The sequence below is a fragment of the Cricetulus griseus genome, chromosome 4 (assembly GCF_003668045.3).
Source record: "Cricetulus griseus strain 17A/GY chromosome 4, alternate assembly CriGri-PICRH-1.0, whole genome shotgun sequence".
NCBI lineage: Eukaryota > Metazoa > Chordata > Mammalia > Rodentia > Cricetidae > Cricetulus > Cricetulus griseus.
In genome coordinates, this window is record NC_048597.1 from 100,586,013 (window position 1) to 100,657,349 (window position 71,337).

At 46.3% G+C, this 71,337-nt stretch overlaps 3 protein-coding genes and 1 pseudogene across 4 annotated transcripts in view; 1 reads left to right on the forward strand and 3 right to left on the reverse strand.

The window, feature by feature from the left end:
- Positions 1-1,877, reverse strand: part of Oas3 (2'-5'-oligoadenylate synthetase 3) — a 19,546-nt gene extending 17,669 nt beyond the window's left edge. Inside the window, exon 1 of the mRNA XM_035444179.1 lies at positions 1,704-1,877. Coding sequence (XP_035300070.1) covers positions 1,704-1,877 — 174 coding nt within the window. The remainder of the gene's footprint in view (positions 1-1,703) is intronic.
- Positions 1,878-13,046: 11,169 nt separating this feature from the next.
- LOC100767905 (2'-5'-oligoadenylate synthase 1A) lies at positions 13,047-21,759 on the forward strand. 2 transcript variants are annotated; one of them, XM_027414126.2, is made up of 7 exons: positions 13,047-13,292; positions 14,350-14,638; positions 17,067-17,248; positions 18,669-18,901; positions 19,543-19,696; positions 21,221-21,247; positions 21,385-21,759. In XM_027414126.2, exons 1-7 carry the CDS (start codon positions 13,110-13,112, stop codon positions 21,415-21,417), a joined length of 1,101 nt encoding a protein of 366 aa, XP_027269927.1. In that variant the 5' UTR covers positions 13,047-13,109; the 3' UTR covers positions 21,418-21,759. The 2 variants fall into 2 exon arrangements, with proteins under 2 accessions (XP_027269927.1, XP_035299172.1); XM_035443281.1 differs by lacking the exon at positions 21,221-21,247.
- A 3,480-nt stretch (positions 21,760-25,239) lies between these two features.
- LOC113831144 lies at positions 25,240-34,207 on the reverse strand (annotated as a pseudogene).
- Positions 34,208-39,413: 5,206 nt separating this feature from the next.
- On the reverse strand, positions 39,414-48,182 carry LOC100769624 (2'-5'-oligoadenylate synthase 1A). Its single transcript, XM_027414125.2, has 6 exons — positions 47,938-48,182; positions 46,685-46,991; positions 44,002-44,180; positions 42,476-42,708; positions 41,662-41,815; positions 39,414-40,098 (listed from the first exon to the last, which is right to left on the reverse strand). The coding sequence occupies exons 1-6, from the start codon at positions 48,118-48,120 to the stop codon at positions 39,979-39,981; spliced, it is 1,176 nt and encodes a 391-aa protein (XP_027269926.1). The 5' UTR covers positions 48,121-48,182; the 3' UTR covers positions 39,414-39,978.
- Between the last annotated feature and the right edge of the window lie 23,155 nt (positions 48,183-71,337).

Sequence of the window (71,337 nt, forward strand, 5' to 3'; positions counted from 1 at the left end):
TTGGCTTTCTGACCCAGCTACAAGCCCCAGAATCCTGAGAGCCTTTTCAGTGGGGAGAGACGCCCCTGAACCTCAGTGTGGGCCATGGAACCAGAGCTGACCTTCTTTCAGAGCCCACAGTCATCAGAGACCACAGGTTGATGTCAGTCTCAACTGTGGGAGTTGAGAAAACTGTGGGAGTTTTCTAGAGAGAAATCTAGAAAACGGTGGGAGTTTTCTAGAGAGCTGTGGACACCAGGGTTTTAGACAGCCTTTGGCTCCTGCCCTGCAGGATCCCTCATAACCCTGTAATCATAATCCTCAGAGCCAAACAACCACCTTCTTAGGGAGTTCTGGTGTGACTGTGCCACAGATCACCACAGCTGAGCTTGTTGGCTGTTTTTCCTCATGATGGACGCTCACCTCAGGACCTGCTGCTCCCTAGCACCTGCTGTGTGCACGTGGTCTGGGGAGGGCTGGGGTGTATAGGCGCACGCGTGTGTGTGTGTGTGTGTGTGTGTGTGTGTGTGTGTGTGTGTGTGTGTGTGTGTGTGTGTGTGCAGCTTCCTGAAGACCTCCTCCCTGCTGAGTGAAGACTTCCAGCAAGGTCTTTGAAGGTAAGTACCCCTTTTGTAAGCACCCCCTTTCCTAGGCTCAGTAAGGAAGCCCAGTGGATTCATTGATTCCCCAGAGTGACCTGTGGTGGGTTTGTTTCTCGGTTTGTCCTTGGGGCTTAGGAGGAGGGATATACATTGCTCACCCCACCCCAAGTATTTAGCCACATCTGAAAGACAGAAGTGGACTCTGCATCTCCCAGGGCCTCGGACTCTTTCCACATCTCCAGTGATGATGTAGCCTCAGGAACTGGCAGGTGACCTGTGACCTACCCAGGAAAACCTCTAGACTCACCCCACCCCTCCTCGGTCCCCACGATATCACCACATCCCCAGGTTTACCCAGATTAAGGTGCCTCCCAGTGCTGTCTCCCCAGCTCTCTGAGTATTTAAAGGTGATAGAAGCAGTGTGGTGTGGCGCTCATGTGACATAATGTGGCCTGGAGAATAGCTTAACCATTTTCAGCCTCAGTTTCCCCATTCATAAAGCTGGCAATAATTCCCTACCTCAGGAACCATGAGGACTGAGGGAGTTGGCACTCTGATTTAACCAGGTAATGTTCATCGCTACTTAGCTTTTTCTCAAAGATTGGGCCATGAGTGTGATCATGGGTATGAGTGTGATCCTCCAGTTTTAGAGCAGTGAGGCTCAGACGGTGTCAGGTCTAGTCTGAATAAGTGAGTGAATGAATGAATGAATGAATGAATGAATGAATGAATGAGACAGTCTTTAAGACAGCATAGGGGTGCCAGGTAGTGGTGGTGCATGCCTTTAATCCCAGCACTTAGGAGTCAGAGGCAGGCAGACCTCTGTGAGTTCAAGACTAGCCTGGTCTACAAGAGCTAGTTCCAGGACAGCCTCCAAAGCCACAGAGAAACCCTGTCTCAAAAAACCAAAATAAATAAATAAATAAATAAATAAATAAATAAATAAACAAGAGCATAGGAGTAATCAGGTCACCCTAAGAGGTCCAGCCTGGGCCCTTAACCTGGAATATTACATGGCATCTTGATGCCTGTTTCCCTACAGTGTGGCTGGTTAAAGTGACATCTGAACCATCCCTCAGAAGACCAAGCAGGTGACTGTCTTGGGATACCCAGCCCTCTCACCTTGACGATCCTTATCACGCTTGGTTTCTGTGACCCTAGGGCTCCCCGCTCCCGTAGGGCAGTGTCCAGTAGCCCCAGAGCGCCCCGCACAGCTGTTGTAAACTCACGGGATGGGTGCAGGCTGTGGGCTACCAACTTGTCCAGAGCTCCAGCTGGGGTGTGGTACAGATCCATGTTGACCTGTGTCCCCAGGAGAGTTTCGTTTCTCCCTCGGCTTAGTGGGGCGTGTCCTGAACTGATCAGCAGGGCTGTCGTTTCCTCCTCCTCCTCCTTCATTTCCTTTCCTCTCAGCAGTTCAGGGGTTGTCGTTGAGATTACCAGTTCATGGCTATGCTTTTGCATCAGTGTGATTCTGACTACCTGGGCAGTCTGGGAACAGTAGGGACCAAGCTTTCTGGGTCGGCTGAGGCTTCCTGAACTCTCACCCAGAGACCCAGGGCAAGCTGCCCGCAGAGCACCTCAGAACCAGGCTTGAGGAAGCAGACTCTTTCCACCCACGCCCCTGTTCTCATCTATTCTGTTTTGCTGTGGGGCCCTGTGTTTATGAGATAGACTCTCCAGGCCTTAGTTTTTCCATCTGTAAGATGGGTTTTATTTGTGAACCACCATTAAATGCCTGGTGGTAATCTACATATAAATAGCAACTCAGTCCTCTGCAAAGTCTCACAAGTCTCAATAGCATTGCCATCTGTTGTAGAGGCAGGATGGCTGAGGGACAAAGAGGTTGAGTAAGTCATCCAGCATCACGTAGCACAACTCTCAGAGTTAGGATTTGAACCGAGGACTTCCAGTCCCAGGCATCTTGACTTTGTGCTCCCTGTTCTGCTGGGGTACAAGGTCACTCTGTGAGAAGATGATGGGTTGATGAGTGTGAGGTCCTTAGTCCAGGCTGCACACAGGCCTAGGGAAGAAATGGGAGCTACTGAAGTTGGCATCATGTCTGGGATAAACCACTGTGATGCTGAAGGTAGAATCAAGGGAAAGTCTGGACTGAGGAATGGAGGCCTAAGGCAAGGAAGCTATGGTTCTGCTCTGTGCGCGTGTGTGTGCGCACGCTCGTGCCAAGACTGCACAAGCATTGGACAGATAGTCATGTATTTGGCTTCTGTCTATGTTGGAAACCTGGTGTCTTCAAATGGTGATCCTAGCTGGCAGAGAGAGAGAGAGAGAGAGAGAGAGAGAGAGAGAGAGAGAGAGAGAGAGATTGCTTTAATCTGGGTCTCACCAAGATAATATGGGTACCCCTAACTTGCGTGCTGTTTGAGCACAATTTGGACATTCCAGGACAGCATATGGTTTTAGGAGACAGTTTGATGGCATTGATATCTGTCCTTGAAGTCTGCCTCAGGCATCACACAGCCTCATTCTGTTCTCTCAAGAGGCTGTGGCCCTGGGGATAGATAGAAACCAGACTTCCTTGGTCTGCTGTGGTCCCTTTAGCTGGGGAAGGAACTAAAGGGGTTCATAGCTGTGCACAAGGTTTGGGGGAGGATGAAAGATGTGGGGGAAGCAATGTTGTGGGCACATTCTGGGCCTGGGAGCCCCTGGGGATCTGTCCCATGTTTTAGAGCAGCTAGCTCATGATGCTGTAGGGAAAGGGGGCCAGCCAAAGAAACACACCCTGAACAGAGCCAAAGAAACACACTTTGTCCCTGCAACCAGAACAAAAACAACAACAACAACAACAACAACAACAACAAAAAACAAACAAAAAACCCCCCACTTTGTCCCTGGAATCAGAGCCAGTGAAAGAAATACACCCTGGCCCTAAAACTAGAGCCAAAAGGCTAAAAAGGACCAGTGAAAAAACACACTTTGGCCCTGAAACCAGAGCCAAATCTGACCCTAAACCTGTGCGGAAAAACTAACAAATCTCTGAACAGATCTAGCCATCCTAAACTCAGGGATTGAAGTCTGACCAATCACCACCCTGGAAAAACTCCACCCCCTAAGAATCCCTATATAAATCCTGTGTCTGTTCAGCTTGTGGCTGTTTGTGTTGCCCAGCTGTTCTCCGCTCTCCCTCTTCTCCCTCTCTGGGAGACTGGAACCAAACTGTAACAACTTTGCTGTGGAAGCCCTCTCCTGCAGAAGCAGAGCTAATACACTGGGGAAGCCTTTCCATGAAGCAGGGCTGTAAGCTGCTGTGCTTACTGTGACCTGTGGTATCCCTTGGCTCCCGAGTGCCAGGATACCTTTCCATCTGAGCTGTAACACTCAGTATTCTTTGGCTCCCAAGTGCCATAATCCATCCCTGTCCATCCTATGTGAGCTGTGGAAATGCTTACAGTGGCCTCCCTGCTCACCCATCTCCTAGCACCCACACTTCCTGTAGGATCAGTGGGGTTCAGGGCTACCAGCCTACACAGGTCCAGAGAGAGACACAGAGGAGCTGGGACATGGCTGCTTTTCTCCAAAAGAGACTGAGGTCTAACTCCCAGGCCTCGCTGAAATTCTTCTTAAGAAATGGGCCTGTGCTAAATGATGGTCATTAGGATGAGTCCTGGCCTGAGGCTGCTGGTGTCTGAGTGTGACCGAGACATTGGACAGAGCTGTGCACTCAGGGTGCTGTGGTGTCAGGCAGGAGGCAGGGAGAGGACAGCAGGAGCCAGCAGAAGGCAGAGGCAGGAACAGAGTCTCCATTGTGACACTGGAAGGGACCTTGGGTCTTCAACCCAGAGCCACTCTGCTCTTTAATCCCCACTGTCCTCTGCCACATGCATATTTTGTCCCTACAGGCCTAGGGTATGAGGAGGGCCCTTTGCCATCTCCCTGGGATCGACAGGGAAATGACCTCCATTTCCCGAGGGCCTCTGCTTCTGGTTTTTATCCCACGTCTGGGTGTCTGCAGAGGCTGTTCCCAGGGTCTTGCTTGCTGTTCCACCTCTTCATTTGGTTGGAGTTTCTTTGTGTCTCTTTTCTTGGCTAAGTCATCCCTTCCTGGGGGAGAGACTTAGGAACACTTTCCAGTTCCCAGGCAGAGTCAGCTGTCCTGCTGCCCCTCCCACAGGATCTTGTCACCTGGGGAAAGTGCAGGAAGAAATAGAAAGGAAGGCCAAAGCATAAAGACCCTGCAAGGCTGAATAACTAATTAGAACCCTGTGATGGAGAGTTGGGATGGCACAGATCCAGACCCAACTGGGCTCTCTTTAGTACTTTTAATAGTCATTGCTCACCCTTGTGTCTGGCTCACATCCTTGGAACCATCAGGTAAAACCTTTAGTATGTGTTCTAGTAGAACACCAGCTTCCAATCAGAAGGCAAGAATGTCTTCAGAAGACATCAGAGACCACCAGGTGCGTTTTCCCCTTTGCTGTGCCCAGCCTAGACGCATTCCCCACCAATGTACTTGGTAAATGCCCTGGCTTATGACTTGTTCTGTAAGTTTTTTCAGGTCACACAGCTTTTCAGGAGAACCCAGGTCAGCGTGGGCTGTGGTTGCTCCCGTTTGGCTTGGGACACACTTTCTCGTTTCCCTGGGGGTGAGAGCTGCATTTTTCATGGACTCCTTTATCATCTCGTACTCAGGCCTCTGTTGAACTGCTGGTGTTACCGTGTGCCTAGAAGTGAGCCAGCCCTGTTAGATAGCACCTGAGGGCCCGCTCACATTTGGTCTCCTCAGTGCCAAGTGTGAGAAACAGTGTGTGTGTGTGTGTGTGTGTGTGTGTGTGTGTGTGTGTGTGTGTCTGAATGTCTGTCTGTCTGTCTGTCTGTCTGTCTGTCTGTCTCTGCATGTGTGCATGTCTGTTTATATGCATGTCTCTCTGTGCATCTCTCTGTATATGCGTCTCTCTGTGTGTCTGTGTGCATGTGTCTGAATGTGTGTGTGTGTCTGAATGTCTGTCTGTCTGTGTATATGTGTGTGTGTATGTATTCACTCATTGAGGTCAGAGGTCAATCTTCAATCATTTTCCCTCTCATTTTTGAGTCAGGCTCTCTCACCGAGAGTCACACGGTAACACCAGCAGTTCAACAGTGTTTCGGTGGGACTAGGTGGTCTGCAGCCCTTAGGCTCCTCCCAATTCTGTCCTCCTCAGGGTTGGGATGCAGGCACCTTCAGCTACTCTCAGATTATCTGGGTGCTGGGGTCCAGCTCATGTTTTCATGTCTCCCCAGAGCAAGTCATTTTTTGAAAAGTCAGCAGCAAGCAATGTTCTAGTTACTGCCCAGCTACTGCCCCTCAGGCTGTTTGACTGTGCTGGCTTTCTGAGAACATCATAATTGGGGCTTGGTGTTAAGAGTGAGAACTGGGCCAGGCGTTTAGTCCCAGCACTCGGGAGGCAGAGGCAGGCAGATCTCTGTGAGTTCAAGGCCAGCCTGGTCTCCAGAGCGAGTGCCATGACAGGCTCCAAAGCTACACAGAGAAACCCTGTCTCGAAAAACAAAAACAAAACAAAACAAAACAAAAAAAAAGTGAGAACTGCTCTTCTAGAGGACCGGAGTTCAGTTCCCATCACCCACATCAGGTGGCTCTACGTCACCCCTAACTCCAGTTCTGGGAATCTGTCACCATCTACTGGACTCTTCAGGTATTGCATTCATGTAAGCATGCCTACACACACACACACACACACACACACACACACACACACACACACACACACACTAAAATAAATCTTCCTTTCTTTCTCTTCTTTTTCTCCTCTTTCTTTCTTTCTTTCTTTCTTTCTTTCTTTCTTTCTTTCTTTCTTCCTTTCTTTTCAGACATATTTTCTTTGTAGCCTCAGATGTCCTGGAACTCATTCTATAGACCAGGCTAGCCTTGAACTCAGAGGTTTGTCTGCCTGTACCTCCCCTCTGTCTGTTTATATGCATGTCTCTCTGTGCATCTCTCTGTATATGTGTCTCTCTGTGTGTCTGTGTGCATGTGTGGATTAAATATGTGTGCCACCACCACCTGGTTTAAAATAAATCTTAAGAAAAAAATCAAAAGGCCTAGCTCTTTCCAGATAAACTGTGCATTGGACAATGACATAATCCCCAAGCATTGCTCATTAATCGTTTCCAGATGCTGGGAATGTCGAATGCCGTTTAATCTCAGCACTCAGAAGGCAGAGGCAGGAGGATCTCGTGTGAGTTTATGCCAGCCTGGTCTATCTAGAGGGCTTTAGGAGAACCTGGGCTACATGTAGAGTAAAAAAAAAAATAATCCTTCCCAGAGCCCGGGAATTGCAGCCATACCCCCATTTGACAGAGAACACATTGCTTCCCTGTGGGGAGGATTTAAGGGTCTTGTTTAAAGTCACAGCTTCTAGCAGGGTTGAGGAGCTGGATCCAGGCCAGGCTGGGCTCTGACCCCCCTGCAGGGAGCCTTAGGCTTGATGCCACTATGCAGAGAGGGGCTGTGTGTGCACATATATGTGCCAGGGATTGTATGAAGATTGACCAATGGGGACATCTCACCCTAGTGGTCAAAGTCAGCAGCAGGATACTCTCTTTGACCTGGACTGTATGAGCATGTGGGGTTCATCTGGTAACTTCCTGTTAAGGCTTCCTGTCCCGGAAAAGGTCTCCTATGTCCTAACTGGCTTAAGGCACTCCACCCTCTTCTCAGGTGTTTGAACAGTCACAGGTCTGGGTTCTGTCTCCTCAGCAGATAGGAGCTGGGAGTGGACCCTGTCCCTGGGCCCTGTCCCCGGGGACTCTGCCTGTGAATTGGCCTGTTGTGATCCCCACATGTTCACACCCTAGTGTCTCCTGGAACCCCCTACATCTCAAAAGTCCAGTCCCTGGTCCCTGGTTGGTTGAGGGGGAGGGGCATCTGGAGGTGAGGCCTCATTGGAGGGCTTTAGGCCATTAGGGAAAATGGCCTCAAAGAAGGTATATGAATCTCCAGAGCAACAGAACAAATGGTTAGAAATTAATATGAGAAAAGACCTGAGAGATGCCTGCAGGAGAGAATGGAACCTGCCTGGAAACTCCTTGGAATCAAGCAGCACCGAGATTAGAATTAACCTCACACAGGGCATATGTCACCTATGAGTCTGGTGCTTAGTGGGATGTCACAAATGAGGTCTAAATTAATATGTAAATTAGAGGGCAAGTAGAACGGTGAATTTTATTGGGGTGGGGTGGGGAGTTGGTCTCTAACTCTCTCCACCTGCCTCTGCCTCCCCAGTTCTGGGATTAAAGATGTGCACCACTACCACCCACTGGGCAGTGACTTCTGCTGGACCCAGAACTTTCTGCAAGAGCAGGGTGGGCATGGGGTTCAGTTGGCAGAGTGCTCACCCAGGGCTTAACAGCCAGTGTTAAACTCTGGCCTCCACGTAAGCTTCCGTCACATGTGTGATTACACACACACACACACACACACACACACACACACACACACACGTGCGTGCCTGTAAATGCACATGAGATTCTAGACTGGAAGTTTTGACCAGTCCACTCATTTATCAGACAGATGAGGAAACCATGACCCACAGATGTGCTGACAGGAAGGGCTTGGACCACCATCCTCCTAGCCTGATGTTTAGCACATTGGAAGACCATCTCTTGCTTCCCCTGTGTTCTGGAACCTTGCAGCTATCAGGCTCACATTGAGATTCTTAAAGAAAGCCAGCTGAGTGGGCTATCCTCCATCTTTCTTTTGAGACAGTGGTTATATGTAGCTCAGGCTGGCCTTGAACTCCTGATCCCTGGGCCTCTACCTTTCAAATTCTGGGATTCCAAACATGTACTGGGACACCTGGCTGCTGCTCCTTATTGTTATTTTTAATGTTCTGTCCCAGGAAAAAGGAAACAAGTGCCTATGGCCAGTTCTGCCTGCCTCCAACCTGAAGAGGTCCCTACAGGACTCCAGGCCTCAGCCTGACTCCGGCTCTCAGTCCTGAAAACAACTATTTTAATTCAGTGCAGATTCTCCAAGCTAGCTAGAATGGAACAGTGGTGAAGGAGGTCTTACCACAGCAAGGATGGGACAGTGAAGGAGGTCTTACAGAAAGGACAGGAAGGTGAAGGACATATTACAGCTAGGTTGTTTGGACACATGCTCATGCTGTTTAAATTAACCCATGAAATTGTGCAAAAGCAGCATGTTGCTCACACACCCAAATACATGTTACTGTAAAATGGAACGCAAATCCTCTAGTTTCTGACACTAAGGCAGGCTTATCAAAGATGAGGGTCAGGAATAATCTCAGAATTGCAGCTTGAGGTTAAAAAAAAAGTCACTTGTTTTTTTCAAGACAGGGTTTCTCTGTGTGGCCCTGGTTGTCCTGGAAATTTGTCTGTAGACCATGCTGGCCTTGAACTCAGAGATCTGCCTGCCTCTGTCTCCCAAGTGCTAGGGTTAAAGGCATGCAACACGATGCATGGCCCTGTCTAAGAATCTAACTACTGCAAAACAAACAAACAAACAAAACTCTCTCTCTTCTTCCTGTCCTTGGAAGGAAAAGGAAAGAGAAGAGGCACAGGTGATGGCTTTGTGGGACAGTTTCACTTCCTGCTTGTAAAAGCCCTTGTCACCTTTGACTGTTGCAATCTGATGCAGAAAAAGGTGAATGTGTCCCTGTGGTTACAGTAAACAGTGTCACTTTCAAAGCAGAACTCAAGAAACCTACAGAAGCTATGGAGAAATGTCTTCATTTCCAGCTAATGTTGACCCTAAAATAAGCAGAAACTGTCACCCAAAATCATGCCAAGCAGACAGCGACTGGAAGAGAATAGGGAGGAAGAGATGCATTCTTCCTGCTAATCCAGGGTTCAGTTCTGAACACAGAGCAGGCATTTCCAGGTCAGTGAGTCCATCTCTGCTCCAACTAGAAAGGAATCTACCCTAGGTGACTATGCATTGTCACAGGGTCATATCTTTGTCATCTTCCAGCCACAGCATTCCTGGTGTTCATTCTTTTCTACCATGTAAAGTTATCAACAGTCTTACCCATCTGTGAACCCTACCAATAAGGAGTGACCTGGGAAGACACACCCCTGGGTGCACTAGTGGCATGGATGTTATGGGGGTCACTGGCCACATTCTGACTGGATTTCAGGCTCACTCCACAAGAGGAAACTTTAATCTGGTGCTGTAATCTGGTCAAGAACCCATGTCTGGGAGCTCATGGGCTCCAGGGATGAACAATACTGAAGTATTGTGACAAATGGACATAGTATCAGGCTGCCCTCTGTATCTCCATGCTGGTGAACTGGTGCAGCTCTGTGACCGCAGCAGAGAGGTCTCTCTGGGCAGTGATGGTGGTGACTGCAGAGTCACCACTGAAGTAGAGAACAATGTCTGTGCAGTGCTTAGCAACAAATAGGCTGTATTGCAGCCCCTCCTCCCAGGGCTCAGGGACAAAGAAGAAGAGGGGATGGAAAGATTATAAGGTGGGAGGAGACTGGGGAAAATCAGCACCTTCTGGACACCCACAGCAGCTGTGGTCGCCTATGCAAGGTCAAGCCAGTCCATGTTCTAGCCTGGATGGGAGGGGCACTCACAAACCCTCTCCCCTAGCTGAGGAGCTGTTGACAGATGGTGGCTGATAGTGCTCAGAGAGGGTCGTGGGGATTCTGTCTCTGGGATGAATCATACTGACCAAAAGCAACTTGGGAAGGAAAGAGTTTGTTTCATTCACACATCCCTGTCACTGTTCATCACCAAAACAGTCAGGACAGGAACTCAAACAGGGCAGCGACCTGGAGGCAGGAGCTGATGCAGAGGCCATGGAGGGTGCTGCTTACTGGCTAGCCTACAGTCCACTATTATAGAGGCATTTCCTCAATTGATTCCTGCCTCTCAGATGACTCTAGCTTGTGTCAAGTTGTCATAAACCCAGCCACACAGAGTCTGTTTTCCTCAGGGGTGTGGTCAATGGCAGGTTGTCCACATTTCAGTGGAGGGCCTCACACCTGTGTGAATATGAGAAGCATTATCTGGACACACTGGATTACTCAACAAAGTGACATGAAGTTGGGAAGGGAGTTGGGGAGACAGTGAGTTGTGGGGGGGAAGGGGAGAGTTAATTTGATAAAAACATATTGAATGTATATTATGAAAATTTCAAAAATATTTTACAAATAGTCATGAGGATTCCTAATTTCAGTATTTCGCCCTTTGAGAGGCACAAGTCACTTCCTGCAGAGCCGGTCAGTTCCTTCCAAGGGGCTCATAAGGACTAGCAATGTGTCCCCAGTAGCAGCTGGACGTGTGGCCAAGAGGGTTAAACCTTGTGATCTGGGCACTCGCTGGCTCAGGCAGTGTGACCACCAGCATTGGCCTCATCTGGATGAGTGACACATAAGACCTCTTTAAGACACACAGAAGGGTATGGTATGGATGAGCAAGGCATAGTGGCACACTATAATCCCAGCCCACAGGCGCTGGGGCAGGTAGATTGTTGTAAATTGAAGGCTAGCCTGGCCAATGTGACTATGAGACCCTGTTCAACAATAAAAAGGGTTAGTGAGATGGCTCAGTGCCTACCGGTGTTGGTTGCTAAGCCTGGTGACCTGAATTTGATCCCTGGGACTCACATGGTGGAAGGAGAGAGAGCCAACACCTACAGGTTGTCCTTGGACCCCATATGTTCAGACACATGAAATAAATGTAATTGGATATTTTAAAGTATAATTAGCTTGGCCCTCACCCAGATCTACTCAGGACCCTCAGCTTGTCTCTTGCAATCCTATGCAGACACTTATGTGAGGGGCCTTTAGCAGCTAGTTCCCTTAGGACTGTCTTAGTGTGGGTTTCTATTGCTGTGAAGAGATGCCATGACCATGGCAAGTCTTACAATGGCAAACATTTAATTGGGGTGGCTTGCTTACATTTCAGACGTTCAGTCCATTGTCATATTGGAGAGCATGGCAGCATGAGGGTGGACATGGTGCTGGCTACATTCTCACCAGAGAGTTACAGGAAGTGGGCTGGAACTCTGTGCAGTATGATGAGCATATGAGACCTCAGAGGCCCCCTCCACAGTGACACACTTCCTCCAACAAGGCTACACCTCCTAATAGTGCCACTCCCTATGAACTTATGGGGGCCTATACATTCAACTACCACAGTCAGTGTCACCAAGGGGCCTCTGTTACCAACCAGGCCATGAAGACTGTGCTTTTTGCTAAGAGCAGGCTTCTGATGTGAATGACACAGTCACAGCTTCTAGATCCTTCAAAAATAATATCCTTTGCCAGGCTTTGGTGGCACATGCCTTTAATCCCAGAACTTGGGGAGGCAGGAGGAGTTCTCTGATTCTAGGCCAGCCTGGTCTACAGAGGGAGTTCCAGGAAAGTCTCCAAAGCAATACAGAGAAACCCTGTCTCGAAAAACCAAATAAAATAAAATCCTGTAAAGCCACCTATGGTTTGTGATCATATTAATGGGCAAAGCCAATGTTCCAGTTATTTCCTTAGTCTTAAATTTCTTGCTCTCTGCAGTGATTCCAACAGTGATTCAGGGTGTGTGTGTGTGTGTGTGTGTGTGTGTGTGTGTGTGTGTGTGTGTATGCAAGTGCATGCACACTTGTTTTTAGAGACAGAGTCTCATCATGTAGCCCAGCCTGGCCTCAAACTCTTCATCTTCTCTGTCAGCCTCCTAGGACTTGGATAATATTTGATGACCACCTGCCCTGATGAACATCCACCAGTGCTGGGCAGGGAGAGGTTGGCATGAAGACAGGCTCCTCCCTCATGGTGATCTGTCCTGGGCATAAGTCAACACACTACATTATTGGAGATTGACAACTGACTGATAATGCAGGTGGTTATAGCTGGACAATGTGACAGATTCCTGTAACCTCAGTAGTCAGGAGGACAGAGCTGCAGATTCCCAAGTTCAAGTCTATCCTGGCAACATAGTGAGATCCCACTTTAGAGAAAGATATGAACCCTTCATCCTTTGTGATGGAAAGACGGGGTTGGGGTTGGAGGACAGTGAAACTGCCTTGGATGGTGCCTTGGATGATGGCCAAATGGGTGTGCATCTCAGAACACAGGGACTAGTGAGACCAGAAGGCTGAAATTCCGGTCACCATGGCCTGGGCAGACAGCTCATTACAATGTCCAGGTATGGACCTGTTGTACCTGCCACACACACACCCCAGCAGTGGTGAAACTGGATGTCAGTCATCTTTAGGATGTTTCTCACTTGCTCTTGTTTAGAGACATGTGTGGATTGCTGTTAGACATCTAAAGAGAGTATAAAACCATTTTTCTTTTAGTAACAATAGAAAATCAAGAAGGAAAAAACAAACCAATATGTTTAAAATGCTTGCTGCAGGATGAGGGTTTGAGAATCTAAAAGAACAGCCCTGCTGAATAAGGAAGGGGTATCAGGGAGCTCAGAAGTCAGAGACTTAATTTGCATAGCCCCACCCTTTCTAGGAAAGAGAAACTAGCTGTGAGAATAAGGTGCAGCTGGCTCCAGAGGCTGTGCTGTAGTCAGAAGACACAGCTTCCCTGAGGATGGAGCAGGGACTCAGCAGGACCCGGGCCAGGGACCTGGACAAGTTCATAGAGGTTCACCTCCTTCCCAACACCAGCTTCCGAACTGAGGTCAAGGCAGCTATCAAGATCATATGTGATTTCCTGAAGGAGAGATGCTTCCGAGGCGCCACCCACCCTGTGAGGGTCTCCAAGGTGGTGAAGGTGAGCGCCCCTCAGCCTGAGCTGACCCCAGTGGGGAGGGAGAGGACTCTGAGGATCCAGGCTGCAGCCCTGAGTGGGGAGTGAGTTACCTACCTTCTCTGTGGCCCAGTGTTCTCATGTGCATCCCAGTTGGGGCACAGTGTAGAGAACAGAACAGAGACCCTGCCTGCCACATGGCTGAACTGATACAACCTCATTGCCCATGTCCCCATCTGTCAAATGGAACTTCCTGACAATGGTACCTAACTCAGTCACTGTGATGGCTCAGTCATTTTGTAATGTCAACTCAACACTGTGGGCTGTGCAAGTATGTTAGTGAATGTGCTCAGCATTTTATTTAGGGAGGCTCTTCTCAGCATTATTATTTTCTCAAAAATGTTCTCTTTGCAAATTCAACTCTCTTGACTTAAGCTTTTGTTCTGTGACTTTTCAGTACTGTCACAGGCTGTCTTCATGCAAGCATGTGATATACTAGTGGTGTATTCCCTTGACAGTCTGCTAACAATGGGATCATGACAACATTTTCATATGTCTGTGTTAATTTACTCACAGTTACTCTTGCCCACGACCATCCCATCCTTTACCCCTGACACTGACTGGCCCTGGAGAGTCTCTCTGATGGCATGCCACCTGTGTGCACCTAGATCTCACATCAGAGAACATGTGCTCTTTAGTCTTTCCCCATTACCCTTCCTTGCTCCTCACGTCCTTTAGGTGCCTCCTCTGTCTCCCCGACATAGTCACCCTTCTATCATAGACAGACAGACAGACAGACAGACAGACAGACAGACAGTCTCTCAGCCATATTTAGATCTAGACACAGATGTTCATCATTTTGAGTCTGGCTGACCTCCTGTACCAGGAGAAGATCCAGAACAGTCTATTTTCCTACATAGATTCTAATTTCACTTTTCAGGGCTGACTAATATTCCACTACCCATGTGCTAGATTTCTCTATCCAAAAATCTCCCTGGGTGGCGGATTCCTAAGCTGTTGAAGGCCTGGACTGCTCGGTGTGGCCTGCTTGTTGCCTGACATTCCCATTGTTGTCTTTCAGGGTGGCTCCTCAGGCAAAGGCACAGCCCTCAAGGGCAGGTCAGATGCGGACCTGGTGGTGTTCCTTAACAATCTCCACAGTTTTGAGGATCAGTTAGAGAGAAGGGGAGAGTTCATCGAGGAAATTAGAAAACAGCTTTGCAACTTTCAGAGAGAGCTACATATATGGGTGAAGATTGAGGTCCAGAGTTCATGGTGGCCCAACCCCCGGGCACTCAGCTTCAAACTGAGCTCCTTCCAGCATCAACAGGAGGTGGAGTTTGATGTGCTGCCGGCCTATGATGTCCTGGGTAAGCCAGTCAGAGCCTCAGCTCACCCTTCCATGTGTCTTCAACCTCTCTGCCATTTCTTTCTCTGTGTGTTTGTGGGCGGGTTGTTCACATGTGTGCAGATCTATGCACATGTTTGTAGGTGTGGGTGATGACCAGAGGCCAGTCTTGGATGTAGGTTACTTAGGAGTCTGCTTTTGGTGAGAGGTTGACCTGGAATTTGCTGGCCCATCTTCATGGCTGCTGCAGTATGCAGCTGGAGTCGGGTGGAATGTGTGCTGTGATGGAATTGCACAACCTCGGGCAACCTGGAGCCTCAGCATGTGTATCAGGTACAGCACGGGGGTCGGGACAATTGCCTAGTCATGTACCAGGTGTTAGTAAGAGAGGACTTGTGGCTGTAAAATATATTCAGGACTTCACTTAGGCAACTACCACTCCCTACAAAACAGCCTGGTTTGTCTGTTTGTGTTGAGATGGGTTGACCTTTGCCCTGGAGCTGGCTGATCTATCTTGTCAAATAGTGAGCCTGAGGGATCCCCCTGTCTCCACCTCCCCAGCACTGGGATTTCAGGTGTGGAGCCCCCTGTAACTTCTTATGTGGGTTTGGGGATCTGCTTTTGAGCCCTTATACTTGCCCATCTATCCCTTTAATGGGTCCATCTCCCCAGCCCCAGGGGCCTCCTACAGAACACCCGGCAGGGAGACAAGCTCTCATTGTGACCGAATGTGGAAATTCTGTGTGTCTAAAAGTGGGACAGAGATGTAGCTAAAAATTAACAACCGTTGCATCTTCTATCAAAGAGAAGGAAACCTCAGGCCTGTGCTGAGGCCTCTCTGTCTGTCTCTGTCTCTGTCTCTGTCTCTCTCTCTCTGTCTCTCTCTCTCTCTGTGTGTTTGTGCGTGTGTGTGTGTGTGTGTGTGTGTGTGTGTGTGTGTGTGTGTGTGTGTATGTATTCCAAAATTACAAATTTCCAAACTCTACCAGAAGACAACCAGGAACACTCCTGAAAGCACAGTAGAGTGGAGGGGACCCAAAGGGGGTGACCCAGAAATGAGCTGGGAGGGCAGCTCCCCAGAAACCTGTGTTGTCATGGACTCCCAAGCCTCAGGCAGCTTTGCAGTGGGGAAGTCGTGTTACCACAGAAGGACCACCTTGGAAATGGCAGTGTGGAGGAGAGCCCAAGAGAGGACCCCTGCCACAACCCTACCTAAGATGGCTTAACTGACGAGCCCTACTGTGTTAAGGGCCCTGAAATTGAAAATAAGCACAGGAATGAGAGAGAGAGAGAGAGAGAGAGAGAGAGAGAGAGAGAGAGAGAGAGAGAGAGAGAGAGAGAGCTCTCTGGGTCACTACATGACATGACTGGATGTGTCCCCAACTCCATCAGTAGGTGATTTGGTCTTGTGCCAACATCAAATCCTGTTGGTATAGCCTGCTACAGCCATGGCCACATATATGTACACATCTAAGGCACAGCCTGCTGCCTGCCTAGTCTACTCAAATGTGCACACGCACCCACACATACCCACACACTCACATTTATTCCATAGCCTGCTGTACACACACACACACACACACACACACACACACACACACACACACACACCCTGCAGCTTCAGGACCTGGACATAAAAAAAAAACACATAATATTAAGTTAAGTCTTAGAGAAAGTAAACTAGTGAAAAAACACAGTGACTGAGGAGACAGCTTAAGGATAAGGGCAATTGCAGCACAAGAATGAGGACCTGAGTTCAAATCCCCAACACCCACCTAAGAGAGAGGACCACACATCGACCTGTCACCCAGACTCTAGATGGCCAGAGACAGGAGAATCTTTGTGGCCTGCTAGATGCCAGCCAAGATCCACATTCACAGAGAGACCCTGCCAAGGGATAAAGTGACAAACTATAAAGGGGGACACTTTATGTCATCCTCTGGCCTCTTAGCATACATGTATACTTCTTAAACACACACAAACAATATGTACACCATACAAACATAGGACAGAGACTCTGTAAGCATGGGATACATGATGTACAAATGCAGCAGACTGCTCCACAGTAAATCTGACACAAGCAGCCGTGTACACACATGACAAGCCCTGTGCACAAGACACCGGACACCAGAGCATGGTTGGTCATTATTAGATGACCATGCACTCCTCTAGTGTGTGTGACCACAGTGAGCTGTTTCCTCCCAACACTGTCTCCAGGCCTGTGAGGAAGACACTGTTCTAGGACAGTGGGGGACAGGGACTTTCCATGTCCACATGGTGTATGCTGTATTGAGGTGTGGTGGGGCACATGGATGTATGGGGAGTGATGTTTGCTGTGGTAAAACTCTGCCCTGTTTACTGAACTCCACAGTCTGTGAGTCTGTCACCCCAGATAGACCGAAGAACCCCAGGGAAGAGCTGGGTGTTAGCTGAACAAAGCCTCTTTACAGGTCAACTCAACTACATCAAGCCTCACCCCCAAATCTACGCTGACCTCATCAGAGAGTGCACCTCCCTGGGAAAGGAAGGCGAGTTCTCCACCTGCTTCACGGAGCTCCAGAGAAACTTCTTGAAGAGTCGACCAACCAAGCTGAAGAGTCTCATCCGCCTGGTCAAGCACTGGTACCAACTGGTATGGCCTCAGGCTGAGCCATCATGAGCTCTGACTATTCAGGGGGTGGAGAATGGCAGGGGTGATGAGGAGAAGGAAAAATGAGGACCAAGGTGGGAGGGAAGGAGTGGTAGGAAGAGAAAGAGAGAGGGTTGAGAGGTGAAGGGGGAAGTCAAGGGAGGGCGATGTTGTAGGAGGGAGAGAGAGGTCCTGGGAGGAAGGAGGAATTTCTATGCTTTCTATGAATGATTTCTTCTTTTCCAGTTTCCAGTCAACTAACAACTCACTCTTCAGCTGCATCTAATTCAGTGTTCAAGTGTCATTCAGATCTTTGGGTCTCTCTCTCTCTCTCTCTCTCTCTCTCTCTCTCTCTCTCTCTCTCTCTGCCTCTCTGTCTCTCTCTCTCTCTGCCTCTCTGTCTCTGTCTCTGTCTCTGTCTCTGTCTCTCTCTCTCTCTCTCTGTCTCTCTCTCTTGCATTATTTTGAGACAGGGTCTCACTAGGTAGCTGTTGGTATCCTGTAATTTACTATGGTAGACCAGGTTTGCCTTGAACTCACAGATCTGCCTACATGTGTCTCCTAATGCTGGGATGAAAGGTGTACATCACACCAAACTTTATCCTTGGATTTCTAGTTTGTTTGTTTGTTTGTTTTAAACATGCATTGCTAGTTACTATAGCTTCTATTTTCCTGATATGTCAAGCTATGGTTTCCTTAAGTATCCATCAGGCAATATTTCTGGAGTTTTTAATATGTGTGTGAGATATATCTGGTGTGGACATATGTGTGCCTGTTCCTGGGAGCACATGCCTATGTGTGTGCATGTGTGTGCATGTGTGTATGTGGAGACCAGAGAGCAATGTCAGGTCCTCCATCACTCTCCATCTTTTATATGGAGGCAGTGTCTCACACTTGAACCCACAGTGTGCTGAATCAGCAGCTCTGGACCTGGGGACCTGGGGACCCCCATTTCCTTCCACTTAGGGTGTGCTCATGAGTCAGCTTCCCCACAACCCTGACATTCATGTGTGTGCTGGGGAATCTGAGCTCTAGTTTTCACCTTGCCTAGGGAGGGACCACTTTACCCACTGGGCCATCTCCCTAGACCCTCCCCAGTTATCTCAGAGCCTGTTATGAAACCATCAATAGTGAGCATCAATGCTCTCCTGCTCCCACCCTCACTCCCTGGATGTCACTCAAATGTCATATTTCCTCCTGTGACTACTGCATCAGTCTTTGTGGACCACACAGTCTCCATCTCAACTACTCAGTCTTTGCATATAGCACAGGAATATCCATAGAAGGAATCTACATGAATGGGCGTGGCTGTGTGCCAGTGAGCCTACAATAACATCAAGTGGCAACTGTATTGACCCCTTGGTAAGTGACCCCCACACAACAGCTGGCAGCCCTGTTTTTCTCATTGCCTTTCTCTTCTCAGTGTAAGGAGAAGTTGGGGAAGCCGCTACCTCAACAATATGCCCTGGAGCTGCTCACAGTCTATGCCTGGGAACGTGGGAGTGGAGTCACTGAGTTCAACACAGCCCAGGGCTTCCGGACAGTCTTGGAACTTGTTGTCGAGTACAGGCAGCTTCGAATCTACTGGACAGAGTATTATGACTTTCAACACGAAGACGTCTCCAAATACCTGCTCAGACAGCTCAGAAAAGACAGGTAGTTTGTCCCCATGTGGCTCAGCTCCCCACAGCTCCCCAGGCAGCAGCAGAGTGGAAATGGGGAGGTGGGAGCTCAGTGTCAATGGAGCTTCTCCTGTCCTGTCACTGTGCTGGGCACTGTCCTGCTGTCACCTGATTGACATGAGCATCTGTAGCCCTGGGAGGCAGGGATGGCCTCTCCTGTCTCCAGATGAGGAGACCTTGTTCAGACCCAAACAGCAGAGCAGGAACTGAGATGATCCAGGTGTAACAGTATCATAAGGGCTGTGAGGCATAGACCAGTGCTAGACTAATTAACTGTACACAATACAGTAAAATTGTCATCCAAGGTAAGGGCATGTCTTCATACTGTGTTGTCTTCAGCCTTCATACCCCATCATTCGAGACTTCCCATCTCACAGATCAGAGAGGCTGAGGGACCTGACCCAGGGCACACAGCTACTAAAGGCTAGAGGATTGGACCTCATGACTTCCAGGTCATGGGCATGCATCCCTCCAGGCTTGCTCTATGCTGTGGGGCAAGGACTCAGGGCAAACTTGGCATAGGGGTGCTCTGCTGGGCTTCTCCACTGTCCCTGTGCAGTGGGACCTGGGGCACTGGTCAGCTGGTCACTTCCCTCTCTGAATGTTGTTCTGTAGGCCCGTGATCCTGGACCCGGCTGACCCGACAGGGAATGTGGCTGGTTCAAACTCAGTGGGCTGGCAGCGCCTGGCAGAGGAGGCTCTGGCCTGGCTTCAATACCCATGCTTTAAAAGCTGGGATGGTTCCCGAGTGCCACCATGGGATGTGCCGGTGAGAACTTGTCATTATCCTATTCCTTGTCCGCATCTTTGGTCACTCCATCTATTTCAAGAATATTCAAACAAAAATTTGGTCTTTCCAAAGGTGACCAGGATTGTAGGTTGTCCCACCACACTGCTTGCCTTACAGTCATTGTGAGCTCAGATTATCACATTACCCCTGCAGAGTCCCTGTCACTCAGTGTCCTAAGGAATTACAGCTTCTGCTCTGAGTGTCTGCTTTGTGCTCAGGCTCCATCCTGTGTTCTTTGTCATACAGGAGCTCACTGGATCCTCACACATGTTCATCCTGTGTTTTTTATTATACAGTAGCTCACTGGATCCTCACACATGCTCATAGTGTGTCCTTTATCATACAGTGACTCATGGTATCCACATACATGTTGTCCTGTGTTCTTTATTATACAGTAACTCACTGGATGTTCACACATGCTCATCCTGTGTTGTTATCATACAGTGAATCACTGGACCTTCACTAGGGCTCTACAAGGTGAACTTAATAACGCCTGTCTCTCTCTGATGAGACAAGAGGCTCAGCCTGGGGATTTGGCTCAGTCAATAAAACTCTTGCCACATAAGGATAAGGAGCCTGATATCATCTCTAGAACCAGGTAAATAAGCCACACAAGGAGACGTGCACTTGACATTCCATTTTGGGAATCAGCAGTGGCAGGACCCCTGGGCTCCCTGGTGAGGGAGCATAGACTAGTTGGTGAGCTCCAGTCTAGTATGACTCAAAACGCCAAGGTGGACAGCATTTGAGGAGTATGTTGTTATCTGTTGACTGCACACATAAAAACGCACATATATACATACACAAACATATACACATGCAAATACACATGTACACAGAAACACAATACAATACAGAGGCCATTAGGATGAGAGACTTGACACCACTGGCTTAGGGATGCTCGGTTAAGGAGAGCTGGGGCTGGGATTCCCATGGACTCTGAAACCAGTACTCAGGTCCAAGAAGCAGCCCATCTTTTCTGTCTCATTGTCATGGACCAACAGGACTCAGGGAGACTGTCACAGCCAAAGAGATACAGAGGGACCTGTACTTGGCCATTTCCTCTCCTGGGACATGGAACTTTCTGATGTTAGAGAACATATGACTTCAAGTGTGGACTCAGGGTGGTGCTTAGTTTGGGTGCAGGGATGAGTGATTCAAATCTCAGAAAGTCTGGAATGGATGGAGAAGGGACCCAGGAGGGAGGAAGCTGTGACTGCTGTGGCTTTTAGGGTTGTCACACAGCAGACAGTTCGCTAGGCCCTGTGTCCCATTTGGCAGATTTGTTACTGAATTAGGGACCCTCAGATGGGGCTACATACACCTTCAACCTGCTAAGCCCCACCTCAAACACCCCTGACAGCCATCTTCTCAAATGGGGATGTGCTGTCCTTCTTCCCAGGGTCTCTGGTGTCGTCATGGTGCCCACCCTCAGAGCTCATTTGCATCCTCTTCCAAGTAGGAATGTGGGCTCCTGACATGATTGTGTGTTTTCTGTTGCAGATGGAAGTTGAATTTCCATATCTGGAGGTTAGTTTTGTTTGTTTGTTTTGATGTGGGCTTCTGCTGTGTAGCCCAGGCTAGCCTGGAGCTTGCCATCCTTCTGCCTTAGTGCTGGGATGACTGCAGTGTAGGTCTGATATGTCCCACCTTCCCTCCATCCCCAGGTGGACGAGAACTGGACTTGCATCCTCCTGTGAGCACAGCAGCACCTGCCCAGAAGGCTCTGGAGTCAGGGGATGTGCTCCTCTGTGCAGGCCTTGACCAGAGAGGGCCGGGTGCTGCCCAAGGCCCCAGTGATGGAGCATCCAACCTGGGGTCAGACTCCAAGTTTCTGACCCCTAACCGTCCACCCTAATCGTGTCCCATCACAGACAGCCTTCCTCACAGCCTGCTTGATCCTCCTTATACTCTGACGGTGTTCTCTGTGACACAAGAGATTCAGAAAGGAAGGAAGAACTCAAGCTTGACTTCTGTCTATGTTTCTGTTGGAGGGTTCTGTCCAATGTATGATCAACATCAATAAACCACAGCAGATGTCATGAGGGTGTGTGAGAATTCTGAGGGACAGGGTGATAGAAGTACAGGTGTGTGTGTGTGTGTGTGTGTGTGTGTGTGTGTGTGTGTATGTATTATCTTCCAGGCCCTTATTCACTCTGTTCTCACTCAAGTGTCCCTGAGAACCAGGAGCCCCAGTGTCCCAGAGTGTGAGAAGACACTTGTCCCTAGACCTCAGCACACATCACACTCTGCCTTGTGCTCTGTCTGAGCCCCTGGTGGACCAGATGATGCTGGTCTACAATTCCAGTCTTGCCTCTTCTGAAATACCCCCAGATACACAGAGAAGGTTTGAATAAACAATGCCCAGGGGTCCCTCATGTGTCCTGCCAAGCTGAGAGGACTCATTATGTGAGCATCATGTACCCCCACACTAAAGCAAGTCTGCATGTGACATGAAACAGCCACATCCCATGTCTCCATGACCGAATGACCCCCTTGTATGGACCTTTGAGAGCCTTCTCAATGATGAAGACCATGTTGCTTAACAGCAGGCTACAGGATAAGTGATGAGCAGCCTAAGGGAGGAGCCACAAGGTGACAGGATCAGGTTTCCATGATAATGGTGAGGCAGGATCATCTCTCAGATGGAGAAAGATGTCCATGGTTGACAGTTTCATATCACTGTGTCTGACTGCCCTGTTGTGCATATCATGCTTGCTCATGACTGGTCCTGTCCAAGAGACCTTTGACCCCAAGCACGGTGTTCATCCCTGCTCTTCCTTGGGCGCCATGTTGGTTCTGACTTGCCATCCACCCTGGCCAGGGAAGTGGCAGGGCTTGATGACAGACACTTTGGGTTTCCATATCCAGTCTTCAACTTTGATCTTCTGCCCAAGGTCAGGTGCTTTCTTGTGAGATGTTTTACTCTTTTGGCTCTTTTGGGGGCCACCAGCCAGCTCCCAAAAATCATACAAAGAGTTATTAGCTCCCAAATAAATCACACAGAGGCCTATTACTGCTTACTAATACCCAGCCTCAGCTTGACTTTTTTATAGCCAGCTTTTCTTAATTTAAGTTACCCACCTAACTTTTGCCTCTGGTCTTTTTCTTTTTCTTGTTTCCTGCATATCTTACTTCCAATCGCACTCTGTGGCTGGCAGGGTAGCTGGGTGGCAGGCCCCTAGCATCCTCTGCTTGTTCTCTTGCTCCTTCTTCTCCCCTCCCAGATTTCTCCTCCTATTTATTCTCTCTGCCTGCCAGCCCTGCCTATCCTTTCTCTTTCCTCCTATTGGCCACTGAGATTTTTATTAGACCATCAGGTGTTTTAGGCAGGCAAAGTAACACAGCTTCACAGAGTTAAAAGAATACAGCATAAACAAAATGACACACCTTAAAATAATATTCCCCAACACTTCCTCCTCTCCAGGGCCCACCCACTGAGTAAGTAGTGCATGTCCATCCAGGGGAGGTATTGCCTTGTCCACCATGGTACCGCAAGGGTTCAGTTCCCCAGGAAGCCAGTTCATCTACATTCAGTGATCTCAAATTTAAAATTGGATTTAGGTCAGTAAAGCTGTGACCACCACTGCTCTCACCCTCTAGACATCCCTTGTGGTTCCTTCTCATTGCCCATGATGGTTTATCTTCATGGCCAACTTCACCAGCCTTAGACCCTCCTTGGAAACAGCTCTGGGCATGTCTGTGAGGGTATTTCCAGAAATGTCTTCCAACTGCTTCCTTCACCAAATAACACTCTGTAGCCTGTGTCTGCCCACCTCCCAACTGTAAAGTTGTGTCTGGATTCACACAGGGTAAATGATGCTTGAGAAGATCAAATGCCAGAATGGTTGGCTGACTTCTGACCAGGTTAGCAAGACACATAATGGGGGAAGACGGGCTCTTCTGCAGGGGGAATTGGGAAAGCCGGATCTCCACTGACAGGAATAAATCCCACCCTCACCTTCCATCAGAAATGGAAGCAGAGAATTCTAAGGAAACAGAGGGCAGTTTAGCCATGATGACCTCGGCTAGAAGTTCTCTTGGCTCTGACATCAAAACCACAGGCAACTCAGGATGATTCTTTTATGTCAGGCCTCATGCATGCTGGGTAAGGTAAGCACTCTGCCACTGAGCAACAGCCTCAGCCTCTCACTGGAACACTCCAGACCAGTCCTTCCCTGCTGAGCCCTACTCCTGCTCAGCAAATCTCCACACAAGGGGTCATGCCATCACAGAGAAATGGGATGGGGCCTACATATCTCCCGAGGGCTTGCTTTAGCATGGAGCATATGATGGCTGACATGATGGGTGCCCTCAGCTTAGCAGGACACATGAGGGACCCCAGGGCATTGTTTATTCAAACCTTCTCTGTGTATCTGGGGGTATTTCAGAAGGAGCAAGACTGGAATTGTTGACCAGCATCATCTGGTCCACCAGGGGCTCAGACACAGCACAAGGCAGAGTGTGATGTGTGCTGAAGTCTAGGGACAAGTGTGTTTTCACACTCCGGGACACTGGGACTCCTGGTTCTCAGGGACACTTGAGTGAGAACAGAGTGAATGAGGGCCAGGAAGATAATGCATACACACACACACACACACACACACACAGAGAGAGAGAGAGAGAGAGAGAGAGAGAGAGAGAGAGAGAGAGAGAGAGAGAGAGAGAATATGAGTAAGAGAGTGATCTTTCAGGGGGACAGGAGCAGGTGGCCCTGCCCTCTTGGTGAACAGGGATCCAAGTGCTAAGAGCACTTGTGGGTCTTTGTGGTAAATGTACTTGTGTATTTATGTACTCACAAGCTGCTGGTTCACTACACTGAACTATGGAACCATTAGATCTGTGTGGGAAGGGTGCTGTTCTTGTGTGTGTGTGTGTGTGTGTGTGTGTGTGTGTGTGTGTGTGTGTGTGTGTGTGTGTGTGATTCCAGATCTTAGGAGACTGAGGTGGGCAGATTTCGGTTAATTCCAGGCCATGACACAGATTGAGATCCTGTCTCAGAGAGAGAGAGAGAGAGAGAGAGAAGAGAGAGAGAGAGAGAGAGAGAGAGAGAGAGAGAGCGAGAGAGAGAGAGAGAGAGAGAGAGAGAGAGAGAGAGAGAGAGAGAGAGAGAGAGCTGTACTTCTATGTCCCTGTCCCTCAGAGTTCTCACACACCCTCATGGCATCTTCTGTGCTTTATTGATGTTGATCAGACATTGGACAGAACACTCCAAGAGATACACAGGTGGAAGTCAAGCTTGAGTTCTTCCTTCCCTTCTGAATCTCTTGTCCCCTGAGAACACTATCAGAGGATCAGGTGTTTGAAGCAGACAGTGAGGAGAGCTGTCTGTGATGGAGTAGGATGGAAGGGTGGGCAGACAGGGGTCAGGAGCCTGGAGCCTGACCCCAGGTTGGACACTCTCTCACTGGGGTTTTGGGCAGCACCCGGCCCTCTCTGGTCAAGGCCTGCACAGAGGAGCACATCCCCTGACTCCAGAGCCTCCTTTGCAGGTGCTGCTGTGCTCACAGGAGGACGCATTCCTATGGCTCTTCAGACTCTGCCTGTAACACAAAACACAATCATGCCAGGAGTCCTCATTCCTACTGGGAATGGGATCAGCCCTGAGGGTGGGCACCATGACTGGCCACATGGAGCCCCTCAGAAGAAGGGACATCACATCCCCATGTTGGGAAGACGGCCATCAGGACATCTTCATGGTTTAGCCTACTGAGGGTACATGCAGCCCCATGTGAGTTTCTCACATTTAGTAACAGATCTCCCAAGTGGAAGAGAGGGTCTAGACACCTGTCTGCTGCAGGACAGCCCTAATTCCACTATAGTCCCAGCTGCCTGTCCTGTGTCCCCTCTCATGTCCTTCTTGCATTTCTGATATTTGGTGTTTGGTCCCAACATCCCTGCTCCCATGCTAACCTCCATCCTGAGGCCACACACGGCATCATCGGTTCCCTAACATAAAAAGACCCCTGCCCAGCAAAGGAAAGGTTTAAATGCAGGTCCCTCCGCACCTCTTTGGATGTGACACAACACCCCAAGTTCCATTGGCCACATGATGATGAGATGCTGCTGCCTGGACCTGAGCACTGGCTTCAGAGTCCATGGGAATCCCAGACCAAGATCTCCTTAGCTGAGTGTCGCTGAGCCAGTGGCTTCAGCTCTATCTCTGTGTGTGTTTCAGAGTGTGGGTGCACGTGTGTGTGTGTGTGTGTGTGTGTGTGTGTGTGTGTGTGTGTGTGACTGTGAGTATATTGTAAGTGTGTGAGTTTGAAAGTGAGTCTGTATGAGGATGTATGAGTGTGTGAATGAGTGAGTTAGAGTTTGTGTGAGTGACAACATGTGTGAGTGTGCAACTGTGTATGTGTGTGTTAGTGTTGTGTGTGTGTGTGTGAGTTCATGTCAGCTTTGTAACAGCACAGAGGTGAAGGTCAGAGGAAAACTGGAGGAGTTGGTCTCTCCTTCTACCACAGGATTCTAGGGATCAAGCCCAGGTCACTAGTGTTGGCGGCACGCACTTTACCCACTGTGCCATCTTCCCAGCCTATGAAATCTCTGAATGTCGACAAGATGGCTGTAAATCAGGGAAGCAGCTGGCCTCCCCATCTTTGTGAGAATATTCTCCAGACAAATGGAGTGATCAAAGCTGTGTGCAAGGGGACAGGATGAGGACAAAGACTCACTGACACAGGCCAGGGGCGCAATGGGGACATTTCACAATCCTTAACACATGGGTACTCCAGCTAGGTTGTTGCCTCTCCAGCCAGCAGCCACCAGCCCAATGAGTTCCCACCAGCCACGTTCCTTGTTGGGTCAGCTGGGTCCAGGATCACAGGTCTGCAGAACAACATTCAGAGAGGGAAGTGACCAGCTGATCAGTGCCCCAGGTGCTACTGCACAGGGACAGTGGAAGAGCCCAGAAGAGCATCCCTATCCCAAGTGTGTCCTGAGTCCCTGCCGCTCAGCATAGAGCAAGCCTGGAGTGATGTTTTCCTATAACCTGGAAGGCCTGGGTTCAATCTTCTACCCTTTAGTATCTGTGTGTCCTGGGGCAGGTCCCTCAGCCTCTCTGATCTGTGAGATGGGGAGAGTTCAACCAGCTAGAGTCAAAGGATAAGGTGTGAGGGCTGATCACACACAGCATCAAGACTTGTGTGAAGTCTACTGTGTTGTTTACAGTTTAATAGTTCAACACTGACCTTCCAAGCCCCACAGCCCTCATGACTTCTGTTACTGCTGGAACATCTCAGCTCCCACTCCTCCTTCTACTGTTTGGGTCTGAACAAGGTCAGAGCCTTGGTCTCCCCATCTGCAGACAGGAGACCCCACCCCTGCCTCCCAGGGCTGCAGGTCCTCATGTCAATCAGGTGACAGCAGGGCAGTGCCCAGCACAGTGACAGGACAGAAGATGCTCCATTGACACTGAGCTCCCACCTCCCCATTTCCACACTGCTGCAGCCTGGTCCTCCCTGTGGGGAGCTGAGCCATGAGGGGACAGGCTACCTGTCTTTTCTAAGTTGTCTGAGCAAGTATTTGGAGACCTCCCGGTCTGGCAAGTCATAATACACTCTCCAGTAGACTCAAAGATTCCTGTAGTTGGTGACCAGTTCCAAGACTGTCCGGAATCCCTGGGCTGTGTTGAACTCAAGGCGTCGGCTCCCATGTTCCCAGGCATAGACTGTGAGCAGCTCCAGTGCATACTTGGGGGAAGTGGCTCCCTCAGTTTCTCCTTACACTGAAAAGAGAAAGGCAATGAGAAAACGGGGCTATCAGCAGTTGTGTGTGGGCCACTTCTCATGGAGTCAATACAGCTGCCACCTCATTTGGGCACTGCAGGTTTCTTGGCATGCAGCTATAACCAATCCTTTAGACTCAGTCTACCTGGTTGAGATGGAGACTGTGTGGTCCACAAACCCAGAGCAGTTACCAGGAGTCACAGGAGACACTTGAATGACAGCCAGGGAGTGAGGGTGGGGTGGGAGAGCAATGATGCTCACTATTGAAGGTTTCATCACAGGCACTGAGATAACTGGGGAGTGGCTGGGGAAATGGCCCAGTGGGTAAAGTGCCTTCAAGCATGAGAACTGGAGCTCAGGTCCCCAACATGCATATGAATATCAGGTTTGTGAGGAAGCTCATTCATAATCTCAGCTTTAGGGGGTCAAGATGAAGGTCCCCAGCATAAATGACTCTTCAGAACTGATGATTCAGCACTCTGTGGGTTCTAGTGTGAGACCCTGCCTGGATATACAAAGCAGAGGGTGACTGAGGACTGCACATCACTCTCTGGCTTCCACAGGCTTATACACACACCTGCACACACTTATACACACACACACACACACACACACACACACACACACAACCCTTCTATTCTCTCTCTCACCCCTGCCCTCTGCTTCATTTCCCTCTATTTTCCTTCCCCACCTCTTGTGCCAATCTTTTCCTTTTTGTCAATGTGCCATAGGCTAGAGTCACCTTGAGAAGATGGACTCACAAATGAGAAAATTCTTCCATCACACAGGATGGTGGGAAAGCCTGGGGGCATTTTCTTGATCAATGACTGATCAAGCAGCATTCCTCCATGACTCCTTCTTCAGTTCCTGCCTCTACGTTTCTGCTCATACTTCCCTCAGTGATGGGATGTAACATGGGATATGAGCCAGACAATCACTTTCCTCTCCAATCTGCTTTCTGACATTCTCTTTCTCAAAGAAACAGGACAGAATTTGGTCCTAGACAGGGGACTGTTGCTGTGACACATCCACCATGTTGCTGTTTGGGAGGACAGTGGAAGGATTTTGGAAATTTGGGTTGGAAAAGCCTTTGAGTGCTTAGAGCCCAATGGGCTGTTTGTGGGAACTCAGAGGATACGAGTGCAGAGAGGCAGATGACAGAGGCTGGTGTGTGTGTTTCAGAGGGAAGCAAAGACTCTGTCTGGGCTGTTTGTGTGAGATCTTAGAATTAAGAATCAGTGGTTTCTCGTCCGCTGGAGCTGAAAATCAGCTCTGAGTAAGAAGAGACAGGCGCCATGGAGGCCAAGTCTTCTGGAAAGAGTTTCCTCATAGTCACACACAGAAGCTATAGTCCAGGAGCCCAAGTCAACATTCTCTAGGTGGCAGCCAGACCTGGTCCTGTGGCGAGGTCTCCCATGTGGTACCATTTTAGTTCCATCAGGGTTGCAGGATTGAAGGGGTCATGGAGAGCAGCTGAGGCCTGGACTGAGGGAGGCCGGGAGAGGCCATTGAAGAAAGTGCAGCCTCAATTTTAATGGAGACCCCAAAATACTGAAGGTCCCCTGAGCATGAGACCACTGCTAAGGACAGCAAACATGGAACAGAGGTGGCCTGAACCTGTGAGGCCAGATGTATGCTGTGGTTGGCAGAGCCCAGGACAACAGCTGTCCATGCCGTTTGAAACTCAGAAAGTGGTGAGTCCCAGATGTCAGACAGGGAAATTTTTGTACTGATGGACTTGGCTTTATTTTTATTTGATTATAACAGTGCCCTTGTTCTTTCCTCTAGGAGAGTATTTAACTTGAGGTCTTAATTTTATAGGAGCCCACAGTTGAGAGACTAATCTTTTATAAGTTTTGGGATTAAAAAGAATAAAACCCTTTGGGACTTTTAAAGCCATATTGTGTTCATGATGTGATACTGACATGAGATCTTAGGGATAAGCAAGAAAGGAAAGATTATGCTGTGTTAGATATGAACTGGAAAGTGTGTTATTTGTGAGGTTAGTGTTTTGACAATTAGCCACCAGTTAGGGTCATCTTGTAGGAGGGAACCTGAATTAAGACTATGACTCTATCATACTTGATACAGGTAATCTTTGGGGCATAGTCTTGATTAGTGTGATGTAGCTGGTGCCATTCCTGGGCAGGTGACCCTTGGCTGTACATAATGCAAGCTGATTGAGCCATTGAAATGAAACCAGTGAGGGGAATTCCTGCACAGTCTCTGCTTCACTTACTGCTCTGACTTCTCCAAGGAGAGACTGTGACTGTAACCAATTAAGACCTTTTCTTCCCAAGTGGCTTATGGACAGTGATAAAGATGTCACATCTATAGAAAGCAAACTGAATACCCTTCTTCTGTTCTCTAACTGTGTCCACCCCTCATCTAGACAAGGCTCACAGTGGCTGGTCCAGACGCCATACCAGTTGGTACCAGTGCTTGACCAGGAGGATGAGATTCTTCAGCTTGGGTGGCCGATCCTTCAGGAAGTTTTGCTGGGGCTCCGAGAAGCAGATGGAGAACTCGCCCTCCAGCCCCAGGTAGGTACACTCGTTGATGAGCCTTCCATAGATTTCTGGGTCAGGCCTGTGGTTGATTTCGACATCACCTGTAAAGGAGGCTTCACTCAGTTTACACCCCGGCCATTCTCTGAGGTTCTTGGGTCTCTCTGGGGTGACAGACTTACAGACTGTGGGGGTTCAGTGAACAGGGCAGAGTTTTCCCACAGCAAACATCACTCCCCATACATCCATGTGCCCCACCACACCTCAGGACTGCATACACCATGTGGGCCTGGAAAGTCCCTGCCACCAACCTGTCCTTGTACACTGCCTTCCTCACAGGCCTGGAGACAGTGTTGGGAGGAAACAGCTCACTGTGGTCACACACAAGAGGGTTGCATGGTCATCTAATAAAGGCCAAACATGCTCTGGTGTCTGCACGGTGTGCGTCATGTGTGTACACGGCTGCTTGTGTCAGATTTACTGTGGAGCAGTCTGCTGCATTTGTATACCATGTATCTCATGCTTACAGAGTCTCTTTCCTATTTTGTGTATTATTGTGTTGTGAGATTGTGGGGATATATATATATATATATATATATATATCCTATCATATATATATATATCCTATCATATATATATATATATATATATTTATATATATATATATATATGTCATCAGACCCCCAGAGGAGGACATAAGGCATCTCTTGTTTATTCTCAAACCCAGCACAAACTGAGGTGCCTATTCAATCTACCAAGGTGAACAAAGCAGCCATGTTCTCCCAGCATCCCTGAGTCCCTCCCTGAGTCCCTCCTAGCTGTCATACTCCACCCCCTACCCTGAGCTCTCTAGGCCCGAGGGCTGGGCTTCTCTTCTCTACATACTCCAACCGCCTTTGTCACCCCACCCCCTTTGTACCTTTGTCCTCATGGCTGCCGCACCTGGTCCCCCTCTTCCCTTCTTCTTTTTTCTTCCCCTCTCTGCACATGACCTAGCTCAGCCTGGACATATCCACTCTGGACTCTCACAGACACCGCTGCCTCTGGCTATGCTCTCCCCTTTATCTGCAATAAACTTTCTCCTCCACCATACCCGGAAGCAGTCATGACCTTTCCTTTCCTTTCCTTTCTTTTTTTTTTTTTTTATTCATCTCGCCTCATTATCTGTCACCGAATCCCTTTGAGGCAGGGTCTCTCTGTGAATATGGAGCTTGACTGGCTCTGTCTCCCATAGTTCTGGAGCTACAGGTCCATGTGTGGTACTTCCTAACTTCAGGTGGGTGTTGGGGATTTGAACTCAGGTCTCATGCTTGTGCAGCAATTGCCCTTATCCCTGATCTGTCTCCCCAGCCACTGTGTTGTCACTGCATGATTTTCTGTAGTGCCTAACTTAGTATCATGTTTGTCCAGGACCTGAGAGTAGCAGGATACTGCAGGTGTGTGTGTGTCTGTGTGTCTGTGTGTCTGTGTGTCTGTGTGTGTGTGTCCATCTTGAACTTGTAGAGTAGTTGGGCCCCAGGTTATGGAATAGATGTGTGTTGTGCTGTGTATGTACATCTGAGTAAATTAGGCAGGCAGTAGGCTGTGTCTTAGCTGTGTACATAGATGTGGCCATGGTGGTAGCATGCTATACCATCAGGATCTGACGTTGACACAGGGCACAATCACCTACTGATGGAGTTGGGGACAAGACAAATCATATTATGCAGTGTCCCAGGTAGGCCTCTCCCTCATTTGCATATTTTCAACTTCAGGACCCCAGGACACAGTAGGGCCTATTGGCTAAATCATCTTGGGTAGGGTTGTGCCTTGGGTCCTCTCTTGGGTAGGGATGTGACTGGGGTCCTCCCTTGGGCTGTCCCCTACACTGCCATTTTCAACACGGGGCTTCTGAGGTGGCTCCACTGTAAAGTTGCCTGAGGCTGGGGAGTCCATGACAAGAAAGGCTTCTGGGGAGCTGCCCTCCCAGGCCTCTTCCCAGGACTGAGGTTTCCTATTCTTTGGGAGAAGATGCATCAGTTATTAATTTTCAGTGACATCCACACTGCCTCATGTTTAGAAAGACAAAATGCACAGTCAGGCAGCAATATCACTGGTAAGTGGGGGCAGGCTTCTAAGGTGCCTTCATGCCCTCACTGAGCATGTTTGCTACTTTATGTCCTTCTCTGATGGATTCTCACTCCTCACTCCCAAAATTCTAAAATCCCCCACCCCCAGCTCAGCTCTAAATAGATAGTCAGTCTTTTTGGTTGAAATTCTCAAAAGATAGATGTTTTCAGTTCAGGAATAGAAGGTGTGGGCTGGGGAGGTGGTCAGTGAGGAACATGCTTGGCACACAGGCCCGAGGACCAGTGTTGAAACCTGGGACTGAGGGAAAAGCTGGGCGTGGTGACATAGGATTGTAATCACAGTGCTGGGGAGGTGGAGACAAGAGGGTTCCGGGGCTCTGCCCAGACAGTCAAGATTAATGTGGAAATATAGGCCAGGGAAAGACCAGGCCTCAAAAAAGAGGGATGGCTTGAGGTGTATTAGCCTCAAGTTCATGGTCACACTGATGCACACTGAATCCACATATCACACACACAACACACACACACACACACACACACACACACACACACACACACACGAGCAGGGGATACAGGCAGGTGGAAGGGCAGGCTCGGGTTCTGACTGGCTTACCCAGGACATCATAGGCCGGCAGCACATCAAACTCCACCTCTTGCTGCAGTTCAGGGGATCTCAGCTTGAAGGTGAGCACCTGGGAGTTGGGCTGTTGTTCATCCTGGATCTGAAACTCCAGTTGAAACTTTTTCTCTTGCTGTAAAGTGTGCAGATGTTTCTTAATTTCCTGGGTGAACTCTCTCCTTCCCTTTAACTGATCCTCAAAGCTGGTGAGATTGTTAAAGAAAACCACCAAGTTGGCATCGGACCTGCCCTTCAACTCGATGCCTTTTCCAAAGGAACCACCCTGAAAGACAATGGTGAGAGTGAGAAGTGACAGGCAGCGGCATGCCCAGCAGTCCAGACCCTCAACAGCCTCGCGGTTCATCACCCAGAGAGACTGATGGGTAGAGAAAGAAATCTGGCTCATGGGCAGTGGAATATTAGTCAGCCCTGAAGAGTGCCATCAGCATCTATGCAGGAAAGTAGATGCTTCTGGATCTCCTCGTTGTATGAGAGATAAGCCAGACTCAGAGTGACAAATGTCAGTGTTTACCTGTAGAGTCTATATTTAAGTGTGTGTGTGTGTGTGTGTGTCTGTGTCTGTGTCTGTGTGTCTGTGTGTCTGTGTGTGTGTGATAGAAGGGGGGGGGCAAAGAGGAGGTAAGGGAGGGGTCTAAAGGAAGTGAGGAGGGAGGAAGGGTAATGAGGAGAGACAAAAGAGCACACTTTTTTTCTGGTGAAATCTCGATCTAACTGCACATACATGCCATGAAATCAGAGATGATGCAGTAGGAAGTTGGTAGTGGGCAGAAGGAGACAGTTGACACAAACAAACAAAACGGTTGTCAAGATGTTATCAACATATTAAGTACTAAAAGTATACCACATGCTTGCATGGAGATAGCCTGTAACAATATTTAAAAAGTTACAGAATTAAATCTAAAATAACAATTGAGTTCACAATGGCAATGGTTTTGAAAAAAAAAAAACAACCCAATGTCAAGCAATACAGCATAGAGCCTCCCTAAGTACAATGCTGAGCACACTCACTAACACACTTGCACACCCCACGGAGTTGAGTTGGCATTGCAAAACCACATTACAGTAGCCATCACAGTGACTGTGAGTGACATACTGTTGTCATGAGGTCCCATTTGACAGATGGGAAACACGGGAAATGATGTCCTCCAGTCCAGTCATCCAGCAGGGGATGTTGTTGGGTTCTGTTCTGTACTCTGTCACATTCAACTTCTTCTGCACTGTACTGAGCCACAGCTGGGCTGCACATGACCGCACTGGGTCCCAGAGAAGTTAGGTAACTCACTGCCCACTCACGGCTGCAGCCTGCATCCTCAGCGTCCTCTCCCTCCCCATGGGGATCAGCTCAGGCTGAGGGGGCTCACCTTCACCACCTTGGAGACTTTCACTTTAGGATCTGCACCTTGGAAGCATCGCTCCCTCAGGAATGCACACACAACATCGATGGCCGCTATGACCTCAGCACGGAATCTGGTGTCAGGAACAAGCTGGTCCTCTATGAACTTGTCCAGCTCTGTGGTCCGGGTGCTGCTGACTTTCTGTGACATCCTGGGGCCAGCTGTGTTTTCTGATTGCAGCACAGCCTCTGGAGCCTGCTGACACTTATCTCTCTAGCTGGTTTCTGCCAGGAAGGGCGTGGTTATGCAATCACACCTCTACATCTGAGGTCTATGATTTCTGGGCTCCATGACACTGTGGTGTTTACCAGCAGGGCTGCTCTTTGGCTTCTCAAACCCTCATGCTACAGGAAGCATCTTCAACATATTGTTTGTTTATTCATTCTTGGTCTCTTTTGTTGTTACTCAAAGAAAAGTGATTTTATAGTCTTCTAGTTGGTTATCAGCAATCCACACCGTTTGCTAAAACATGGAGAGCAAGTGGGAAACATATAAAGATGGCTGGCATCCAGTTTCACCACTGCTGGGGTGTGTGTGTGTCAGGTCCTGCAGGTCCATACCGGAATATTATAATGAGCTGTCTGCCCAGGCCATAGTGAGCTTGAAGTTCAGCCTTCTGGTCTCACTGGTCCCTGTGTTCTGAGTGGAACACCATGTGGCCATCATCCAAGGCATCATCCACAACAGTTTCACTGCCCTCTGACCCCCACCCCGTATTTTCCATCACAAAGGATGAGGGTTCATATCTTTCTCTAATGTGGGATCTCACTATGTTGCTCAGGATAGACTTGAACTTGGGAATCTGCAGCTCTGTCCTCCTGACTACTGAGGTTACAGGGATCTGTCCAGCTGTAACAACCTGCATTATCAGTCAGTTGCCATCTCCAGTAATGTGGAGTGTTGACTTTTACCAAGGATGGATCACCATGAGGGAGGAGTCCTCTCCCTGCCCAGCATTGGTGGATGTTCATCAGGGCAGGTCGTCATCAAATGTGATCCAAGTCCTAGGAGGCTGACACAGAAGATGAAGAGTTTGAGGCCAGGCTGGGTCTACATGATGAGACCCTGTCTCTAAAAACAAGTGTGCAGGCACTAGCAGCCCCACCCCCCTCTCTCTCACACATACACCCTGAATCACTGTTGGAATCTCTGCAGAGAGCAAGACATGTAAGTTTGTGGAAATAACTGGAACATTGACCCTGTCCATGGTTATGGCCTGCAAACATAGGTGACTTTATAAGGGTCCTGAGTAGTTCTGGGGGAGGGCAGAGGTGATAATACTTTAAAATATTTTATTATATTATTTTATGTGTGTGTGAACAGCCACTGGAATGTGGGCAACCTGCCATCCCAATGTCCAATGTCTCAGTCACACTCTGGAGCCAGCAGCCTTGGGCCAGGACCCATCCTAATGGCCATCATTTAGCACAACCTCATTTTTTATAAGATTTCTCCGCAGCCTGAGAGTTAGACCTCAGTCTCTTTTGGCGAAAGGCAGACATGTCCCAGCTCCTCTGTCCCTCTCTGGACCTTTGCAGGCTGGCAGCCCTGGACCCGGCTGATCCCATAGGAAGTGTGGGTGCTAGGAAATGGGTGAGCAGGGAGGCAGCGTGAGCTAGCTGCTCTAAAACATGGAACAGATCCCCAGGGGCTCCCAGGCCCATGATGTACCCACAGCATTGCTTCCCCCCATCTTTCACCCTAAACCTTGTGCACAGCTCTGAACCCCCTTAGTTCCTTCCCCAGCTAAAGTGACCATGGCAGACCAAGGAAGTCTGGTTTCTAATGTGGGCTCGGTCCTTGTAAAAAGTAAGAAAGTTTATTTTTTATTTTTAGTTTTTTTTTTTTTTTAGTTTTGTTTTTTTAAATACAAATTAGGGGTGGAAACTCCGGCCTCTCACAGTAAAAGGGTTCAAAACCTTAAGTGAGAGAGTGGAATTCATATGGTGTAGTTGTTTTGTTTAGTTTTTTTTTTTTTTCACTTTGGTCTTCAGGGGCCCATCACCCAGCTCACAAATAAACACACATTCATGCTTATGAATGCCTGGCCTTAGCTTGACTTGTTTCCAGCCAGCTTTTCTAAATTAAATTATCCCATCTACCTTTTACCTTGGGGCTTTGATCTTTCTCTATTTTGTATACCTTTCTTTACTTCTTACTCTGTGACTGGCTGTGTTGCTGGGTGGTTGGCCCCAGGCTTCCTCTTCTCCTTGCTCCTCCCTCTGTTTTTCTCCTTCTATTTACTCTCTCTTCCAGCAAGCCCCACCTATCCCCTCCTGCCTCGCTATTGGCCTTTCGGCCTTTTATTAGACCAATCAGGTGTTTCAGACAGGTACAGTAACACAGTTTCACAAAGGTAAACAAATGCAATGTAAAAGAATTAACACATCTTTGCATCATTAAGCATTCCACAGCACAAACAAATGTAATATATCTTTAACTAATATTGCACAACAATCTGTGCTGAAAGATCCTAAGAAAGGGAAAATAAAATCCATGTTGATTAATTTTTAAAAAGAAAGAGAGAGAGTGACAGTAACAGAGAGAAAGAATGTTCTGGCAGACTTGAGACAGCAGGTCCGGGCAGGGCAACACAATATACCCTGCAAATGCTTCCTTCCAAAGCGGCCACTTGGGTTCATCCCTCCTTTGCATCTCACTAGACTCACAAGACCTCTGGCCACAGTCCCTTATTCCCAGTAGCTGGAAAGCAAAGAGAGGTCCCTGCAGTACCCGAGTTTCATGGAATAGCAGGCAGGGATCCGGGGCCTACAGCATGAGCCAGCTCAGCTGTCCCAGGACTTGAGAGTGTCCTTGTTGTTGGTGTGCCTGGTTTTTGTTTTGTTTAAATTTTTACTCATTTTCCCCTCAAAGCAGGAATAACTCAGTGTCAGTGGTCCCTTTATGGAGAAAATTAAAATGGGACCAACTTCTGGAAGGGGCATGGTTCCAATTAGGATGTAAAGTATGTAAGACCACACTGTTTATATTTCCCGGCTATTGGTCACTCATTATATGGGAGAAGCTCTCTCCTGCTCATCTAATCAACACTGCAAGGAATGCTTATCTTTCATGGTAGGTGAACTGAATGAGCAAGATTTAAAATCTTGACACATATCATTGGGTATGCTCTGATCTGTTTGTCACTACTAGAGGGTCAGCCCTGCTCTATAAATGGCTTTCTGGAAACTCCAGGTTGAATGTTTAGGAAATATGGCACCTAAAGTGGACCAGGTTGTTATCTTATTCAATAATGTTGCTGCTAAAGCTGTAGCTCAGAAATAATCCCTTACTAATAAAGAGCCTACAGAAAGTATCGTTCCACAAAATAAAATGCAAGTTGATTATAGGTGCACACAAATAATTGACAGATCCAACTAGCATGATACTCCAGGTCTGTAATAGTCACTACCAAAAAAATCTTTTGAAGATTAAAAAAAATACTCCATGGGTATTGTCTAAAGTTACATCTAAAAATCCTATAGAAATTGCCGTTTAATGCTTTTGTTCATGGCTCTTTAAAAGGAGAAGGAGAATCTATTTTATACACAAATTCCACATTATACCCACTGTGGATTGTACAGTTATAGAGTTAACTTGTATTGGATAGTCAGCTTGTATTGGATAGTTCTCAGTTATTGGAGTTTTAGCTGACTAGTGTATAAATTAACACACGAGGATAGAGATATCTCTCTGCTCTATGTAAACTCTGTATCTCAAGATTCAAGTTGTTTGGGGATGGTCAAACAGCATTTAGTGAAAATAGTTCTTAATTGGTCTAAATAATAAAAAGTCAGAGTCAGATAGGGAGGGAAATGCTGAGAGATCAGAGAGAAGGAGCAAGCCACAGCACACTTTACCTCCTTAGCATGTCAGCACACAAGAGAGAGATTTCCTGTTTCTCCCTGCTTCTATACTGTTTCTGCCCAGCTACCTCACTTCCTGTCTGTCTGTACAGACCTCCAGACCCCTATGGTTAGCTAGTGGTAAGCTCCATTCTCTGATCCTCAGGCAGGCTTTATTTGTACAAGCAAGATATCACCACATTTTAGCTTAAAACTTATAAAAAAAGGCTGATCATGAAATTGTACATATTTAATTTTGATTTGCTACAGTATACTACATGCATGGTTTGACTCTTGTTCAGAAGAATGGGAAGCTGGGTATTTTGTGTGTGTGTGTGTGTGTGTGTGTGTGTGTGTGTGTGTGTGTGTGTGTGCACACCTTTAATCCCAGCATTAAGGAAGCAGAGAGAAACCCTGTCTCGAAACAACCCCCAAAAAAGAAGAAAAACAAGAAGAAAGAGGAGGAGGAGGAAGAGGAGGAGGAGGAGGATTGGTGTACTACATCATATAGCATAAAATTGATGTTTTCAAATGGCAGCCACAAGGCTGCATCTATCTTTGCCGATGCTTCTTCAGGATGAAAAGGACCATGTGCCTGGCAGCCATCTTTACTAGGGATAAAGAGCACATGCCATGGATCCTCACCACCATCTTCATCCAAGTGACACTTTGTATAAAGCCTTCGGTTATTATTGTATTTCCTTTTAGACTATGAAGGCAACCACAGGTCTCCCAGGATATTTTGAATTAGGGCGGAATTTTTTATGATGTTAAATTCCCAAGGTTATAAAGGTACACTCAGGTTAACACAAGCTAATTTAGAGATGTCTGTCTGAGTTCTTATGTCTCTGGCAACACCAGGCTTCTAGAAAGTTTTAAATAAGTAACAACATAGGGTGGATAAATAAAGTCTAAATTGCTAATGTCTATTCCAGCTAACAGAAACTAACTTAAAGATAATATGTCTGACTTCTTTGTATCTGTGACTATATTAAAATTATATATTTTGACTGATTTAAAGTTTTATTTTGATGCTTCAATTCAATTGTTTTGGGCTCAAACTTAACAAGAAAAAAGAAACTATGCAATCCTAACCTTATAAAAGCTACTAACTAGTTGTACACTGTTAAAGATAATTAAGACATAAAAGTTAATGGTCAGTCATCCATGTAGGGTGTGTACTAAGTGCTTAGTAAATACACACAGTTGAACCATGAACACACACACACACACACACACACACACACACACACACACACACACACACCTATACCTCTATGGCTCGTCTCTCACACCTGCAAGGCATTTAGTGTGGGAATTCACTCCACCAATAATCTTGGGGGACTGGTTTTAGGGTGTATCTTCTGTGTTTAGAGGTGATTTCTTACAAGAAAGGCAAGGGGTCTCTCTTGCTCTTGTATGGTAGTTGATGATATGATCACAGCTTCCATTGACCCCAGGGCAGAAGGGAAGACCACAGCCCCTATAGACCTTCTTGTTATTCGAGAGTGTTCCCCAAGAAATATTTGATTTCCTTTTATTCAAATTCTCATAGCTTCACATACCCTCCACTACAGGCATCTGCTGTAGTTGATCAACACTGGACAGAACCCTCCAACAAATACACAGACAGAAGTCAAGCTCGAGTTCTCCCCTCCCCTTCTGAATCTCTTGTCCCCTGAGAACACTGTCAGAGGATAAGGAAGGTGAAGCAGGCTGACTGTGATGGGGCAGGATGGAAGGGTGTGGGGGCAGGGGTCAAAAGCCTGGAGTCTGACCCCAGGTTGGACACTCCCTCACTGGGGCCTTGGGCAGAGTACCTCTTCTATAAGAGGTACTTAAGAGTGTAGGGCCTTGCACAGAGACACCTGCTCCCTTGGGCAGTATCCTGCCCTCTCTGATCAAGGCCTGCACAGAGGAGCACATCCCCTGACTCCAGAGCCTTCTGGACAACCGCTGCTGTGCTCACAGGAGGATGTAAAGTTCAGTCCATCTGAGGATGGAGGGAAGGCAGGGCACATCAGGCCTACACTACAGTCATCCCAGCACTAAGGCAGGAGGATGGTGAACTCCAGACTAGCCTGTGCTATGAAGAAGAAGAGCTTGAAACAATAGAAACAGACAAAACAAAAATATACAGAGATTAAGAAAAGTATAATTCTCCTGGTTCTCCTGATGTGGCACGCCAACCTCCATCTGCAATAGAAAACACAAACATGTCAGGAGCCCGAATGTCTACTTGGAAGGGGACACAAATGAGCTCTGAGAGTGGGCACCATGATGACACCAGAGACCCTCAGAAGAAGGACAGCACATCCCCACGCTGGGAAGATGGCCATTAGAGCATTTTTGGGGAGCTTGGCAGGTTGAAGGTGAATGTAGCCCCACCAGAGGTCTCCTCATTTAGTAACAGATCTGCCAAACGGAAGACAGGGCCAAGCAACCTGTCTGCAGCATGACAGCACTAAGGGCCACAGCAGCCACAGCTGCCTCCCTCCTGGGTCCCTTTTCTCTTCTTCCTGACCTTCTGATGTTTGCTTCCCTCATCCCTGCACCCATATTATGGCCATCCTGAGTCCACACATGACAAGATCTGTTCTCTAACATCAGAAAGTCCCATGTCCCAGGAGAGGAAAAAATCCAAGTGCAGGTCCCTCTGGGCCTCTTTGCCTGTGACACAGCCCCTCCCCCCAGTCCCATTGACTACATGATGATGAGACAGGAAAATGGGTTCCTACATGGACCTGAGCACTGGCTTCAGAGCCCACAGGAATCCCAGCCCCCCTCTCCTTAGCTGAGCATCCCTGAGCCAGTGGCTTCAGTTTTCTTACCCTCTGTATTTGTGTGTGTGTGTGTGTGTGTGTGTGTGTGTGTGTGTGTGTGTGTGTGTTTCTGTGTTCATGTGTATTTGCATGTGTATATATGTTTGTGTATGTATACACGTGTGTGTTTGTATATGCAATCACAGATAACAATATACTTCTCATGTGCTGTCCACATGGCATTTTGAGTAGTGCTAGACTGGAGATCACCAACTAGGCTATGCTCCCTCATCAGGGAGCCCAGGGGTCCTGTCATTCCTGCTTCCCAAAATTGGAATATCAAGTGCACATCTCCTTGTGTGGCTTATTTACATGGTTCCAAGATGATATCAGGCTCTTTATCCTTACATATGTGTCGAGTTTTATTGACTGAGACATATCCCCAGTCTGAGCCTCTTGTCTCATCAGAGAGAGACAATTAGTACAACTTGTAGAGTCCTAGTGAGGTCCAGTGAGTCACTGTATGGTAAGAACACAGGATGAGCATGTGTGCAGATCTGATGAGTTACTGTATGATAAAAAACAGGACGAGCATGTATGAAGATCTAGTGACTTACTGTATAATAGAGAAGACAGGGTGAGCATGTGTGAGCATCCAGTGAATGACTGCATGATAAAGAAAATGACCTTGTATGGGGATCCAGTGAGTCACTGTGTGATAAAGAACACAGGATAATCATAAACACCACAGGACAGAGCCTGAACACAAAGCAGACACTCAGGGCGGAGACTGCCATTCCCTAGGACACTGAGTGACAGGGAATCTGTGGGGGTGATGTGACAATCTGGTCACAATGACTGTAAAGCAAGCAGTGTAGCAAGACAACCTACAATACTGGACACCTTTGGAAAGACCACATTTTTGTTTGAATATTCTTGAAATTGATGGAGTGACCAAAGCTGTGTGCAAGGGGACAGGATGATGACAAGGTCTCACCGGCACATCCCAGGAGCGCACTGGGGAACCATCTACGTTTTTAAAGCATGGGTATTGCAGCCAGGCCAGAGCCTCCTTTGACAGCAGCCACCAGCCGTCTGAGTTCAAACCAGCCACATTCCTTGTTGGGTCAGCTGGATCCAGGATCACAGGCCTGCAGAACAACATTCAGAGAGGAAAGTGACCAGCTGACCAGTGCCCCAGGTGCCACTGCACAGACAGTAGAGGAGCCCAGCAGAGCACCCCTATCCAAATTTTGTCCTGAGTCACTGCACTTCAGCATAGAGCAAGCCTTGAGGGATGCTTGCCCATGACCTGGAAGGCTTGGGGTCCAATCCTCTAGCCTTTAGTAGCTGTGTGTTCTGGGGCAGGTCCCTCAGCCTTTCTGATCTGAGAGATGAGAAGTCTCAAAAGATGGGGCATGATGGCTGAAGACAACACACAGGAACAAGACATGTCCTTACCTCAGGTTACAATTTTACTGCATTGTCTAGCACTGGTCTTCTGTGCCTTACAGCCATTATGACTTCTGTTATTACTGGATGACTCAGTGCCCACTCCATGTACCCCCCTCCCTCTACTGTTTGGGTCTGGACAAGGTCAGAGCCTTGGTCTCCTCATCTACAGATAGGAAAGCCTACCCCTGCCTCCTAGGGCTGGTGGTCTTCATGCCAACCAGGTGACAGCAGGGCAGTGCCCAGCACAGTGACAGGACAGAAGATGCTCCATTGCACTGAGCTCCCACCTCCCCATTTCCACTCTGCTGCAGCCTGGTCCTCCCTGTGGGGATCTGAGCCATGAGGGGACAGACTACCTGGCTCTGCGGAGCTGATTGTGCAGGTAGTTGGAGACATATTGGTATTGAAAGTCATAATACACTGTCCAGTAGATTCGAAGCTGCCTGTGCATCATGACCAGTTCCAAGACTGTCCTGAAGCCCCGAGATATTTTGAACTCAGGGAATCCACTCCCATGTTCCCAGGCATAGACGGTGAGCAGCTCCAGGGCATACTGTGGGGGCAGAGGCTTCCCCAGCTTCTCTTTACACTGAGAAGAGAAAGGCAATAAGAAAAATGGGGCTGTCAGCTGTTGTGTGGGGGCCACTTACCATGGGGACAATACAGCTGCCACCTGAAGTCAATACAGGTTTACTGGCACACAGCCACACCCATTCATGTAGATTCTTTCTATGGATGCTCCTGTGCTATAGCCAAGGACTGAGTGATTGAGATGGAGACTGTGTGGTCCAAGACTGAGCATTTATCAGCAGGCACAAGAAGAATCATGACACTTGAGTGACAGCCAGGGAGTGAGGGTGGGGTGGGAGAGCAATGATGCTCACTATAGAAGGTTTCATCACAGGCTCTGAGATAACTGGGGAGGGGCTAGGGAGATGGCCCAGTGGGTAAAGTGGCCCCTTCTTTATGCAAGGTGAAAACTAGAACTCAGATCCCCAGCACACAAGAGAATGTCAGGCTTCTGGGGAAGCTGACTCATAAGCACACCCTAAGCTGAAGGAAATGGGGCCCCCAGGGCTATGTGGTGGTCCAGAGCTGCTGATTCAGCACACTGTGGGTTCAAGTGTGAGACCCTGCCTCCATGTAAAGGATGGAGAGTGATGGAGGACCTGACATTGCTCTCCGGTTTCCACATGTTTATGTACACACATGCACACACATGCACACACATAGGCATGTGCTCCCAGGAACAGGCACACATATATCAACACCAGATACATCTCACACATATATTAAAAACTCCAGAAATATTGCCAGATGGATGCTTAAGGAAACCATAGCTTGACTCATCAGGAAAATGAAACCCATAGTAATAAGCAGTACATGTTTGAAAAAAAATCTAGAAATCCACTGATAAAATTAGGTGTGATGGTGTACACCTTTCATCCCAGCATTAGGAGACAGATGTGAGCTGAAGGCAAGCCTGGTCTACATTGTGAGTTATAGGACATCAATAGCTACCTAGTAAGATCCTGTCTCAATATAATGCAAGAAAAAAAAAGAGAAAGAGAAAGCCAAAGATGACAATGACACTTGAACACTGAAGTAGATGCAGCTGAAGAGTGAGTAGTTGACTGGAAACTGGACTAGAAGAAATCATTCATAGAAAGCATGGAAATTCCTCCTTCCTCCCAGGTCCTCTCTCTCCCTCCTTCTCCCTCCCACAACATCGCCCTCCCCTGGCTCCCCCTTCACCTCTCAACTCTCTCTCTTCCCACTGCTCCTTCCCTCCCACCTTGCTCCTCATTTTTTCTTCTCATCACCCCTGCCATTCTCCACCCCTTGAACAGACAGGGCCCACAGGGGATGTTAAAACCCATACCAGTTGGTACCAGTGCTTGACCAGGTGGATGAGACTCTTTAGCTTGGGTGGATGTCTCTTCAAGAAGTTTCTTTGGAGTTCTGTGAAGCAGATGGAGAACTCGCCCTCCATCTTCTTGGAGGTGCACTCTCTGATGAGGTCAGCATAGATTTGGGGGTGAGGCTTGATGTTGAGTTGACCTGTAAAGAGGCTTTGTTCAGCTAACACCCAGCTCTTCCCTGGGGTTCTTCGGTCTATCTGGGGTGACAAGCTCACAGACTGTGGAGTTCAGTAAACAGGGCAGAGTTTTACCACAGCAAACATCACTCCCCATACATCCATGTGCCCCACCACACCCCAATACAACATACACCATGTGGGCATGGAAAGTCCCTGCCACCAACTGTCCTAGAACAGTGCCTTCCTCACAGGCCTGGAGACAGTGGTGAGAGGAAACAGCTCACTGTGGTCACACACACTAGAGGAGATGCATAGTCATCTAATAATGACCAACCATGCTCTGGTGTCCGGTGTCTTGTGCACAGGGCTTGTCATGTGTGTACACTGCTGCTTGTGTCAGATTTACTGTGGAGCAGTCTGCTGCATTTGTACATCATGTATCCCATGCTTACAGAGTCTCTGCCCTGTGTTTGTATGGTGTATATATTGTTTGTGTGTGTTTAAGAAGAAGTATACATGTATGCTAAGAGGCCAGAGGATGACATAAAGTGTCCCCCTTTATAGTTTGTCACTTTATCCCTTGGCAGGGTGTCTCTGTGAATGTGAATCCTGGTTGGCCACCAGCTGGCCACAGTGATTCTCCTGTCTCTGGACATCTAGACCTGGGTGACAGGTCAATGTGTGGTCCTCTCTGTTTAGGTGGGTGTTGGGTATTTGAACTATGGTCCTTATGCTTGTGCAGCAATTGTCCTTATTCACTGAGCTGTCTCCCCAGTCACTGTGTGTTTTCTCTGGATGACTTTCCATAGCGCCTAACTTAGTACCATGAGGCTTAGTTGGCCTAGTCCTGAGAGCAGCAGTGTGTGTGTGTGTGTGTGTGTGTGTGTGTGTGTGTGTGTGTGTGTGGGCAGCAGGCTAGGGAATAGATGTGAGTGTGTGTCTGTGTGTAGATGCATGTATACATTTGAGTTAGACTAGGCAGGCAGCAAGCTGTACCTTAGCTGTGTGCATACATGTGGCCATGGTTGGAGCAGGCTACACCATCAGGATTCCATGTTGATACATGGCACAATCACCTACTATGGGTTTGGGAACACACCAAGTCACTCACTCAGTGACCCAGGAGGGTCTCAAGTGCTTATTTTCAACTTCAGAATCCAGCACATAGTAGGGCTCATTGGCTAAGTCATCTTGGGTAGGGTTGTGACTGGGGTCCTCTCTTGGGCTGTCCCCCACACTGCCATTTCCAAGGTGGTCCTTCTGAGGTGGCTCCACTTCCCCACTGCAAAGCTGCCTGAGGCTGGGGAGTCCATGACAACACAGGCTTCTGGGGAGCCGCCCTCCCAGCTCATTCCTGGGTCACCCCCTCTGGGTCCCCTCCACTCTGCAGGGGTCTAACCCTCTTGCAGCTTCCCACAGCATGCTGCCTGCTCCTGCTCCCAGGCTGGCCTCCCATTCCCTGCTGCCTGAGACTCTGTTCCCATGGCTCTCCTAAGCCCAGGGCAAGTGGCCTGGTCTCCAAATTAATGGTTTAGTTTACGCAGTGGCCAACAAGGGGTGCTGTGTCCCCCTAATATAAAGCCCAACTATTCTCTCAGCTTTCAGAAGTGTTCCTAGTTGTTTCTAGGTAGAGTTGGGCAATTTGTAATTTTGGAACACACACATACACACACACACACACACACACACACACACACACACACACACACACACACACACGGAAGACTCAGCACAGGCCTGAAATTTTATTCTCTGTGATAGAATATGCAACAGATGTTAATTTTTAGCTACATCTCTGTCCCACTGTTAGTCACAAAGAAAGCTGGTCACCCTGCGGGTGTTCTGTAGGATGCCCCTGGGACTGGGGAGGTGGCCCCATTAAAGGGATAGATGGGCAAGTATAAGGGCTCAAAAGTGGATTCCTAGCACCCACATAAGAAGCTGCAGGGGCTCCACACCTGAAATCCCAGTGCTGGGGAGGTTGAGACAGGGGGATCCCTCAGGCTCACTATTTGCCAAGATAGATGGATCAGCCAGCTCCAGGACAAAGGTCTACCTATCTCAACACAATCAAACAAACCTGGCTGTTTTGCAGGGAGTGGCAGTTGCCTGAATGAAGTCCTGAATATATTTTACAGCCATAAGTCCTCTCTTACTAACACCTGGTACATGACTAGGCAATTGTCCTGACCCCTGTGCTGTACCTGATACACATGCTGAGGCTCCAGGTTGCTGAGGTTGTATTGCAATTCCATCACAGCACAAACTCCACCCGACCCCACCTGCATGCTGCAGCAGCTATGAAGGTGGGCCAGCAAATTCCAGGTCAGCCTCTCACCAAAAGCAGACTCCTAAGTAACCCACATCCAAGACTGGCCTCTGGTCTTCACCCACACCTGCAAACATGTGCATAGATCTGCACACATGTGAACAACGCCCCCCCCCCACATACACACATAGAGAAAGAAATGGCAGAGAGGTTGAAGACACACGGAAGGGTGAGCTGAGGCTCTGACTGGCTTACCCAGGACATCATAGGCCGGCAGCACATCAAACTCCACCTCCTGCTGATGCTGGAAGGAGCTCAGTTTGAAGCTGAGTGCCCGGATGTTGAACAACCATAAAATGTTTAACCAGCATGCAATATCGGACCACCATGGACTCTGGACCTCAAACTTCACCCATAACTCTCTCTCTTTCTGAAAATTGTAAAGCTGTTTCTTAATTTCCTGGATGAACTCTCCCCGTCGCTTTAACTGATCTTCAAAGCTGGTGAGATTGTTAAGGAACACCACCAAGTCCAGTGTTGAGCCCTTGTCCAAGGAGCCACCCTGAAAGACAAGAATGAGGATGACAGGCAACAGGCAGAGCCACACCAGCAGTCCAGACCCTCAACAGCCTAGGCGTCCACCCCCAGGGAGATGGGTGGATAGAGAAAGCCGGCACATGGGCAGTGGAACACTAGTCAGCCCTGAAGAGTGAGATCAGGAGAGAGAGAGAGAGAGAGAGAGAGAGAGAGAGAGAGAGAGAGAGAGAGAGAGAGACTGTCTGTGATAGAACGGTGATGAGGAGCAAGGAAGGGTAATGGGGAAAGACTAAAGAGCACATGTTCTCTCATGTGAGATCTAGGTGCACACAGGTGACATGCCATCAGAGAGACTCTCCAGGGCTGGTCAGTGTCAGGGGTAAAGGGTGGGATGGTCTTGGGCCAAAGCAGACTGTGAGTAAATTAACACAGACACATGAAACTACTGTCATGATCCCATTGTTAGCAGACTGTCAAGGGAATACACCAATAGTACACCACATGCTTGCATGAAGACAGCCTGTGACAGCATTGAAAAGTCACAGAACAAAAGCTTAAATCAAGAGAGTTGAATTAACAAAGAAAAAATTTTTGAGAAAATAATGATGCTGAGAGGAGCCTCCCTAAATAAAATGCTGAGCACACTCACTAACACACTTGCACAGCCCACAGTGTTGAGTTGACATTACAAAATGACATTTAAGTAGCCACCACAGTGACTGAGTTAGGTACTATTGTCAGGAAGTTCCATTTGACAGATGGGGACATGGGCAATGAGGTTGCATCAGTCCAGCCATGCTACAGTTGGGGTCTCTGCTCTGTTCTCTACACTGTGCCCCAGCTGGGATGCACATGAGAACACTAGGCCACAGAGAAGGTAGGTAACTCACTCCCCACTCAGGGCTGCAGCCTGGATCCTCAGGGTCCTCTCCCTCCCCACTGGGGTCAGCTCAGGCTGAGGGGGGGCTCACCTTCACCACCTTGGAGACCCTCACAGGGTGGGTAGTGCCTCGGAAGCATCTCTCCTTCAGGAAATCACATATGATCATGATGGCTGCCTTGACCTCAGTTCGGAAGCTGGTGTTGGGAAGGAGGTGAACCTCTATGAACTTGTCCAGCTCCCAGGCTGGGATCCTGCTGAGTCCCTGCTCCATCCTCAGGGCAGCTGTGTCTTCTGACTACAGCACAGCCTCTGGAGCCAGCTAGATCTTATATTCATAGCTAGTTTCTCTTTCCTGGAAAGGGAGGGGCTATGCAAATTAGGCCTCTCCCTCTGAGGTCTCAGGTTCCTGGGCTCCCTGACACTGGTGTTTCACAGTAGGCTGCGGAGAAGAAGGAATGAAGCATTTTAAACACATTCTCTCTTGTTCTTTTCTTCCTGGTCTTCTGTTGTTAATGAAAGAAAAATGGTTTTATACTCTCCTAGATGTCTAACACACATGTCACTAAAACATGAAGAGCAAGAAAGAAACATCCTAAAGATGACTGACATCCAGTTTCTCCACTGCTGTGGTGGGTCTGAGAGGTGACTGGTCCATACTGGGCCATTATAATGAGCTGTCTGCCTAGGACATGGTGCACTTGAAGTTTCAGCCTTCTGGTCTCACTGGACCCTGTGTTCAGAGATGTACGCCCATGTGGCCATCATCAAGGCACCATACAACGGTTCCACTGTCGTCCAACCTCCACCCCGTCTCTCCGTTACAAAGGATGAAGGGTTCATATATTTCTTTCTGTGGGATCTCACTATATTGTCAGGATTGACATGAACCTGGAAATCTGTATCTTTGTCCTCCTGACTAGTGAGGTTACAGGGATCTGTCACTCTGTCCAGCTGTAACCACCAGCATTATCAGTCAATTGCCAATCTCCAGTAATGTAGCGTGTTGACTTATGCCCAGGCCGGATCACCATGAGGGAGGAGCCTGTCTCCATGCCAACCTCTCCCTGCCCAGCAGGAGTGGATGTTCATCAGGGCAGGTGGTCATCAAATGTGATCCAAGTCCTTGAAGGCTGACACAGAAGATGAGGAGTTTGAGACCAGCCTGGGCTATGTGATGAGACCCTCCCTCATAAACAGAAAAAAACCAAGCACATACAAAAACAGACAGAGAGACAGACACATGCACTCGAATGCATACACACACACACACACACACACACACACACACAATTCCTAAATCACTGTTGGAATCACTGTAGAGAGCAAGGAAGAGAAGACTGAAAAAGCAGTTGAGAAACTGGCTCTGTTCACAAGCCATAGGTGGCTTTAAGTGATTTTCTTTGTAAAGAATCATAAGCAGGAAGCAGTCTATGCTGTGTCATTCAAGGTCAGAGGACCCCAGCAAAGAGCACAGTCTTCAGGGCATGCCTGGTAAAGGGGACTTCTTGGTGGACCCTGATGCTGCCTGAGGGAAATCTTTTACTGAAGGGGTGCCAGATGGGAGGACAGGAGACCAGCTGAGGGTCCTGAGCAGATCCTGGTGAGGGACAAGCTAATTATACTTTAAAATATTCAATTCCATTTATTTCATGTGTGTGAACATGTGTGGTCAAGGACAGCTTGTCGGTGTCTTCTCTCTCTCCTCCACCATGTGAATCCCAGGGATAATGCTCAGGTCACCAGGCTTGACAACCAACACCTGTAGGAGCCATCTCACTGACCCTTTCTGTTGTACAGGGTCTCATAGCCACATAGGCCAGGCTAGCCTTCAACTTACAGCAATCCTCCTGCCTCAGCACCCTGAAAGCTGGAATTATAGTGTGCCACTATGGCCAGCTCATCTGTATTTTCTTCTCCTCCTGTGTCTCAATGATTGTCCCTCACCCAATGAGGCCAATGCCCCGGCAAGCCTGAATGAGCCAGGCAGTGCTCAGGTCACAGGTGTAAAGCCCAAGTCTTTAACCCTCTTGGCCACATGTCGCCAGCTGTTGCTGGGACAATACCTCCTTGGAGGCCCTTTGGAGGAACTGAGCAGCTCTGCAGGAAGTGGCTTGTGCCTCTTTCAAGGCAGTATAGAATGGAATTAAGAATCCTGGCCATTTTGTAAAATAGTCTTTGAAAATTTCATAATACATATTTGATGTATTTTTAACAAATTCACCCTCCCTTTGCCTCTCAACTCATGGTCCTGCCAACTCCTCTCCCAACTTCATGTCACCTCCAGCCAAATGAAGAAGTGGAACATCAAGCAAGACCCTGGGAACAGCCTCTGCAGACACCCAGAGGTGGGATAAAAACCAGAAGGAGAGGCCCTCGGGAAATGGAAGTCATTTCCCTGTCGATCCCAGGGAGATGGCAAAGGGCCCTCCTCATACCCTAGGCCTGTAGGGACAAAGTGTGTAAATATGCATGTGGCAGAGGACAGTGGGGATTAAAGAGCAGAGTGGCTCTGGGTTGGAGACCCAAGGTCAAGACGTCAGCGGACTGGTCCCTTCCAGTGTCACAATGGAGACTGCTCCTGCCTCTGCCTTCTATTGGCTCCTGCTGTCCTCTCCCTGCCTCCTGCCTGACACCACAGCACCCTGAGTGCACAGCTCTGTCCAATGTCTCAGTCACACTCAGACGCCAGCAGCCTCAGGCCAGGACTCATCCTAATGACCATCATTTAGCACAGCCCCATTTCTTAATAAGATTTCCCCGAGGCCTGAGAGTTACACCTCAGTCTCTTCTTGGAGAAAAGCTGGGAAGATGCCAGCTCCTGGTCCCTATCTGGTAATCCTGTACCAGGCTGATCCTACAGGAAGTGTGGGTGCCAGGAGGTAGGAGGGCAGGGTGGCAGCCTGAGCTAACTGCACGAAAACATGGAACAGATCACTAGGGGATTCCAGGCCCAGGATGTGCGCACAGCACTTGCTTCCGCTAGATCTTTACCCCCTAAACCTTTTGCACAGCTCTGAACCCCCTTAGTTCCTTCCTCAGCTTAAGTGACCACAGCAGACCAAGGAAATCTGGTTTCTAATGTGGTCTCAGTCCATGGAGAAGGTGAGTTTAAAAAAATAGATATTATGGGAACAAAACCAGGAACTCTAACAGTAAAGGGTTTGCAACTTTAATTGAGAGAGTGTAATTAATACTGGTTCTTAAAGATCCCATGAAAGGGAAGATTAAAACCCTGTCAATTAATTTTAAAAGAGAGAGAGTGACAGAGACAGAGACAGAGACAGAATGACGTTTCTGGCAGACATGTGCTGGTACGTCAGGTAGGGTGCTGTTACCTGATTTGTGGGGCTTCAGTCGGATCCAGCCTACTTCCCTGTTTGTACCTGAGAGGAGTGTGGATTGAGAAATGAAAGATAAATATGCTAAGAAAAAGCCAGAGACACAGCATAGAGTCAGGAGGGCAATCCAGTGAATACTATTCTTAAATAAGCCCAACCAAAAAGGGGACATGGCAGAAGACTTCCTTATCATGTATAAGGAACAAACAGACTTTCTCCCTTAATTCTCCAAACATTTGGTAACCACACCTTAGACTCAATTTCTTGTTATCTGGCCTTGAAGGTCAAAAGTAACCATATGGAGTCCAGATGTACTTCTCCTTTGTTCCCCTCTGCCCTCTGCTCTGTGCCTGCCATCTGAGGTGAGTCTGGGCACTGCTCTGCCCCCAACCTCCCCCATCACCCCCTCCTCGATTCTTCCTGATCCTCCCCCTGGACAAGAGCGTACCCTCCCAGACAGGAAGGCCCCCCTGCGTCCCGACGCACCTCACTCTTGGTTCCCCCTCTGCTCTCTGCCCTCCGCCTGACACCTGAGAGAGGGAGAGGCCCCACCTGCACCCACTGTAGGAAGGGATGGGAAGATGACAGAATAAGAACACACTCAACAACAGAAAAACCAATATGACACCACCAGGATCTACGGACTCCACACCAGCAAGAACAGAAAAGCCCAATGCAAAGGATGAAGAAGAGATGGACCTTAAAAGTTATTTTATGAAGATGATAGAGACCATTAAAGAGGAAACAAGAAAGTCCCTTAGAGAAATAGAAGAAAAAAAAACAAGCAAAAAATTACATAAAAGGAGGAAAAGACAAACCAAAAAAATTCAAGAAATAAACAAATCTCTTAAAGAACCTAAAGAAAACCAAGAAAAACAACCAAACAAGTGAAGGAAACAATTCAAACAGTTCACAGTTTGAAAGCAGAATTAGAAACAATAAAGAAAACACAGAATGAGGGGATGCTGGAAATAGAAAAGCTGGGTAAACGATCAGGAACCTCTGATGTAAGCATAACCAATAGAATACAAGAGATGGAAGAGAGAATCTCAGGTGTTAAAGACTCATTAGAGGATATATAGTCATTGACCAAAGAAAATCTCAAGTCCAACAAATCCCTAACACAAAATATCCAGGAAATATGGGATACCATGAAAAGACCAAACCTAAAAATAATAGGTATAGAAGAAGGTGAAGAAATACAGCTCAAAGGTACAGAAAGCATTCAACAAAATCATAGAAGAAAACTCCCCCAATCTAAAGAAGGATATGTCTATGAAAGTACAAGAAGCTTACAGAACACCAAGTAGATTGGACTACAAAAAGAAATCCCCTGGCCATATAATAATCAAAACACCAAACTTACAGAATAAAGAAAAAATATTAAGAGCAGCAAAAGAAAAAGGCCAAGTAAAATATAAATGCACACCTATCCGAATTACACCCGACTTCTCAATGGAAACTTTGAAAGCCAGAAGATCCTGGATAGATGTACTACAAACTCTAAGGGAACAAGGATGTCAGCCCAGACTACTGTATCCAGCAAAGCTTTCAATCACTATAGATGGAGAAAACAAGATATTCCATGACAAAACCAGATTTAAGCATGTTCACAAATCCAGCCCTATAGAAATTACTGGAAGGAAAACTCCAATGCAACAAAGATAACTATGCTCAAAAAAAAAAAAACCATAGGCAATAGATAATCCCACTTTACCAAACACCAAAAAAAAGGTGGTGAAATCCACACACAATAACACCACCACCAACAAATCCAAAACAAACAAGAATGAACAATCAATGGTCATTAATATCCCTCAATGTCAATGGTATTAACTTGCCTATAAAAAGATTCAGGCTAACAGAATGGGTTGAAGACAGAATCCATCCTTCTGCTGCATACAAGAAACACATCTCAAGTTCAAAGACAGACAATCCCTCTGAGTAAAGGGTTGGGAAAAGGCTTTCCAATCAAATGGACCCAAGAAACAAGCTGGTGTAGCAATCCTAATATCTAACAAATTAGACTTCAAACTAAAATCAATCAAAAGAGATGAAGAAGGGCATTTCACACTTATCACAGGAAAGTCCATCAAGATGAAGTCTCAATCCTGAATATCTATGCCCCAAATACAAAGGCACCCACGTTCGTAAAAGAAACATTACTAAAGCTCAAATCACACATAAAGCCTCACACACTTATAGTAGGAGACTTCAACACCCTGCTCTCACCACTAGATAGGACCACCAGACAGAAACTTAACAAAGAAACAAAAGAACTAACAGAAGTTATGACCCAATTGGGTTTAACAGATGTCTGTAGAACATTCCATCCAAACACAAAAGAATATACCTTCTTCTCAGCGCCACATGGAACCTTTTCTAAAACTGACCACATACTTGGCAATGTAGCAAACCCAAACAGATACAAAAAAATTGGAATAACCCCCTGTATCTTATCAGACCACCATGCTTCAAAGTTAGAATTCAACAACAACACAAATTGCAAAAACCCTACAAACTCATGGAAATTGAATAATGAGCAATGCACCATTCCTGGGTCAAGGAAGAAATAAAAAAAGAAATTAAAGACTTCCTAGAATTTAATGAGAATGAAGACACAACATACCCAAACCTATGGGAAACTTTGAAAGCAGTGCTAAGAGGAAAGTTCATAGCACTAAGTGCCCGCATGAAGAAACTGGAGAATAGTCACACTAGAGAATTAACAGCACAACTGAAAGCTCTAGAACAAAAGGAAGCAAACTCTCCTCGGAGGAGTAGATGCCAGGAAATAATCAAACTGAGGGCTGAAATCAATAAAGTAGAAACTAGGAAAACACTACGAAGACTCAATGAAACAAAGAGTTGGTTTTTCGAGAAAGCCAACAAGATAGACAAACCTTTATCCAAACTAACTAAAAGGCAGAGAGTGAACATGCAAATTAACAAAATCAGAAATGAAAAGGGGGACATAACACCGGACACTGAGGAAATCCAGAGAATCATCAGGTCATACTTTGAAAAACTGTACTCCACAAAATTTGAAAATCTAAAGTAAATGGACAATTTTCTGGATAGATATCACTTACCAAAATTAAATCAAGAACAGATAAGCAATTTAAACAGACCTATAACCTCTAATGAAATAGAAGCAGTCATCAAAAGTCCACCAACCAAAAAAAGCCCAGGGCCAGATCATGAACATCAATGCAAAAAATATTCAACAAAATACTGGCAAATTGAATCGAAAAACATATCAGAGAAATCATCAACCATGATCAAGTTGGCTATATCCCAGGAATGCAGGGATGGTTCAACATACAAAAATCCATCAATGTAATCCACCATATAAACAAACTGAAAAAGAAAAATCACATGATCATCTCACTAGATGCTGAAAAAGCCTTTGACAAAATCCAACATCCCTTCATGATAAAGGTCTTGGAGAGATCAGGAATAACAGGAACATACCTAAACATGATAAAAGCAATCTATAGTAAACCAACAGCCAACATCAAACTAAATGGAGAGAAACTCAAGGCGATTCCTCTAAAATCAGGAACAAGACAATGATGTTTACTCTCTCCATATCTCTTCAATATTGTACTTGAAGTTCTAGCTAGAGCAGTAAGAAAACAAAAGGAGATCAAGGGATACAAATTGGAAAGGAGGAAGTCAAACTTTCACTATTTGCAGAGGATATGATAGTTTACATAAGTGACCCAAAAAACTCTACTAGGGAACTACTAAAGCTGATAAACACCTTCAGCAAAGTGGCAGGATATGAGGTTAACTCAAAAAAATCATAGCCCTACTATATACAGATGATAAATGTGCTGAGAAAGAAGTCAGAGAAACATCACTCTTTACAATAGCAACTAACAACATAAAATATCTTGGGGTAACACTAACCAAAAAACGAGAAATACCTGTATAGTAAGAACTTTGAGTCTTTAAAGAAAGAAATTAAAGAAGATGGAAAGATCTCCCATGCTCTAGGATAGGTAGCATCTACATAGTAAAAATGGCAATCTTGCCAAAGCAATTTACAGATTCAATGCAATTCCCATCAAAATACCACACAATTCTTCACAGACCTTGAAAGAACAGTATTCAACTTCATATGGAAAAACAAAAAACCCAGGATAGCTAAAACAACCCTGTGTAACAAAGGAACTTCTGGAGACATCACCATCCCTGACTTCAAGCTCTATTATACAGTCATAGTCCTGAAAACAGCTTGGTATTGGCACAAAAATAGACAGATAGACCAATGGAATTGAATTGAAAATCCTGATATTAACCCATACACCTATGAACACCTGATTTTAGACAAAGAAGCTAAAGTTATACAATAGAAAAAAAAAGCATCTTCAACAAAGTGTTGGCATAACTGGATTAGGACATGTAGAAGATTGTAGTTAGATCCATATCTGTCACCATGCACAAAACTTAAGTCCAAATGGATCAAAGACCTCAACATAAATTCAGCCACACAGAACCTCCTAGAAGAGAAGGTAGGTGGTACCCTTGAACGAATTGGTACAGGATACCGCTTTCTGAACATAACACCAATAGCACAAACATTGAGATCAACAATTAATAAATGGGACCTCCTGAAACTGGAGAAGTTTCTGTAAGGCAAAGGACACAGTCAGCAAGACAAAAAGCCAGCCCACAGAATGGGAAAAGGTATTCACCAACCCCACATCTGACAGAGGACTGATATCCAAAATATACAATGAACACAAGAAGCTAGCCACCAAAACAAACAATGAAATTAAAATTTGGAGTGCAGAACTAAATAGAGAATTCTCAACAGAGGAGTCCAAATGGTTGAAAGACACTTGAGAAAGTGCTCAAAATCCTTAGCCACCATGGAACTGCAACTCAAAACCTCTCTGAGATACCATCTTACTCCTGTCATAATGGCTAAAATCAATAACACCAATGACAATCTATGCTGGAGAGGATCTGGAGAAAGAGGAACTCTCCTCCATTGCTGGTGGGAATGCAAACTTGTACAACCACTTCGGAAATCAGTATGGTGGTTTCTCAGGAAAATGGGAATCAGGCTAACTCAAGATCTGTAAATTCCTTTCTTGGGCATATATCCAAAGAATACACACTCATGCAATAAGGACATATGTTCAAATATGTTCATAGCAGCATTATTTGTAATAGCCAGAACCTGGAAACAACCTAGATGCCCTCAACTGAAGAATGGATAGAGAAAATGTGGTACATTTACACAATGGAGTACTACTCAGCAGAAAATACAACGGAATCTTGAAATTCACAGGCAAATGGATGGAACTAGAAGAAACCATCCTTAGTGAGGTAACCCAACACAAAAAGATAAACATGGTATGTACTCACTCATTTTTGATTTTTAGACGTAGAGCAAAGGATCACTAGCCTATAATCCATACTGCCAGAGGAGCTAGGAAATAAGGAGGACACCAAGAGAAGATTGCATAGTCCCTTGAATAAGAGGATGGAGACAAGAACCCTGACCAAAGTGGGAGCCCGGGGGTGGGGAGAGGAAGAAGGTAGGAAGGGAAAAATGGGAGGGGGAGAAGAACAAGAGGACTGAGACAGGGGAGGAATAGAGGAGGGCAAGAAAGGAGATGTCTTGATAGAGGGAGACAGTACAGGTTTGGAGAGAGGTCTGGCACAGGGAAAATGTTAGGGGATTCACAGGGATGACACCAACTAAGAAGCCAGGGAGTGGTGGAGAGGATGCCATTGATGCCCTTCCCCTATAATGAGATTGCCTACCTTGGTTACCATTCCTACAGCCTTCATTCAGTTGCTGTTCGAAGCAGAAACAGGCACCCACAGCTAAGCACTGAACCATACCCCTGGAATTCATTTGTGGAGAGGAAGGAGTGATGAACAAAGGAGCCAAGACAGGGCTGGAGAGACCTACAGAAACAGTGGACATGACCTACTGATAGCAAGGAGACCCTAGTCATAAATCTGGGGAGACAGCAGTGGACCAAACCAAGCCCTCAGAATGTGGGTGCCAGCTAGGAGGCCAAGACAGTCTATGGGACCTCTAACAGTAGAGTCAATCTTTATCCCTAGAGCATAAATGGACTTTGGGAGTCCATTCCCTATGGAGGGATACTATTGCAGCCCAGATACACCAAGAAGGCCTAGGCCCTCCACCAAATGATATGACAGACTTTGAAGGTCCCTGGTGGAGGGCCTTACTATCCCTAAGGAGGAGTTGGGGGGTGAGTTGGGGGGGCGGTGGGGAACACGGGAGGATGGGAGGGTGAGAGAATGGGGGTATGGATATGTAAATATGAGTAGTAATGAAAGAATTTAAATAAAAAAGTAACACATCTTAGACCAAGTCTGTTGTTATTTAGGAAGACATCAATGACCAAGATCAAACATTCTACAGTAGACACAACTTAGACCTTTAGATCTTATGACTTTAATCTTGGAAGACTAAGGACAGTTTTGAACTCTTTGACCTGAAGTCAAGATGAAGCAGAGCCATCTTGTGGGCCTGGACAATTCCCCCCTTCTAAATTTAATTAATTAATACCTGCACTTCTGCTACAAAACAGATGACTGTGTCTGTTTTAGGCTGTCTTCTTTCATCTTCCAGTCTTACCCATCATCGGAACACACATTCCATCATGCATGACCTGTCTTAGGTTGCCTAGAGGAAAAAAGATGTTACTCATCTTTGACTACCAGCCTCTGTAATAAAAAAGGATAGGGGATAGTGCATAGCTTGATGCCATGCACCTCTGAGTCAACTTTTCATCAAGAGTTCACAAATAAGCTGGATAATGCTAAGCAATGCATATGCTTTTTTGGCTACAACATCTCCTATTAAAGGAATAAAGGATGACCAAGATAAAAGTGGCATTTTAAAATTGGTCTAGGATGTCTCCAATAGTTTTAGTTGTTTCAAAATCTAAATCTGCCTTCTTATTTACATTGTATCTAATGACTCATTAGTATCATGTCAAATTCCTGTCAGAATGAGCTCTGACTTTTTTTATCCACTAACACTTACATAGCATAGAAAAGGTTGCCAACATTAATAATTCAAGTATGATTATTAACAATAGACACATAATTGTCTAGATTATAATGCATCATAATTTCAATTCAAACGAAGGACAACAAAATGTTCTCATGGTGGGTGAAGTATGAGTAACTCCAGAATTATGAAACTTTTCTTTTTCCACTCTTAAAATGCATTTCTGCTTCTAATTTCCAAAGGTAAGTTTGAGGTACTGCAGTCCTTGAGTATTGAATACCAGCAGCAAAGATTTTTGTCTAACTCCTCCTCACATACTGCAGAGGGGCTTTAGCCACACATTATCTCCATAATAGTGTTCAATTGTTCTAATGAGTCCTTTTCCCCCAGAGGGGAAGCCTCTGAGGCAACAGCAGAAATGAGTTAGGACTAGCAAAAATGACTTCTATTTCCAAAGATGCAGTGTGGATAAACTGTTAGACATTCAGTCCTTGGCTGGATCCACGATAAAAATTCATAGGGGTCTGGGAAGCTTGTTTGTTGAAAAACTGGACATCTCCAACCACAGTTTCCTTCCCTTCTCAGATTGTAGAAGGATGACATCAGAGGGTCAGGAACACGGCTTCAGTAGATCTCACTCGAATTAATTATGGAGGGGGTCGCTCCAGCAGTCACAGTATCATCATGTCTGGCATTCCTCTGTTCCACACACCTCACCAGACTTTCTAGCAGCCATTGAGCACAAACATGCCCTCAACCAAATATTAAAAAGGATGGAGTCCTTTCCATAATCCAGTGCAAGAATCTTTCCATTTGACTTGAGCGAAAGTCACACGAGTGCCATCATGCCAGAATCTATCTGAGACAGATTGCTCCGGGACATCCACATTCAGAAAATTTAAAATGAAGAGTGCAGGATTTAATGTATTATGTAGAGACTGAGGGTACCACTCCCCCTTACTTAGTTTTTGAAGTTGTGTATTCAAGGAGCTGTGGGAAGTTCTACAATTCCTTGTCCTTGAGGATTAGAAGGAATGCCTGATTTGTGTTCAATTTTCCACTGAAAACAAAATTGCTGAAATGCGTTACTATTATGTCAGATCCATTGTCCATTTTTATAATTTTAGGACTTCCCATGTAAGCAAAACATCTTAAGCAGCGACTTATCACATGCTTAGTGGCTTCTCCAGTTTGTGCAGTGGCCATTAAGAAGTCTGAATTTGTATCACTGCCACATGCACATATTTTAAGTTGACAAATTCTGCAATATGAGTAACATCCATTTGCCATAAATGGTTAGGAAGCAGGCCTCAGGGGGTTACTCCTAAATTAGTCATAGATAAATACTGTGGGCACACATCACACTGTTTGACAATTTGGCCAGCAGTCTCTCTAGTTAAACCAAATTGCTTTCTTAGACTTCTGCTGTTTTGATGATGAAAGGTGTGACTGCTGAGCCAGTTCTACCTGGGAAAAAGTGACCATCTTTGTTAACCTGACTCATTACCTTCAGCTGGTGGGCTAGGAAGGTTTGAATGAGCCATTATATGACCCACAAAGCATGGGGATTTTCTTTGATGTATGGCATTTGAATTGGAATAGTATTCTAACCTGATCATCACTAGTTCCAATGTCTCTATTACTTGAAGAGCTTTAAAAACAAAATGACTATCAGTATACAAATTGAATGAATTGTTCACTAGAAGCTGAAAAACTATTGCAACAGCTTGTAACTCAACTACCTGAGCTGAAGCTGGAGCTGTTTGTTCTACATACCCTTTACCATCAACAACATAAGCTGCTTTCCATTAGAAGAACCATCAGTAAAAGCTAACATAGCATTTTTTACAGGATTTCTCCTTACAATGTTTGGGAATATAAAAGGATGCATTTGTCCAAATTGCAACAGTCTATCAGCTGGAAAACTGATTATCATTTTTGCCCAAAACCTGAGCAAAATCAATTGCCCAAGAATCATTGTTTTGAAAGAACCAATCAACTTGTTGTTTGGTATAGGAAACATGTATTACACTTGGTTCTCTGCCCAAATATCTCCTAGATTCCATACATTTCTGTACTATAGAAGCTACTGCTCATAAGGACTTAACACTTTGGCTGGGGAAACATGCATGTGTAACCATAATAATGGTCCCTCTTGTTATAAGACAGAAGTTGGACCATACTGCATAGGAAGAATATAAGCTTCCCATGGTTTTGCACAGTCAATATAGCATATTAGTTGATGCTGGGGAGCATTCTCAACCTGCAGAAGAACTTGCCTATCTTCTTTAGTTAACTCTCTAGGTGAATTGGTGTCACTGTCCTCTTTTAGAATGTTGCTTAAAGGTTTCAAATCTCCAGTAGATGCCTTTAAATAAAATCATAACCATTGAATATCTCCCAATAACTTCTGGAAGTCATTCAAAGATTGCAAGCTATCTTTCCTAATTTCCATTTTTGAGGCTTAATTTCTTTAAGATATAACATATGTCCCAAATACTGAAAAGGCGGTTGTCTTTGTACCCATCCAGGAGCAATTACTAATCCTGCTCTGGCAAGGTTCTGCTGCAGCTGTCCATATGTTGCAAGCAAAACTTCTTCACTCTTATGGGCAAGCAAAATATCATCCATTTAATGGACAATATAAGCCTGAGGAAATTGATCCCTAATAATTTGTATAGCTTGAGCCACAAACCTATGGCACATTGTTGGGTGACTAGCCATGCCCTGGGGCAAGAACTTCAACTGATACCTCCTCATGGGCTCCTTGAAATTAATCGATGGAACACTAAATGCAAATCTATGCCAGTCTTGGGGAGCCAAAGGGATGGTATAAAAGCAATCCTTTAAGTCTAAAATAATCTTTTGGTATGGCTGCAGGAATAGGCAATCCTGGTTGTAAAGCTCCAATTAGCTTCATGGTCTCATTAGCTTTTCCTCAAATCTTGTATTAATCTCCACTTACCCAATTTCTTGTTAATCACAAAAATAGAATTTATATATCCTTTTCTCTGCTAAAGGCTATTGAATCATCCATACAGGCTCCTTGGGTCTCATCTCAGGTCATGCTTGCTTTGACCATTCCCTGCCAACAGGCTCTGGGGCCAGCTGTGGGAGGCACAGATTGCCAACTTTTCCTGTTAAGACACTGTGTGACCTGGTGCCCTTTTTGACTATATCCATAGCAATTCAAGGAGGTCCTTTTGTTAAGATTCAGGAATTCAGAATCACATGCATGTGGCCACACCATACAGAACATGCATACATCTTTCAACCCTCCTAGAGAAACCTAGGCCAAGATTAGTTTGTTGGAATAAAACATCCGTAATTGAAATCCCTTATAATACAGCAGCTATAGCTAACCCCTGAGTGTATGAGGGTCCAATATCTGAACAAATTTGAATAAAAACAGAGATATCTGCTTTCTTAACCACTGAGCCATCTCTCCAGCCCAAGATATCTGTTTTCTTTCTAAAAGCTCTTAAAGCAGTTTCTGATAGGCTGCATTAATTAGCATTTCCCATACACTTGGCTGGGCCTCGGCCATGACAGCAGCTCCCAAGGCTGCGGGCTTTGAGGCTTGGCCTTCCCACCAGGGACTGGGTACTCTGGAGACCTCAGCTCACCTTTGCCCTCTGGGCCTGGATGGCCCACTGCATGGCATTGGTGGTTGTGGCTGCTTGACATGGCACCCGCTGGTCCTGCTGACCTAGAGTGTATGCTGGGCCCCACCTTCCCTTGCCCAAGCCCAGGCACAGCTCTGAGACCTCTGCAGCAGTGACTTCTGTGATGGGGAGAGATACTTACCAAATTTACAAATTTAAAAAATTTCTCTACTTGCTTCTGCTTTACTCCAGTTCTCCTGGCTATTAAAATATACCCAAGTAAGTAGATAATCTTCTGACTAATATTTTTCTGTTTCATATCTACAATTATATAAATTTTTACCCCTGAGGCTGACTCACTGTACTTCACTTCTTTTATCCAAGAGCCCACTTCACACTTGCACACCAGCGGTGTCCATTCCTCTTCAGTGTCTATCACTGCTGTCCCCTGTCCTCAGGCTCACATTGTGGCGCCATCTGTTGTAACCCATCTTTGCGGGGCTTCAGTCAGATCGAGCCTATTTGGCCCTTTCGTACTTGAGAGCGGAAGTGTGGATTGAGAAATGCAGGTAAAGATGCTAAGAAAAAGACAGAGACACAGGATAGAGTCAGGAGGGCAATCCAGTGAATACTGGACACGCCAAGTTTATTCTTCAACATTCTTATATACCCAACCAAAAAGGGGAGCATGGCAAAAGGTTTCTTTATCATGTATAAGGAACAAACAGACTTTCTTCCTTTAATTCTCCAAACATTTGGTAACCACAACTTACACTAATTTCTCTTTATCTGGCCTCGAGGGTCAAGAGGAACCATAATTCAGAGCAAGTCTGTTGGTATTTAGATAAGACATTCGTGACCAACATCAAACATCCTCAGTTGCCACACCTTAGACTGTTAGGTCTTACTACTTTAATCTTGGAAGACTAAGGACAGTTATGAACTCTCTGACCTTAAGTCAAGATGAAGCAGAGCCATCTTTATGGGACCTGGCAGTAAGGCACCACAATATACGCTGCAAATGCTTCCTTCTAAGTCAGCCACTTGGGCTCATCGCTCCTATGCATCTCACTAGACTCACAAGGCCTCGGCCCCAGTCCCTTCTTCCCAGAAGCTGGAAAGCAAAGAGAGGCTGAAAGGTTCAGGCTTTAATGCTGATTGGCTCTACCTCTTTAAGAGAAGACCCCGCCCCCCTGACAACAGTCTGGGCACGCACAGGGACGTGCCATCACCACATCACCCACCACCCATTTACAGCCTGCATGAGGACTCTGGGCATGCGTGGAACCTCAGTGAGCATGTGCAGTCTTCCCTTTAAAAGTTCCAACTTCCCTGCTTTGCTCTCTCTCTGCTTCTTCGCTCTCTCTCTACTCTCTCTGCTCTGTTCTTCTCTTTTCCCACCTACTCTCTATCTCTGCCTCTGTATGGCAACCGGCCATGGTGGTCAGCCATTAACTCTGTTTCTCTTCTCTCTTAGTCTCCTTAATCTGTCGGGCTTATAATAAAATGGTTAATATGTCTCATCTTGCACCCCCTCTTTTTCTTTATATCTAATTTAAACAAAAACATAACAGAGGCCCCTAAAGCACCCGAGTTTCATGGAATAGCAGGCAGGGATCTGGGGCCTGCAGCATGAGCCAGCTCAGCTGTCCCAGAACTTAAGAGTGTCCTTGTTGTTTGTGTGCCTGGTTTTTGTTTTGTTTAAATGATTCCTTGTTTGTTTCTCAAAGTGGAAATAACTCAATATCATTGGTCCCTTCATGGAGAAAATTAAAATGGGACCAACTTCTGGAATGGGAATAGTTACAATTAGGACTTAAAGCCTGTAAGCTAACACTGTTTATATTCTCCTGCTATTTGTCATCCGTTATATGGAAGAAGCTCTGTTCTGCTCATCTAATCAACACTGTAAGGAATGCTTACCTTTCATGGTAGGTGAACTGAATGAGCAAGATTTAAAATCTTGCATATCATTGGGTATGCTCTGATCTGTTTGTCATTTCTAGGGGGTTGGCTCTGCTCTTTAAATGGCTTTCTGGAAACTCCAGGTTGAACTTTTAAGAAATGTGGCATCTAAAGTGGACCAGGTTGTTATCTTATTCAATAATGTTGCTGCTAAAGCAGTAGCTCAGAAGTAATCCCTTACTAATAAAAAGCCTACAGAAAGTATTGTTCCACTAAATGAAATGCAAGTTGATTATAGGTGCACACAAATAATTGACAGATTCAACTAGCATGCTACTCCAGGTCTGTAATAGTCACTACCAAAAAAATCTTTTGATGATAAAAAAAGTACTCCATGGGTATTGCCTAAAGTTACATCTAAAAATCCTATAGAGATTGCCCTCCAATGCTTTTGTAAATGGATCTTCTAAAGGAGAAGGAGCATATATTTTATACACAAATTCCACATTATACCCACTCCAGATTGTATAGCTCTGAAGACTTAACTTCCTAGCCAATCTGTTGGGCCTAAAACAGCCTGGACACAAGGCCCAGTGGAATTTCCTGAGCCTGGCTAGAGTTTGGCAACCTGGCTCAGCAAAACTGCCTCTGCCCAGCTACTGCTAGAGTGGTGGAATATTATTGGCCCTTATACTTCACCCCCATCTTGAGGTCCCCACCCACTTTTTCAACCCTATATAAACTCATGCCTTTTACATAAAGTGGTTTGACAGATTCTGGTTTGACAGGTCTCTAGGACTCAGTGTGGTTCTCTCTGGTGACTAGGAGGGGGATCTGGGTCATTGACACTCAACATCTTGCTCAGCCCCGGAAATTAACCAGCTGGACTGGCCCTTCCCACAGCCCTGACTGCCGGAGGACCAGGCAGCAATCAACTTGTATTTGAGTAGTTCTCAGCCATTGGATGTTTTAATTGACTGGTGTGTAAATTAGCACACGAGGATAGAGATATCTCTCTGCTCTATGTAAACTTTGTATCTCAAGATTCTAAATGCTTGGGGATGGTCAAAAATCATTTAGTGAAAATAGTTCTTAATTTGTCTAAATAATAAAAAGCCAGAGTCAGATAGAGAGGGAAATGCTGAGAGATCAGAGAGAAGGAGCAAGCCACAGCACACTTTACCTCCTTAGCATTTCAGCACACAAGAGAGAGATTTCCTGTTTCTCCCTGCTTATATCCCGTTTCTGCCCAGCTATCTCACTTCCTGTCTGTCTGTACAGACCTCCAAACCTCCATGGTTAGCTAGTGGCAAGCTCCAGTCTCTGACCCCAAGATAGGCTTTATTTGTACAAGCAAGATATCACCACAATTTAGCTTAAAATTGATAGCAAAAGGCTGATCATGAAATGTGTACATATGTAATTTTCATTTGTCACAGTATACTACATACATGGTTTGATTCTTGTTTAGAAGAATGGGTTTACTACATCATATGGTGCAAATTTGATGTTTTCAAATGGCAGCCACGTAGCTGCCTCAATCTTAGCCGATGCTTCTTCAGGTTGAAAAGGACCAAGCGCCTGGCAGCCATCTTTACTAGGGATAAAGAACACATGCCATGGAACCTCACCACCGTCTTCATCCAAGTGACACTTGGTATAAAACCCTCCAGTTATTATTATATCTCCTTTTAGACTATGAAGGCAATCACAAGGTCTCCCAGGATATTTTGAATTAGGGTGGATTTTTCTATGATGTTAAATTCCTAAGGTTATAAAGGTACACTCAGGTTGACTCAAGCTAACTTAGAGATGTATGTCTGAGGGCTTATGTCTCTGGCAACACCAGGCTTCTAGAAAGTTTTAAATAAGTAGCAACATAGGGTGGATAAATAAAGTCTAAATTCCTAATGTCTATTCAGGCTAACAGGAACTAACTTAAAGACATATGTTTAACTTCTTTGTCTTTGTGACTGTATTAAAGTTTGAGTTTTTTTTTTTTTTTTACTGGTTTAAAGGTTTTTTTTTTTTTGATGCTATGATTCAATTGTTTAGGCTCAAACTTGACAAGAATAAAACTACAGAATTCTAACCTTATAAAAGCTACTAACTAGCTGTATACTATTAAAGGTAATTAAGACACACAAGTTAATGTGGGACATGTAATAAGTGCTTAAAAATGCATCTAGCTGAATCATGAACACAGGCTCCTCTTTAGAAAGGGCTGTCTTTTGATGAGCTCTGAGCGTGGGCACCATGACTGAGCACCTGGAGCCCCTCAGAAGAAGGACAACAACACATTCCTATCTTGGCAAAATGACCATCAGTATATCTCCATGGTTTGGCGCATTGAGGGTTTATGTAGCCCCAGCTGAGATTCCCTCATTCAGTAACATCTGTCAAGTGGCAAACATGGCCTACCCACCTGTCTTGTGCAGGTCGGCACTAAGGCTCCTGCAGCCTGAGCTGCCTAATCCCCTGTCCCTACTCATCCCATCCATGTCCCCTCTCACTTTCTCATTACCTGGGTTTTGGTTCTAACAGCATTCCACCACAGCTCCAAACAGAGTCCACACATGACGTCATTGGTTCCCCAGATCACAAAGACTGCTGCTTTTCTCACAGGCCTGAACACAGTGGTGGGAGGAAACAGCTCACTGGGGTCACACACAAATGAACTGCACAGTCATCTAATAATTGCTAACCATGCACTGGTGTCCAGTGTCTTCTGCACAGGGCTTATCATGTGTGTACATGGCTGCTTGTGTCAGATTTACTGTGGAGCAGTCTGCTGCATTTGTACATCATGTATCCTGTGCTTACGGAGTCTCTGTCCTATTTTGTGTGTGAGTGTATTGTGCATGTGTGCATGTCTGAGACTCTTTACTGTTTCCATGACCCTGCTAAGCCCAGGGCAAGTGGCCTGGAATCTAAGTTAATAGTGCAGTTCTCACAGTGGCCAGCAGGGGGTGTTGTGTCCCTCAAATGTAAAGCCTGATTATTCTTTAAGCTTCCAAAGCCCCGACGCTGAGCTCTTGCGTGCTTCTGGATGTCTTTGGGTAGAGTTCAGTGATTTGTAATTTTTGAGACACACTTGTGCCAGGCCTCTTGTAAGATCTTAATATAGAGGATCATTAATGTTTAATGGTATAACATGTGTACATGGAGGGAGGGGTTGGAGTGGCCATGGCTGGGTTTCCAGTTTTCCTGAGGCAGACAGCGATCCTTGACAAGTTCTGCATCCTGCACTAACCATCCTACAGACACCCAGGCCTCTGCCCAGGTGACATTCCCCAGTCTTTGGGAGAAGATGCATCAGTTATTAATTTTCTTTGAAGTATATGCTGCCTTATGTTTAGAAAGACAAAATCCACACGCAGGCACAAATATCACTGGTAAGTGTGTGGGGCATCTAAGGAGTCTTCATCCCTTCACTGAGCCAGCTTGCTACTTAATGTCCTTCTCCGATGGATTCTCACTCCTCACTCCCAAAACTCTAAAATCACTCCTCCCAGCTCAGCTTCAAAGAGGTAGTCTGTTTGGGTGAATTTCCCAAAGATAGGTGTTTTCAGTTCAGGAATAGAATGTGTGGGCTGGGGAGGTTGTCAGTGAGGAACGTGTTTGCTGCACAAACCTGAAGACCCATGTTGGGACCCGGGAACTCAGGGAAAAGCTGGGAGTAGTGACATAGGATTGTAATCACAGCACTGGGGAGGTGGAGACAAGAGGGTTCCCGGGGCTCTGTGGGAACAGTCAAGATTAATGTGGAAATCCAGGCCAGGGAGAGACCCTTCTCATCTTCATACAGCTACAGTTTCCACTATCAGAACTTTCTAAAGAGAACTTAATTATGCTAAGATCCACATTGTTGTGTTTGGACTGATCAGATAAATCAGTCCAACCAAAATATTTCCCATTCATGAGGCTGAATATCTCTACAGCATCTTTTATCCACACAACTGGTTCTAGACAGTTTAACTGGGTAAAGACAATCCTAGGCATGGCAGAACAATAGCACACTGTCTCAGATCACGAATGCTTCTTTTATCCCTCCTGACAAAAGGCTGAGAGTTAAATGCAATACTGTAGTTGTTGTTGTACTCTTACATTTTGCTCTTTGGGGGCCCACCACACATTTCCCAATAAATACACAGAGACTTATTCTTATTTATGAATAGTCTGGCCTTAGCTTCTCTTATTTTTAGCCAGCTTTTCTAACTTAACTTATCCAAATTAACTTTTGCCTATAGGCTTTTATCTTTCTCTATTTTATATACCTTTCTTTACTTCTTACTCTATGGTTGACTGTGTAGCTGTGTGGCTGTGTGGCTGTGTGGCTATGTGGCTGTGTGGCTGTGTGGCTGTGTGGCTGTGTGGCTGTGTGGCTGTGTGGCTGTGTGGCTATGTAGTTGTGTGGCTGTGTGGCTGTGTGGCTGTGTGGCTGTGTGGCTGTGTGGCTGTGTGGCTGTGTGGATTTGTGACAGTGTAGCCAGCCTTTGGAGTCCTCCTCTCCTGTTTTTCTCCTCTTATTTATTCTCTCTGCCTGCCAGCCTCATCTATCCTTTCTCCTGCCTCGCTATTGGCCATTCAGCTCTTTATTACACCAATCAGGTGTTTTAGACAGGCAAAGTAACACAGCTTCACAGAGTTAAACATATGTAATGTAAAAGAATGCAACACATATTTGTATCATTAAATACACATTCCATAGCATAAACAAATGTAACACATCTTCAACTAATATTCTACAACATAATACAGTCAGGAAACACAACAGCATCATTTCGAGGCCAGAACTATACTGCTTTTGTTTCCCTAAAGCCTCAGCTTGATGTGTTTAAGTCTTGTTGTCTCCCCAAGTCATCAGCTTACTCTTCCTCTTGGGACACTTTTTTAGTGTTTTAAATATTTTTTTATTTTATTAGTTCAAATTAGGACTCTTGGGACACTCTTGACAGGCTGGTTTGTCGTCTGCCTTCAGATGTTTCATTGGTCAGGTGGTCTCTGGGATGTTTTCCATCAGAAGCCATCCAGGACTTCATTTACTTTCTGGAAAGACACAAACTTAACCTTTCACCACTGTTAACATCAGGGCCTTTCCATCAATTAGTTTCTTGATCTTTTCATTTACCAAATGCTTTAGCTTGCATTTCTTTTATGGCAGAAATACCTTCAGGCAGCAGAAGTAGTAGTTACCTTCAAAGCGAAAAAATTAATTTTAAAGTTAGCATAACTAGATGTAGCATAGTATGTGGGGGCTTACATGGGTGTAGCCTCTTACCCACTTTTTTAATTTTTAAAAAATTTTCCAAGTACCAAGGGATGTAAAGAAGTTATTATGTCAGGGGAGATCTCTGAGGAAATCAGACAGGAGAGCTGAGACTTGCTCCTTCTCTTGTATAATAGGTGCTGTGCTGGCCAGCCCGAGTCAAGCTGTCCACTGCAGGATAGTGCTGGCCCTCACGTACACCAGATCTTTTTGCATACCACTCTCCAGCCTTTCCTAATCTGATTGGCTAATGGCAAAATTTAAACCACACCATCCTTGGTTCTTCATTACTGAGTGGTTACTGAAGTCAAAGGGGCCTCTGTTGTCAATTGGCTCATTCCATAGTTGCATAGTGAGACTTCCTAGTAAGTCTTACTCTTGAAGTTAATATCCTACTCAGAAAACAATATTCGCCATGCACCCTGAGCTCCTGGACTAAGGAGCCTGTCAGCTTAAAACTATAATATACATGTCTCACTTGAACATTGCAAATACTTTGATTAAATGTATACAGCTGATCAAAAAGAACAAAGCAACACTGGGCCATGAAATTTGAAAGTTTTATATAATAAAAGAAACTGTTTTGAATGAGGAGACAGCCAAAGAATGGAAAAAATGTTTACCAGCTGAACATCTGACAGGATTAGTATCTAGAAGAAATAGAATAGAACCCATTAAAATCAACATCAAGAAAACAAACAACCCAATAAAAATGCACCATAAACTGATCAGAGAGTTCTCAAGAGAAGATATACAAATGGCTAATTAGCATTTTTAAAAGTGTTCAACATCATTAACCATCAGTGTAATGCAAATTAAATTTACTTTGAGAATCTGTCAAAAATTTTCCAATTAAGTATTGATGGTGGTATATCATAATAACTTTACCCTCTGTGTTATAAGTGCTTTTAGTAACACGATTAAAATAAAATGTTAAATCATTCGTTAGCATAAGCAGGATCACCACTAACAGTTGTAATAAGAGAACTAGGAAGGACATGTATTAAGAGCTATTTGAGGAAGTCAAGTCCCAGATAAGATATAAGGGTGTTTTCCTGGAGTTCCCAGGGCCCTGTGCCAAGCTGACTAGTCAGGGAGTTCACTGGCATGCCTGTAGGGAATTTAGCGCAGACTGTTACATACCTGACAGCAGAGAGGGTCTGGTACACAGACAGCCACCCCTGCTAGGTTCCCATGATGTCCCCACATCCCCAGGTTTACCCAGATAAAGGTAACTCACAGCATATTTCTCTAGCTCTCTGAGTATTTAAAGGTTTTAGGGCAGTGTGACATGACACTCATGTGACATAATGTGGTCTGGAGAGTAGCTTAACCACTTTCAGCTTCAGTTTCCCCATTCATAAAGCTGGCAATAATTCCCTACCTCAGGAACCATGAGGATTGAGGGAGTTGGTACTGGTTTAAGCAGGTCATGTGCATTGCGACTTTTCTAGGTTTGTTGGAGTACTAGCTCTGTAAACCTCTCAGGATCTAGAAGGAAAGCTACAGCAAGCTCAAGAACTTGGAATCCCTAGGGAAGGAAACATCACCTCATACACTTCTTCTCATCATGTCTCTATAGTCTTCAAAATCTTCTCTATCTCACGAGGTTCCAGATTATATACCCACACAAACACAATTAGCAATTTTCTGGCTCTATCAAGGTTACAGGCAAGCATTTCTCAGAGCCATAAAGCAGAAAGGGGCTCACACAGAGCAGTTTGTCAGCTTCCTGTATGGCTCAGAGAGGGTTTGACTCATGAAAAGTGAGATGTCCCTGGCATTCGTTAAGAGGAGAAAAGGGTCAGTGGAGAGTGGGACTATGATTTCTAAGAGAGGAGAAGGGGGCGTTGTGTGTTAAACTACATTTGTGTGGCTAGTTAAGTTAGAAGTTTGTAATCAAATAAATGTAGAAAAAGGGGAGAAACTCGGCAGTGCTGTTGACTCTCCAAGCACTTCTGCTGAAGCAGAGGCTGGGAACACAGCCTTGTGATAACCACAGCAACCAGTGTAATCTTCCCAAGAAAAACAGGTTCCATTTGATCCACATTAGCACTTTCACCAAATGTTAGCTGGTTAAAGGGGACTTCTCAGCCCTAGAGATTACATCTAAGGTGGTTTGATCAAAAGGAGAACTATGGTTATGCAAGGCAAAATACGTAAAATCGGAGAGGCTGATACTTGCAGCCTCCATGCCAGGCATTGACTTCTGATCCCCATGATGCCTGAGAAAGATGCCCTTTCTCCAGGGCTGGTTAGTGACCCATAGCTTTTTCCTGCATCTCTAGGGGTAGAGGAACGAGCAGTTAATTTCCTGGACTAAGATCTTGTATCAATAAAACTGAGGTGAAGGTAAGTC

Bases quoted from the DNA above. Each gene is read 5' to 3' on its own strand.
- LOC100767905 (XM_027414126.2), top strand. From the start codon at position 13,110: ATGGAGCAGGGACTCAGCAGGACCCGGGCCAGGGACCTGGACAAGTTC. The intron at 13,293-14,349 runs GTGAGCGCCCCT...GTTGTCTTTCAG, and splicing joins GGGTCTCCAAGGTGGTGAAG to GGTGGCTCCTCAGGCAAAGG. The intron at 14,639-17,066 runs GTAAGCCAGTCA...GCCTCTTTACAG, and splicing joins GCCGGCCTATGATGTCCTGG to GTCAACTCAACTACATCAAG.
- LOC100769624 (XM_027414125.2), bottom strand. From the start codon at position 48,120: ATGGAGCAGGGACTCAGCAGGATCCCAGCCTGGGAGCTGGACAAGTTC. The intron at 46,992-47,937 runs GTGAGCCCCCCC...CTTGTCTTTCAG, and splicing joins GGGTCTCCAAGGTGGTGAAG to GGTGGCTCCTTGGACAAGGG. The intron at 41,816-42,475 runs GTAGTCTGTCCC...GTTGTTCTGCAG, and splicing joins AATCAGCTCCGCAGAGCCAG to GCCTGTGATCCTGGATCCAG.